The sequence below is a fragment of the Micropterus salmoides genome, unplaced genomic scaffold (assembly GCF_014851395.1).
Source record: "Micropterus salmoides isolate LMB-PRFRI ecotype aquatic unplaced genomic scaffold, ASM1485139v1 Ms_hic_scaffold_2785, whole genome shotgun sequence".
NCBI classification, from domain to species: domain Eukaryota; kingdom Metazoa; phylum Chordata; class Actinopteri; order Centrarchiformes; family Centrarchidae; genus Micropterus; species Micropterus salmoides.
The window spans coordinates 1-51666 of NW_024042023.1; the positions used below are offsets into that span (position 1 = coordinate 1).

The 51666-nt window shown below is 46.6% G+C and overlaps 1 protein-coding gene across 1 annotated transcript; it reads right to left on the reverse strand.

The window, feature by feature from the left end:
• Window positions 1-212: 212 nt before the first annotated feature.
• Window positions 213-48577, reverse strand: LOC119881900 (vacuolar protein sorting-associated protein 13C-like; the record flags this gene model as incomplete). Its single annotated transcript, XM_038691975.1, is given in 63 exon segments — window positions 213-262; window positions 265-601; window positions 725-1022; window positions 1413-1534; window positions 1624-1784; window positions 2141-2405; window positions 3103-3258; window positions 4828-4917; window positions 5010-5141; window positions 5229-5462; window positions 5657-5749; window positions 6348-6574; window positions 6950-7203; window positions 7604-7770; window positions 8683-8809; window positions 8902-9035; window positions 10421-10568; window positions 10814-11118; window positions 11426-11593; window positions 12212-12315; window positions 12388-12507; window positions 12593-12746; window positions 13026-13085; window positions 13213-13292; window positions 13472-13628; window positions 14318-14448; window positions 14609-14717; window positions 14804-14951; window positions 16157-16461; window positions 20254-20421; window positions 21171-21274; window positions 21373-21489; window positions 21575-21725; window positions 22401-22460; window positions 22837-22916; window positions 23836-23989; window positions 24102-24202; window positions 24292-24364; window positions 24610-24742; window positions 24826-24943; window positions 25038-25170; window positions 25510-25646; window positions 26064-26178; window positions 26944-27136; window positions 27246-27388; window positions 27805-27905; window positions 28145-28283; window positions 28374-28436; window positions 29316-29490; window positions 32463-32569; window positions 34040-34167; window positions 34542-34599; window positions 35158-35238; window positions 35955-36014; window positions 36371-36430; window positions 36561-36670; window positions 36923-36997; window positions 37689-37751; window positions 38857-38958; window positions 39220-39315; window positions 43026-43068; window positions 43237-43280; window positions 48481-48577. Coding segments are annotated over 63 exon segments (8418 nt in total), but the record flags the coding sequence as incomplete, so codon positions are not given.
• Window positions 48578-51666: the final 3089 nt, after the last annotated feature.

The window sequence follows — 51666 nt, forward strand, 5'->3', positions numbered from 1 at the left end:
AGTGGCCATTCAAGGAACTGCAGGTAGGATGTGACCTGGGTTTGTCTGGTCATTCAAATCTAACGCGTTTCTTCTCTAGAGAGCAGGAAATGGATGGAGATCTAGCTGATGGTTGCAGGGGTGACTATTATCGGATGGACGTTGCCTCAGCCACAGATATTGCCTCTGTAGACTCGATGGGAACTCTGAATCTGTCCAAGTGTCTTTCTCACCTTGTTCTTGCTGAAGAGGTTCTTTTTCCTGAAAGAGAACAGGAAGATGCTCGGCAGTCGGCCGGGTGTTTGAAGCTGACGTCCTCTGCTCTGTACTGCAGCACTCGAGAAGTTTTGTTGATGATCCAGTACGGGCTGAAGAGTGACAGCAGCAGGCGGCTCGCCGTCCTCGTCACGTGAACGCTCACATCCACCGTCACGTTGGTGTCCGAGTCACACGTGAGACACACGGCAAAGAACTCCGGCATTTCCTGTTCGACACGAAGATGTCCGTGCCAGTCGCGGCCCTGATACCTCATCAGCACCAACGACATGATCTCACCTGAGACACGAGCGTTCAGGAGGTCCGACGTGCTTCCTTCCTGAAGCTCATAAGTGTCTGCTGAGTTCTGAGGAGGGAGAGACCAGATCAGACCAGATCAGATCAAAGCAGATTCAGATCTAACTGAACCTAATCAATCATCGTGCTTTGATTATCTGTTGTTGACTCTCTTCTGCTTCTTTCTGTGTACCTCCATCAAGTAGCGGACGGTGTAGGGCAGCAGGTTGCGTAGCGTGGCCACAGGGTGGAGGTGGATGACGTAGGCGGGGTACCAGTCTTCCTCTCCGTGGCTGGCGATGTGTCGCAGGTCGTCGGGGACAGCCAGCGTGCTGACCATCAGCGGCAGCAGGCTGCTGTCGGCCGCCGGACACTGCAGCACCGAACGCACCTCCGAGCTGCGGTGCACCTGCTCCTTCCACGCCACGCAGGTGGAGGACGGACCGTACTGAGCCTCCAGACGACCCGCCGGACGTACAAACAGCTGACATCTGGAAGGGAGGAGGGTAAAGTTTTGTGACTACACGGTCAACATCTACTGCACCCCTGGCGCCAGAGGAACTACACACCGTCAGCAATTCAGTCAAACAGCCAATCTGCCGGTTCAACTAAAACTAAATCCACCTGAAAGAGACCTCTCGCTCTTGTTCGCTCTCTTTTTAAGAAGCAATCACGAAGCTGACGCCTACCTTTGCCCATGCTGTCTGGATAATATAACAGCTGTTCTTTTTTACTCTGGGTGTAAACAGACGTAATGTTTAGCGCAGTAGAGAGCGTCTATGTGAACATGAAAAAAATGAAACTACAGAGATGGAAAGTGACACCACGCTCACGGTGCGGCGTGTTCCCTTGTTGCCCTGAGCAAGGCAGCGCGATGGTACCTGTATGTTTCTAAGGCGATGTGAAACTCTTTCTCAGGTTCGGCCTGTCCGACGCTCTGCAGGCTCCTGGACTTTGGACAGTACATCAGGATGGTGAACGGCACAGAGAAGTGATTCTTTATCTGAAAACACAAACAGAGACAAAAATGAACCTGTTGCCGGTTCAGCAAAACATATTAGACTTTCAGAGAACTATGTTTGGGATTCGGACCTGCAGCGGCGAACGGACAGTGATGACCTTGTTGCCCTCTGCAGCGTCGATCTGCAGCAGCACAGAGACCGCCTCCGGTATCAACGGACTACGGATGTTGTAGAGACGTCGACCCGGTTTGTCTACAGCGATGTTGGAGATCTCGCTGTATCCGGAGGGAACTGTGGGTTCAGAGACACGTTAGCCAATTTGAATCTTTATTCTCACACAGTTATACAGATTCATAGATAAATAAAACTGCTACTATCCAAATGTCCTGCTAGACTGTGGTTCTGATGTTTAGAGCACCTCCAACAACATCACTGTGGCTAATGGTATCCGTCTATTATTATCTAAGCGTTAGCCTTTTCTCTGGAAGAACCTTCCTGCTGAATCCTGCTGCATGAGACCGTCTGACTCTGCTGAGGCCTTAAATCTCAGCTGAAACCTTTTTGCTTTAGTCAGTACTTCCTTATATACACGCAGCAGGTAAAATATGTTGCAGAAAGAGACTGTAGTGAAGGGGAAGCGTTCTGACCGATGGTGAGGTGGAACAGGCAGCTCTCTTGCCGCTGCAGAGCTGACAGTTTGCCCCGTGATGACGGCTCGAACACAGAGTACTCCAGGTCCATGCTCTGATCCACGGACAGCTCATGTATCCGTCCCTGCGCTGATGACCCCACCGGCCTCAGGTTGCTGCTGTGCTGCACGATGAGAGGAATCCCAAGAGAGTTTCTGATGGTGAAGGGGGCTTTCTCTTTCAAAGAGGAGTCGAAGGTGGAGGCTGTGCCCTCTGAGAACACCTGATCAAAACAAGGGCAAATGATTAATGTTCAACTGCTGCTGTTCATACACTGAATGAACAGTTGGTGTCTCAGAACACAGTAACTTCAGGAGTTTCTATTGTGTCTGGTTCTGCTTTTGTTTCTACTGTTCCTGAACCTAAATGTCAGCTCTGCTCAGGAGGTGCTAGTAAATCCTAGGTCAGGTACTCTCAGGGGACGGATCCAACAGCTCCATGTGTAACATGGCAAACATCACAGTTAATAACACAAGAAACATGTGGACTAGGGCTGGGTGATATATCAGTATAATGAGGACGTTATAATGTGTACCTTGTTGAGGTGGCGGAAGACGTTAAGATGTGTACCTTGGCGAGGTGGCGGAAGACGTTAAGATGTGTACCTTGGCGAGGTGGCGGAAGACGTTAGGATGTGTACCTTGTCGAGGTGGCGGAAGACGTTAGGATGTGTACCTTGTCGAGGTGGCGGAAGACGTTAGGATGTGTACCTTGGCGAGGTGGCAGGAGACGTTAGGATGTGTACCTTGGCGAGGTGGCGAGAGACGTTAGGATGTGTACCTTGGCGAGGTGGCAGGAGACGTTAGGATGTGTACCTTGGCGAGGTGGCGGAAGACGTTATGATGTGTAACTTGTGGAGGTGGTGGAAGACGTTATGATGTGTACCTTGTCGAGGTGGCAGGAGACGTTAGGATGTGTACCTTGGCGAGGTTGTACAAGACGTTGAGGCTGCACTGGGAGACGGTGATGTTCATGGTGTCTTTGGAGCAGATGCTGATGGCTGTGCGAGGTTCAGGAAGAATGACGAAGTCGTCTCCGTGAACGGGACTCTTGTCCTGGACCGGGTTGTTCTTCATCTGCAGGAACAAAGACAAAGACAATGCTTATCAGGTGTTTTTGTAATTTGGATCTAACTAATTTAACAATCATCATCTGCTGGCGCAGACTCCAGATCTAACACCGACCTTATCCTGCGTGCACTTTACTAAAGACACCTGTACTGGACTGGGTTTCCTCCCATAGTCCAAAGACATGCAGGTGACATGAAGACTCTAAGTAAGCAGGCACAGATAATGAATGGATACATAAAGGGAAAAACTAGTCCATGCATATGTTCCTTCTATCCTGGATTACTGCAGTTCCTTATTATCAGGCTGAATAAGTCCCTTTAGACTCTCCAGTTGATCTAGAACGCAGCGGCACATGTTCTGACAAGAACCAGGAAAAGAGATCTTGTTTCATCTGTTCTAGCTTCTCTGCAATGGCTCCCTGTAAATGGAGGCTTTCAGCCGACCTCGAAGAGGTTCTGGCAAACCATCGGATGACTTAGAAGAGGGACGGGACTTAGCCTAGACTGTTTTCGGCAAGGAGGAGAACTGCTGACCCTGATTGAGGATCTTGTTGGATGGTGGATGAACTCCTGATGAATGAGTCCTCCATAGAGGAGACAGAGATTCAGGGGAAGACCCGTCCGTTTTCCTGGAGGTCACTGAGGAAGTTAAGAAACAGACACGCCCTGATACGCTGAACCTTCTGGACACTGTTGGACTGTCCTTGTCTCTCCAGTGTCCACTTTCTGACAACACGATCTCAGTATACCTTCCTACAGAGGGCCCCGTCAACACATACGTATTCATTCATTCAGTGACATCCAGTCTTCTATGCCAACACAGTTCAACCCATCAGCATGGCACAGCTGATGGGGATAAGGGGTGGTCCGTCGGCCCATCAGAACCGACTGCAGAGACGTCAGTCCTTCTCAAATCTATAAGATACTCTCCACCGTTGCCGTTCCAACACTCCGGGCTGAGAAATAGTAAATGTGTACTTCCTGGCTGACTCTGACTGCAGACCAACAGGTGACTCCGGGCCGGATCAGTGCTGACCATAGAAACTGATTCTTTCTGGGGAGTGCTTACACTGGAACTGTTCTGGACACCGAGGCAAATTTTCTGTAAATACTTCATTGATTATTTTGGGGACTCATCAGAAGGGAATGGATATTTGAATGAACTTCAGACCTTCTTTTGGGAGGACAGAACTGTCTGAAACCTCAAAGTGTTCATGGATTTAGACATTGTTTATACTGCAGAACAGGCTGAAACTGTGTCTGTATTATTTCTTATGGCTGCAAACGGTATATTGCATTTTGGTGTTACTGTCTGGTGATGGTGCAGGTGCTGGGATGTGATTGGTTGATTGTAACTGATTTATTTGTCAGATGTGATTCTGAGCGGCCTCAATGACAAAGTGCATCAGGAACAACGTCCAGGTTCAGTAGAGGACAGTGTAAACGCCAGGGACAGCAATTTGAACAGCTCCAAGAGATTTAATGTACCAGAAACAAAACATCTGCAGCTTACAAACACAAAGGTAAAAGAGAAGGGGTGGAGCAGCAGCTAATGGCTAACAGCTAGTAGGTTTACCTCGAGCTGCAGGTTCCATCTGCGTTTGCCACTGTCAACTCGTTCGATCAGAGGCTCCCACACTGCATGAAGCTCATTAAAGTAGTTAACCTGCAGACACATGTCAGCAACACACATGATGAAACATCTGGCTCAGATTCAGGTGTGAAGGACCGGCTCACGTCTAAAGGACCAGGCCTTACCTCCAGCGTCATGTCGGCTGTCAGCTGCAGCAGAGACGACCAGTTTTTGGCCGATCCATTGAAGGAGGACTCGGCCAGCAGCAGAGGGACGGTCCGATGACCCAAACCGGACTCCAGAGTCACCTGGACCACCTGTGGGGCGACAACACATCATCAACAGGAAACAGATCCACCCACCTCATTCTAAAAAACTAAAATGTTTATTCTGAGATGTTGTACCTTGACCTCTGCAGCAAAGCTCTCGCCCTCGTTGTGTCCGTCCTGCTCTCTGAAGTTCTCGGTGACCTCGGCAGCCTGGTCCACCCCCAGGAACCAGAAATTACAGCCGTAGATGTTCATGACCGACCAGAGGTCGTCGACGCCCGGCCTTAACTCCTGACTCTGCTCGTCACACTGCTTTGCCGTCATGGCGGCTGTTATTGTCATCACCGTGTTGAGGATGAACGGTGAGATCTGCAGGACAAAGACCCGCTGATGATGAGTACATTGTTGGCCCACCACCTGGAACTGGTCTTCGCTGTTTCTTTATGACGACACACTGATATCACCGTGAGGCCAGCCAATGGTCAGACGGGTTTTAAACAAGCATTTTAAAATCTGATTACATCCATTTATACATTTTTACAAACTGAGACAAATGAACGGACCTTGATAATGACTTCCTCCACCATCACAGAGCCGCTCAGTCCTTGGTTAGCGTGGGTTTTGGTTTCCAGGGCGAGTGAGCAGGGTCTCAACACCTGTTGGAAAGAGTCAGACTGACCTTCAGCATAAAGCAGACGGACTGAATAATAGAAGATTGTTTCACATGTTTACTGTCCAGCTTCCTGTGGTTTCACTACAGATGACAAACTCAAACTAGAACAGCTAACTGTGAGTAAACAGCTCCCCCTGTTGGAGACTGTAGTCTGAACAACATGGGACACTTTTCAGTTCACATGGAAAATATTGTGTTAAAGCACCACTTGTGGATTCATCCGCCAGAGAAAATAGTCCCCCAACAAATGAACCACTTCTTCCTGTTTGTTTGATAGAAAATTACAGAAATGAAAGTGCATCTGTGAGGTGTTCCTACAGAAGATTTACGTTTTCAGGAGGAACAAGCTGGTTCAGAGCTGACAGGCAGTAAAACTCTTCATGAGGATGTCTTGCCAGGCCGTAGTTCTAAATAGGACTTTTGTTCTTAACTAACCTGCCTGGATAAATAAAAAAATTTGAAAATGACAGACACATTGTTTGTTTGTAATGATAAAAAATATAGAATTAAAAAAGACTGGTCTTTAAATCTTAAGACCTTCTGTGACCCCACATGTGACCCCCACGTTCATGTGACCTTACAGTGGTAACAGCCTTGTCCTTCTTGTTTTGGATGAACGGGCAGGCCAGGACTTTCAGCTCCCTCAGGTTGGCTCTCATGTTCTGGGTAGCGTCCTCCTCGGCCTGCAGGGTCAAGTCACACTGAAATGAGGCCACGAGAGCGGGGGCGTCCGCTTTCATCAGGCTGGCTACAAACACCACCTCTGGGTCCACCACCACCGCCCGAAGACGAGTCCTGACCATCGAGACTGCAGAGAGAAGACCAACAGGTGGTCTGGTTTCAGTCTACATTCTACTGTGGGTTTATGTCTGTCTTTACTTTCACTTTACTGATGAATAAAATCTAATCTGCTACTTCTTCACCTGTGACCAGCTGAACCAAAGAGGGATTTGAGGCAGTAATTCAAAAAGCAAAGATTAAAACAAATTCCCACAAAAAAAACTGTGTTCAGAAGGACTGTTGCTCATCTACAAGCTGTCAGATTCATCTTTAGATCCAGTTAGGGGGTCCCAACCCCTTTCCACAGTATTCATTTGTGATTATCATGTTTAAAATCTGATGCTCATTTTTTTTTTTAAATAAGCAGCCCGGCCTTGTGTTAGTGTGGATCTCTTGGTCTAACCGGTCTTGGCGTCGGCTCGCGGCTCGGCAGTCTGTCTCAGTGGCAGTCTGTCGCTCGGTGCAGAGGCGGTGGTCCGAGTGGAACTCTGTGGCAGAGCCTGCAGAAAGAAATCTGCGACGGCCATCAGAAACTCCACGCTGGCACACAGGTAGAGTTTCTGCAGGACAGCCACCACCTCCCGTTCTGCAGCACTCTGTCGATACGTCACCTCCACCATGGCCTCGGAGCTCTCCTCGTCTCTCCGCCCCACCATGCTGAGGAAACAGGAAACACAGCAGGGAAAGTTAAGGACGTAACGCAGGGACTTCACTGAGAATGAGACCATTATCAGTAGGATAAACACTGATTGATAACAGCCACAGATTTACGGGTGTCACTACAAACCACTGCTAGTTTTTGTTCTAAATGCATCCAAAATCTAATTTATTTATGGATGTAAATTTAGTGTAAAGACAAAATACAATTTTACATGTTTTCTAATAAAGTGAGGTTTAAAACAAGCTGTTCTGTAATAAAAGACTTTTACTGCAGCGGTGCCGTTTCCTATCCAAACAAACACTCAGCTGCAGAAGAGAAAGTCCTTTTCAATCTGCCTGCTCAAAGTCTTCAGATCACTTCTTCTCTGAAAGAAGTCTCAGAGGTCATGTGACTCACCGTGAGGTCACCCTGTCCATGCCTGTCCTCATGTCGTCCAGCGTGCAGGCGCTGAGGACAGTGGACACCTCCATGCTGCCGTTGGCCAGGATCTTCCCTGAAGTCTTCAGCAGGTGGAGCGCGAACTCGCCCAGTCTCAGGTTCTTCTGGTGCTGCAGGTCCAACGGCTGACAGGAACAGGAACAACAATCAGAGTGCTGATCCTGGACCAGCTGGTCCTGATTCAGATCACCTAAGCCCCAAAGACCTCCAAACACGTAGCCGGCCAGACGCTTCGAACGTCCGGCATGGCGGTTCAGTCCAACCCGGGTACGAGAGAGTGATGGCATTTATCTCAGGAAGTAAGGAGGGAAAGATTTCACGCTCGTGACCTGAAGAACGAGGACCAGCAGCGGAAGCAGGACGGACCAGAGTACTGACGGTACCAAGGGGATTTTGGGATTACATCAATTAATAAATACAAGGTTATAAACGTATGTAGCTCTGGCACACTTGAAGAAGAAGCAGAAGAAGAAGAAGAAGCAGAAGAAGCAGAAGAAGCAGAAGAAGGAGCAGAAGCAGAAGAAGCAGAAGCAGAAGAAGCAGAAGAAGCAGAAGCAGAAGCAGAAGAAGAAGAAGAAGAAGCAGAAGAAGAAGAAGCAGAAGAAGGAGCAGAAGCAGAAGCAGAAGAAGCAGAAGAAGCAGAAGCAGAAGAAGAAGAAGCAGAAGCAGAAGCAGAAGCAGAAGAAGAAGCAGCAGAAGAAGAAGAAGCAGAAGAAGCAGCAGAAGAAGCAGAAGAAGCAGAAGCAGAAGCAGAAGAAGAATTTCCAATGCAGGTATAAAAGTCCTTAACCACGTTATTAAAGCCATCTCTTTACATACTGACTGGGTTTGTGAATGGCACTCATCACAGGCTCCTTTAAATTACTGTGGTTCTTCCAGGGGGAGGAACTGATCGCATGACCCCAGCCCGGTTTATTAGTGCTCATTAAAGAATCCTCATCAGCGTACATAATAATACCTGGATTATTGTGCAGAGATGGTTTAGGATGAAGGTCAGACATTAAAGAGCTGGTCTTCCAGCAGCTGTACTGACTGACCTGTTTTGGGTCATTGCTGTACAGAATCAGACCAAGAGACTCGATGGTGAAGTTAAACTTCATGGTCTCCACAGCTTCGTCCTCCTCTTCGTCACTGCTTCCAGCGGGCTTCCCAGCATCCCCTGAACTCAAACACAGACCACATCAGCAGCTGAGACACAGAAGGAGCTTCTACATACTTGAACATCTGTGGACATGGATCGGTCCTGGCAGACCTGCAGGGGGCCTCCGGCCGCCCGGAGCTGCACGCTGGCCTCCTGTCTCGGGGCGGGAGGCTCCAGACCACCAGCCTCTCCCAGATTCTCCATCAGGATCCTGAGCAGCACCGTCAGGTCGTCCTGGCTCAGCTCCACCTACAGGCCCGGCACGGACACAGAACTTAGTACAGACTGAGGGATCATCGTTAACCTGTCAGCACACCTGGTTACTGTTACTGCTGCTCCCTCAACCCAAACAGAACAAAGACACTGGGTGGGTGGGTGTGTGTGTGGTGGTGGGGGGATTACAGGGATCATCAGACACACCAGGAGCCCCTCAACACTGATCCTGAAGGGGACGTCTACAGACTCTCAGGTGTGGGTTCACTACAGACCAGCTGCCTTCAGGTTTCACTACAGAGGAGACTAGTGACGCTACACTGCTCCAGAACCAGGCTCAGAGGGAACCGTACCTTTGGGGATGTACGAGTCGACTGGTTGCAAAAAGAAGAGCAGAGGAGTTAGAGACCGTCTGCAGGGAGACAGTGAGCTCAGACAGCAGGTTAAATATGTGGCGTTGGTCTTTATGATGCTGGTGGAGGTGGTCTATGATTCAGGTCTACCTCAGCAGGAAACCCACGACTACAGGAGACGTTCCAGTCAGCTGTTAGCCTGGGCCTCCTGGTTTCTTAAAACCACCATCAGCCTGGGCCTCCTGGTTTCTTAAAACCACCATCAGCCTGGGCCTCCTGGTTTCTTATAACCACCATCAGCCTGGGCCTCCTGGTTTCTTAAAACCACCATCAGCCTGGGCCTCCTGGTTTCTTATAACCACCATCAGCCTGGGCCTCCTGGTTTCTTATAACCACCATCAGCCTGGGCCTCCTGGTTTCTTATAACCACCATCAGCCTGGGCCTCCAGGTTTCTTAAAACCACCATCAGCCTGGGCCTCCTGGTTTCTTATAACCACCATCAGCCTGGGCCTCCTGGTTTCTTATAACCACCATCAGCCTGGGCCTCCAGGTTTCTTAAAACCACCATCAGCCTGGGCCTCCTGGTTTCTTATAACCACCATCAGCCTGGGCCTCCAGGTTTCTTAAAACCACCATCAGCCTGGGCCCTCCAGGTTTCTTAAAACCACCATCAGCCTGGGCCTCCAGGTTTCTTAAAACCACCATCAGCCTGGGCCTCCAGGTTTCTTAAAACCACCATCAGCCTGGGCCTCCTGGTTTCTTATAACCACCCTCAGCCTGGGCCTCCTGGTTTCTTATAACCACCCTCAGCCTGGGCCTCCTGGTTTCTTATAACCACCCTCAGCCTGGGCCTCCAGGTTTCTTATAACCACCCTCAGCCTGGGCCTCCAGGTTTCTTATAACCACCCTCAGCCTGGGCCTCCTGGTTTCTTATAACCACCATCAGCCTGGGCCTCCAGGTCTCTTAAAACCACCATCAGCTTGGGCCTCCAGGTTTCTTAAAACCACCATCAGTCTGGGCCCCCTGGTTTTCCTGGCCTTCCAGCCCATCAACACTCCCCCCTCACCTTCATGGGCTTCAGATGTCCATCGACCTCCACAGCGACCATCTTCTTGTACCAGGAAGCAGCCAGGTTCCTCTTAATGTTCAGGTTCAGGTTTACCGGTTCCAGAAGCTCACTGCAGGGTCGACACGTCGCCGGGTCCATAAGGGTCCTGATAGACAACAGAGTTTACATGTTCACTGAGCAAGATTACACATGGACCAGGATCAGGGGACAAGGGGGACAGTCATAGTAAAAGTTGGAATGGTTCAGAGTTTCTGAGCTCGTCCCGGGTTGCAGTAAAGAAGGGACTGGAGGAACATGATCTGTAGTCCAGACTAAACCCTAAAGTCTTTGGTTTCATGTGATTTTCTGTGGTTCTGGTGCAGATCTCAAATCTGAACAGGACTAACTGACCTGGAGAGTTTGAGTTGCGTCAACTGGACGTCCATGTTGTCGATGACGGCCGGCAGCGGGCATCCATCGACGGGTAGCAGAGAGAAGCTGTTTCCCACCGTGATCAGACCCAGGTCCATCACAAGTGCATCATGGGAGGTGGAGGACTGGGGGATGACGATGAGCGGAGCCTTCAGCTTGATGTCCATGGCCAGACGGAAACTCTTCTGCGCAAAGTCTCGAACGCTGGACGCCGCCTTCTCCGCCGCCTGAGCTGTGGCGGCGCTCAGAGCTTCTTTAGCCATCTGGAAGTTGTTGGCGAAGTTCTGAACGAAAAGACGTAAACAATGAAAACCGTTATGAACTAAATTTAAACCTAAAAAAACTGCATTAAAATGTCTTTATTCACCAAAAACTGAAATAATACTAATTATAAAAAAACAGATTTCACCTGTTTTACAAACTATGATGCTTCAGAGATGATCAGGGAGCATAAACATATAAACTCAATGTCCTCGGTTCGATTCCCAGCTGCGGCACCATATTTCCTGTCTGTATCTCTGCTATAATCCAAGCCTGTGAAACTCTCCCAGGTTCCAACTACCTGCTTCTTATTAAAAATCTCAAACTCACCAGCAGAGACACGATGAACTTGTGCAGGTAAACCACCTGGATGCAGCCCACGTTCAGCTTCACCCTGCCGTCGGTTTTGGAGGTGTCGGCGTAGCCGGCGCCCTCTGTGGCGTTGGGCGTCAGACTCATGGTGAAGCTGAACACCTCATCACCCACGATGGAGATGGCCTGAAGGACAGAAGAGTTCAACGACAGCAGTATAGACAATCCAGGTCCGTCTGTTGTAGACCGGGACAATTTAGACGAGTCCAGCATACTCTGAGTATGCCAAAGGAAGTATGAGGTATTATAATGTAGTACTGGAGTCCAGTGAAGTCTGTGGTAGTCCTTCAATAACAGGACATTCAGTACCTAGAAAAACGTGTACTGTCATGTCTTCAGAGTTTTGGTATTGACTTGGTACTGAAGTATCAGCCCATGGTAGTAAATAGTCCTTGGCAGTCCATGGTAGTCTGAGTATGTCAACAGTAGTCTAAAGTAGTGTAATGTAGTCTTGGACCCAGGGTGGTGTGTGGTTGTTCATGGTAGTCTGAGGGGAATGATTCTGTTCAGGGGTGGTCTAGGCTGATCTGAGTACTCCCAGGTAGTATCCTCAGGGTACTTTAGTGGGGATTTTAGTGTCATCTGTGGCAGCACAGGGTAGTCTACAAGAGTCTGGGGCACTCCAGGGTGGTCCAAGGAAACAGGTTCAGGTTAGTCTGGGAAAGTCTAGAGTCGTCCGTGGTTGTTTGTTTTATTCATACGTCATCTGGGCTTCAAAAACTCTCTCATATGGTGCTTTAATACCTTCTTGTGGATGCTTCTGGGATCAACGTTGAGGACGATGAAGTCTCTCAAGCGGGCCGATATGTCAGTTTGTGGTCCTTGCACCAGCAGAGAGCCATTAAGACCTGCAGGACACATCAAACGGTTAGGGTTGGTGCTGACCAATGGACAGCAGACAAAAACTCACGATTCAGTACCTTGGATCTTGATGTCAGCCATGTTGCAGCTTTGGTCGCAGACCAGGACGTTGAAGGCTCCCAGCGTCATCGTCACCTTCAGGTCGATGACCTCGCTGTCTGCCGGTGACACCAGGGCAGCTGGCAGGAAACAACACAACACATTAAAGCCGGTCCGCCATGCTGAGTCTGTTTTCACTACATCATGAGGGAATGCTGTACTGACTGGACTTGGTGGAGACCGTCTTGTCCTCTGTCCTCGGTCTGATCTCCTTCTCTGGAGACGTCACGCTGCTGGACGACAGCGCAATCGACAGAAAGTTGATGGCTGACAGCAGAGCCTCAGTGTGGAGCATGAGGTCCAGAGAGGTGAAGGTTACCTAGAGAGAGAGGCGTTATCTCCAGGTCAGCTACCACGCAGGGTGCTGTGTTCAGAGGGGATCGAACCTGTGACCACCCGCTCTACCTGTCGGCAGGACTAACTTACAGAGTGCTTTCAAAGGCACTTCTTGGAAAATGTTGTCCAGACCATTAAAATAAATCACTCGGCTGCACTGCCATCGCTCATCCCACCACCAGGTGGAGCCAAAGAGTTTTATTTCCCACTCTAACATTAACTGAGTGTGAGTGTGTCAGTGTGCGTGTGCGTACAGACTCACGTTGATCATCTGTTCCGTGTTCTTGTGCACTGTGCAGAAGTTCGGCCCCGAGCGGTCGGCCTGAGAAAACGGTCAAACAAACAGGAAGTTGAAGTTGATTGAAAACACTGAATCATCTCCTGCTCTGGGCGATGACAGCACACCTGTGCATCTCAACAGGTAATCAGATCATTGCTGATGTCATCACCTTGAAATACTGCACTTTGAGCAGTTCAGCTCCAGACTCTACCGAGGAGCTGATGAGACACAACGGCTCGCCGCTGGAGTCTGAAACAAGACAAACATCACATCATCATACTGCTATACGTTTATGTTTGATGACATGTACACCTGCAGCTTCCTGTCCAAACAGGAAGTAGCTGGGACACCACAGAAGGGGCAGTTTTATACCCCACAGGAACATTGACAGAGGACGAGTATTACTGAACCCGCTGAGAGGCTCTGACCTTCGAACTCCAGGCACTTCATGGTGATCTTGTTGATGTACGTCGTGGCACACATGTCGTACTTCCTGACTTCGGTGTTGATGCCCAGGTGAGCGACATGAAAGACCAGGAAAGGTGACTCCTTCTGCTCTCTGGGCTTCTTTAGGGTCAGCAGCACCTTCAAGAGGAAACAGGAAACAGAACATGTAAAATAAGGTCGGCAGAGCGCCGCCATGTTGGAGGAACAATCAGAGAGTCGATGGGGATGAATGGTTTCTGATCGGACCGGACCGGCAGCTACAATATCAGGTGAGCTGTTCCTGATCGGACCGGACCGACAGCTACAATATCAGGTGAGCTGTTCCTGATCGGACCGGACCGACAGCTACAATATCAGGTGAGCTGTTCCTGATCGGACCGGACCGGCAGCTACAATATCAGGTGAGCTGTTCCTGATCGGACCGGACCGACAGCTACAATATCAGGTGAGCTGTTCCTGATCGGACCGGACCGGCAGCTACAATATCAGGTGAGCTGTTCCTGATCGAACCGGACCGGCAGCTACAATATCAGGTGAGCTGTTCCTGATCGGACCGGACCGACAGCTACAATATCAGGTGAGCTGTTCCTGATCGGACCGGACCGGCAGCTACAATATCAGGTGAGCTGTTCCTGATCGGACCAGAAGCTACAATATCAGTTTGTTTTATTTTTAGGATTTCTGATGTCAGACTCAAGGTGATGGGAGGGGGACAGCTTTGTCCGGTCCGAACTTCGACTGACAGGAGGAAGACGTCTTTTCTATATTGTCTCGGTTTGCAGAGAAAAACCTGAATCCAGCTCGTCACAGCATTTAAAGATTTTTACCTCTTTGATTTCAAAATTGAGGAGAACGTTGACGGTGTTTTCAGTCAGGCTCATGGTGGTGGTGGCGGCCAAAGCTGATCCCGTCTGTAACGATACCATCTCCACCGGCTGCTGAGCAAGCTCCGCCTTCTCTGAGGAGGAAATGAGGTCATTAACAAACACATTCCACCGTCTCCAGAGCTTCATTCAGTGTCTGACTAATCAGGTTAGGCTGCACACTGAACCAAACAGTGATTATCGTGTTGATGTAGGACAGGTAGATTTCCCATCATGCACTGAGAGTAAAGTTACCTTGAGCCACCTGTCTTTTGACATCCATGCTGTGCTCTTTACTCCCCTCCCCGATGTTCTCCACCAGGACCATCATCAGCACCCCGAGGTCTTCCTCGCCCAGACTCATCTGACAAACACACGACACCGTTTCACGTCTTTTTCTGAAGAACTGATCCATCACAGTTTAAACAACAACAAACACGCAAGACCTACGTTGAGGGACCGCAGGACCCCCTGGACCTGGACTCCAGGAAACTTGGTGAACCAGGAAGCAGCCAGGTTCCTGGTGACGAGCAGCTGTAAGTTGATTGGCTGGAGGATCTCAAAGTCAGGCTGAGAGGAGTCTTGTTTCAGCGTGGTTCTAAAAACACAAGTATCCAGAATTTACTCAGCTTTCTGTTTCTGTGTTTGGTCATCTGCATGTTTCAGTGCAGCTCGGATGTTGTGAAAACGCTTCCTGTTGGTGTGTTCAAGGACGCTCAGACACCGAAACAGAAACAGCCACTTCACTCTCTCCCTCCAATGACTGGGTTTTTCTGGTGCCTTGTGTTTATAGAGTACCGGAGGTGATCCTAACCCTAAGCCTGCCCTGATGAAGACTCTACGGTACATGTAAACTAATCTGCCCGACTAAATACAGGCTTTGTATACAATGTTCCTCTCTCTGTCTTAAGGCAAAATGTGGCTTAATAACGTACTGACCATTCACAGGGCTAGCTGGTGAACTGCTGTAGCTAGAGAGTACGGGTGGGGGAAAAAAAAAAATCGATACAGCATAGTATCGCAATATTTTGCAAGGCAATATCGTATCATAACACGAACGTCAAGTATCGATCTTTTATTATATAAATTGTACATGAGAAGTTTGTTTAAATAAAATTGCTTTTTCAGTCCACTAGAAAAAGAATTTTCCTTTGGGGACACAATTTGAAGTTGGGAAAAAGATAAAATATTGCAATAAATTGCAATATGTTTAAAATTGCAATAATATCGTATCGTGACATAAGTATTGTGATAATATCGTATCGTGACATAAGTATAGTGATAATATCGTATCGTGACATAAGTATTGTGATAATATTGTATCGTGGGGCCTCTGGTGATTCCCACCACTACTAGTTAAGGTCGTCCGGAGAGGTCTTTCTGACGGGCTGGATTTTGGGGTTCGGCCTGGGGAGGGTCTACTGCTCCTGTCCTCGACCTCCAAACCCTTCTGCAGTTGCGTTGTGTGATAGAGCTGTGAGATCCAGTAGGCCTCGTGGCCCAGATGATCAGCTTTATATATGTGAATAATCACCCCGACAGCAGTGAAGCTGTAGGGGTGAGCGGCTCTCAGAGCTCAGCTCTCGGCTTGTTATTGGTTCACCAGAGATTTGTTGTGCTGTGAGTGAATCGGTGAAAGTGCTGGTGTGACTGGGCCTTCAGGACGCCTGAACTACATCTTTTCATGATCCTTTGATTTTCCTCGTTTAGAGCTCACGGATGCTAATTGACCCGATCAAAAAACGGTTTCAGAACATCCCTGCTCACTGAGACCGAGTCTACTGATCCTCAGAGCTTTGATACCTGGAGAGTTTCAGCTGAGTCAGCTTGATGTCCATCTTCTCCACCACCGCCGGCAGACAGAAGCCTTCAGCCGGCAGCAGGGAGAAGCTGTTCCCCACCGTGATCAGACCCAGATCCGCCACCACGGCATTATGGGAGGTGGAGGACTGCGGGATGATGATGAGCGGTGCCTTCAGCTTGATGTCCATGGACAGACGGAAACTCTTCTGGGCGAAGCCCCGAACTCTGGACGCCGCCTTCTCCGCCGCCTGAGCTGTGGCGGCGCTCAGAGCTTCTTTAGCCGTCTGGAAGTTATCGATGAACATCTGGAGAACAAAATAAATCTGGAGTGAGTCGACAAACAACGCAGCGTCACATGATCAAGACGCCATGAAGGAGGGAGACGATGTGAGGCGTTCACTGCCTGGACAGAGTGTACAGTCATTTCTGTTTCAGAAACCTTCAGTTGAATAATATGAACCTCAGAATCACAACACCAAGTCGTTCATCTGCTTTACTTCACAAATACGTTTCGGCATTTACTGTAAATAAATGTAAGGACTGATTAGTAATGATTACAGGTTCAAAGGTTTAGAATAAAGTTTGAAGTTTCTGAAACAAACATGAACCATTTTCAGGAAGGGAAGTGAGGTCGTACAGGCAGAGGTCACATGACTGACAGAGGTCACATGACTGACGGGGGAGTGAGGGGGTAAATGATAATGGCGGCTGAGTGAGTTGCATAGCACTTATGGAGGAAGTGAGCTCTGATAACGTGTTGCTGCGTTACCATCTAACGCTTCAAACAGCAAACCATGAAGCTCAACGTGATGAGTCGGCCGCAGTGCGTTTACCTCCGTACTGTCTACGGAAATTTCTAAAACATCAGTATTCATTACATCGAATCGAGCCCTCCCTCACACCAAAAGTTACTGTGTGTTCAGCAGAACAGCATCAGTTACCTTCCTTCTGACTTTAGTCTTAGTGTTTTCCTATCTGAAACTGTCTGATGTTCCTCAGGTCTGACAGCTCTGAGGGGGTTAGCTTAGCTTTGAGAATTCAACATGTCTGTTGGGCCAACAACAGGACAGCTGGCTTATCAACTACAGTTTTCTGGGCCGTCTGGTTTAATATTTCACGGATGTTGAAAGTCTCCAGCCCCTCCAGGTTCTTTATAGAGGTCGGCGGGTCGGCCCTGCAGGTGCTGTGCTCTGCTGGTTTTGTTAGCACCGCTCTGTACCATCGCTTGCATTTGGACTTGCTTGTATCCTTTGCTAGCATCCAACCACAAGTGACGAGTACTAGCCAATCACAGCACGGTAGGGCGGAACTTGTCGAAAAGGCAGGAAAAACAAACAAGATGGGGAGTCGAGAACGAGGCTTAAACCTTTACAGGGAGCGTGGCCTACTGGAAACCTTAAACCAGATGATATTTAAGGTGGACTGAAGGTGCAGTGCAGTCGCTGAGTGAAGCTAAAGCAGAAGGTTTGATGCAGGGCAGAGCTGCATGCTGGGAGCTGTACCTCATCGGCAGACGCATACTGAAAGCTAAAAGAAGCCTGAAAGAACAAAACACATCAACAAGACCAGAAACATGAGAGACCAGAAACTGTAGAGAAGAACATGCGACAGGAAACAGCAAACACAGCGTTCAGTTGGTACAGTCATTTTAATAACAAGGAGCTTTCCCTCCCTGTCCCTGAACACACTGTTTTTCACAGCTTCTAATATTTTAGAGCCCTAATTTTAAGTTTACTCAGATCTGTGTCTGTGGTCTGATCATCAGTTCGAGTCGAGGCTTACGGCTGAAACACGTCTGCTCTGGAATCAGCTGATCTTACTGGACCTCGTTAATCACTTCTCTGTTCTCAGACCAGCTGGTAAATTAAAGGTCCAGCAGAGTCCAGGAGCCCTGAAGCTGGTCTGGTATAGCGGGTGTGCGCATGATGTCACAGAACGCAGTTACGCTCACTGAGTGGCAGAAAGACAAGCAGCAGCAGCTGTGTTAGCTTGAATCAGCTAAAATACAGACAACACATCTAAAATGGGAAAGAGCTGCACCACTGGTTCTTTGGCAAACAATACGGATCACTGTTGAGTCCGACCGCCTTTAATTTGAGCAAATAATCACTTGTTTTACTCCCGGTTTGCTAAACGCAGCCATGGTAACAGATGTTCTGCCACTCAGTCCAGTGTGTTCCGGAAGGTGAAGTGACATCAACGGGTATGCGTCTATACAAATCAAATGTGAAGCACTGCATTGTGGGATTTCCAACCCTAAGCTGTTATTTGAGCTGAAGGCCATTAAAGCTGGTGTTTTTGCAGTCAGTGTAGTGACTTCATGTTGAAATGATCAGACGAACACGAATATGATACAGTCAGAACAAACAGAAATAAAATACACAGCCGTGTGACATTTACACGTAAAAGGTGTTTATGTGGATTTGAGTATATTAGTTAAAGTGTGCTCGGTGGTGGCTCTGTAGTGTCCGATATTTTAACGTTGGGTCCACTTGATTAGCACACCAGGTCACCGCTGTACTTATTTTACATTCATTTGTAATCTAAATCTAAAACCAGTATCTGCTGTGACCCCCCTTCAAACAGCATCAGTTCTTCTAGGTACACCTGCACAAAGTCATGGATGTTATAGGGACATCGTCGGGGGTGTGATTGTCTGTTTTTGACAGCATTTCACACCTGCCTAAAACGATTGGACAGTCCTGTATATATTTCATGTTCTGAAACATTTATTGAATGTGGTGACTGACGTTGCAAGTGGAACATTATGTGTGAGTGCCATTAAGATGTGCCGTAGATCTCCTGCTTTTCAAACTCAAGACCACAGCATGTGATGTTGGGTTAAACATGCACAGAGTAACAGGTCGTCCACCAAGAATGAGAACTACAATTACTATCACAATATTATTTAAAACTGTCACACCACAACAAATGTGCATATATATGTGTTCGTGTTTATGTTCATGTATGTTTACACGTTTGTGTTCATGTATGTGAACATGTATGTGAACATGTATGTGTTCATGTATGTGTTCATGTTTGTGTACATGTATGTGAACATGTATGTGTTCATGTATGTGTTCATGTATGTGAACATGTTTGTGAACATGTTTGTGTTCATGTATGTGTTCATGTATGTGTTCATGTATGTGTTCATGTATGTGTTCATGTATGTGAACATGTATGTGAACATGTATGTGAACATGTATGTGTTCATGTATGTGTTCATGTATGTGTTCATGTATGTGAACATGTATGTGTTCATGTATGTGAACATGTTTGTGTTCATGTATGTGAACATGTTTGTGTTCATGTTTGTGTTCATGTATGTGTTCATGTATATGTACATGTTTGTGTTCATGTATGTGAACATGTATGTGAACATGTATATGTACATGTATGTGTTCATGTATGTGAACATGTATGTGTTCATGTATGTGAACATGTTTGTGTTCATGTATGTGAACATGTATGTGAACATGTATATGTACATGTATGTGTTCATGTATGTGAACATGTATGTGTTCATGTATGTGAACATGTTTGTGTTCATGTATGTGAACGTGTTTGTGTTCATGTTTGTGTTCATGTATGTGTTCATGTATATGTACATGTTTGTGTTCATGTATGTGAACATGTATGTGTTCATGTATATGTACATGTTTGTGTTCATGTATGTGAACATGTATGTGTTCATGTATATGTACATGTATGTGAACATGTATGTGAACATGTATGTGAACATGTATGTGTTCATGTATGTGTTCATGTATGTGTTCATGTATGTGAACATGTATGTGAACATGTATGTGAACATGTTTGTGTTCATGTATGTGTTCATGTATGTGAACATGTATGTGAACATGTTTGTGTTCATGTTTGTGTTCATGTATGTGTTCATGTTTGTGTTCATGTATGTGTTCATGTATGTGTTCATGTATGTGAACATGTATGTGAACATGTTTGTGTTCATGTATGTGTTCATGTATGTGTTCATGTATGTGAACATGTATGTGAACATGTATGTGAACATGTATGTGACCATGTATTTGTACATGTATGTGTACATATGTATATATGTATATAAAATCTCTGACCAGCAGCGACATGAGGAACTTGTGCAGGTAGATGATCTGGATGCAGCCCAGACGCATCGTGACCTTCCCGTCCACCTTTGTCGTGTCGCTGTAACCCTCCCCCTCCGTTGCCCCCGGAAACAAGGAGAGTTTGAAGCTGAACACCTCCTCACCCATGATGGACACCGCCTGCAGGGGGGAAGGAAGGAAGGAAGGGGGAGGCAGGTCAGCATCATCTCACAGAGCTCATGGAAACTTTCATCCAAACCACAGCTGCTACTTCTTTCACTCGCTCAGTTAAAATGAGTACTGCTACTCCTGATACTAATACTTAACCTGGTACTACTAAAGTGTGGTAATCACAATTAACCTATTTGGAGACTTGCCAGACAAGACTAGAATCAGCGCCTCAGCATTAAACAGTCGTCTCACTGTATTTTTATTATAGCTTACAGCTCTTGTTTTTTGGTGCATCTGGCCAACGTAATTCTGCTGGCTGAAGTTAGAGTAGACAGATATATTTTATTCAACCAGCCCGCCTGGACCCCGGAGGACAGCTCGTTTTCCCAGTGTAACCACAGCTGCACCCGAGCCTGCCCTGAAAGTCACATCCTGGTTTCGGTCATTCAGGGAAGTTTAGTGTCGTAGCATGACGTTAGCATCTCACGGTTTTGTTTTCACCATCAGATCACATTCTGCTGCAGCCAATAAGATCAGGTTTACATCATCATCATATCTGCTTTTCATCTGCCGCGTCTGGTTCTTTTGTTTGTAAAAAGCAGGTCATTTATCAGCTCGTTAGTTTCTTTTCATCTAACAAAAGAAAATACAGTAAAGTGCTCCAGATGGTAAAAGTGACAGCTTGTACCAAACTCACCCGGGAAACTAAACATCAGCGCTTTAGTAATAATCATCAGAATAACGAAACTGGTTCCGACCTTTCTGTGGACAGTTTTGGGGCTGACGTCTGTGACCAAGATGTCTCGGAGTCGAGCGAACACCTCCGTCTCCTTCGCCTGCACCAACACCGACGCATCGATTCCTGCAGGGTGGCGACAGTCAGGAGACAGGGGATGATGTAATGAGCTCTTAAAGGCGTCAGCCTTCACGGTAAAGCTCGGTCAAAGCATGTTTTCCTACCTTGGACTCTGATATCAGCGATGCTGCAGCGATCGTCACACACCTCCACGTGGAAACAACCCAACACTGCAAACAGCTTGAAGCTGAAAACGCCGCCATCTTTGCTTCCTTTAGACACTGCAGAGAGCGCAGAACCCACTTCCTGTCACATACAGAACCTTAGACAGGACATAGTGACACACCGTGAACAGTCTGGACTCACCTGTCCGGCCCGCTCCGGTCTTCTCCACCTTTTTTTGGGCGTCTTGGTCTCGAGCGGCGGTGAATTGCGGCGGCACGGCGCTGTTCAGGAAGTTGATGGTTGACAGCAGAGCTTTGGTGTGAAGCAGGAAGTCCAGAGAGGTGAACTCCACCTGAAACACCAGCAGGTAAACAGCTGTGAGATCAAACATCATTCCAACCTGCTTCAAGAAGTTTCAGCGTGAACAGCTGCAGTGAGACGCGAACCTGAGATTGTATTTCCTTTTATTTATGGCCAAATTTAGAGGCAGCGAAGGAGCTAAATAATCTGCTGGTAGGAAATCTATCCTGACGACACATTTCCGAGAGCCTGTGTCTTAATCTTCTTCTTCAACTTACACCTGCAGTTTGGCGTCCTTGCTTGGTGTACTCTTAAGGAACACTGGACATTTCTTACCCTTAAAGGCTGCCATCTTGGCTACGTGGAGGAAGAGGAGGGACCAAAGTTTTTTAAACTTGTCGAGGAAGCTGCAGCGTTAACGGTTGTAGAAGGAAAAGTTCACTAAATTTTATTCATTTTTATACATTTTGAATTGAAGTGAAGTAAACAAAACGCCAGAAGGGAAGAAAGCAGTCAACCTTTTGTGAACGTCACAACAGCCGTGTTCGACATACTACGCAAATAAGTACAGAGTACGCAGTGTACTGCATGTTATTGTACTAACGGAAGGATGTGAATCAAGATCCAGCTCAGGAGTTCACCTGTGTCAGCTGCATTAACCTGAGAGGAACAGAAACTATGTTTAAATCCCTTCCTCCGCCATCTGTTGCTGAAAACCTCCACCCACCTTCAGTGTTTGCTCCGTGTTGTTGAACAGAGTCTGGAAGCTGGGGCCGCTGGGGTCAGCCTGCCGGACGACACACAAAAACAGGAATCAGTATTTTGTGTGTGTTTTTGATGTCTGGTTCTGTCTTTCAGAGATATCAGCAGCGTTGCATCATTACAGTGTTACAGTATCACTTGTTCAACTTCCCCATTTTGGATGGACATAAAGATATATACACAGACACAAACATTTATCCCCTGAGAATCTATCTTTCAGTCTGTTTTAAAAAGTCTCTGGTCCCTAACACAGTTGGGACACCAGGAGACTTCACATTCAGTTTGTTTCCTCTGTAGCTTCACACTGATCCACCTGGGCTGCAGCCTCTCAACAGAAGAACAGGTGAGTGTGTGTGTGTGTGTGTGTGTGTGTGTGTGTGTGTGTGTGTGTGCGCGCTCACCTTCATGAAATCCACCTTCAGCAAGTTGGAGCCCTGCTGCTCTGAGGAGCTGATCAGGTGGAGAGGATGATTCCTGCCGTCTGGAGAAGAAGCACACATCACAACAGAAACTACACCTGAGCAGGTAGGTCTTTTAGTCAGTTTAGTTCTGTTCATGGTTCTGCAGGATTACAGCTGTTCTCTACCTGAACGTTTCTTTCTTTCTTAAACCTGCGTTCTCTCTAGCAGCCAGCAGGGGCGACTCCAGCGGCTGCAGAAAGAAGTGTGATTGTATAGAAGTCTATGAGATAATGTTGCTGCTTCTCAGCTGATTTATTCCCTCAGTAAACACTTTCCTGATGAGTTTCTGGTCTCAGCCGCTAGTTTCAAGTCTTCTTCAACACAGCATGATGTTCATTTAGTAAATTATGGTCCCATTTAGAGGAACAGAGACCAGGAAGCAGGGGAGGCTTTAGGGCGGGGCTACAAGCTGATTGACAGGTCACTACCATGGCGACCTGTTAGGCATAGCAATGCGTATCCCTCCTTAGCTCCACCCTCCTGTCCAAATATAGTCACATCTGGTTCTAAAAGCCAAGATGGCGACGGCCAAAACGCCAAACTTGAAGCTTCAAACAATAGTCCACAAACCAACGGGTGACATCACAGTGGCTACGCCCACCTCTTTTATACTGTTGACGGATGGGATCACACCAGCCACGGTGCCAAATCTGACTGTATGCAATGAAACTTTTTGTGATCACGTTGACAAAATGTGTCCACAGACAGACATGTAAACACCTGACAAACCGCTTCTGCTGTACTTCCCGCTACAGTACGTGTCCCCAGGACCATGCCATGGTGACACTCACAAGGTGACGGCCACGCTGGTAAAAATACAAGAACTTGAATCACACTAACAAATAACTGATCTGATGGTCTGTTTATTCTTGGTTTGAAGGAGTAGATCATTAGTTGGAAGTTAAAATTATGATTTTGGACATTATGTCCATATCTCACCTGGTACGTCGCAGTAGTCCAGGGTGACTCTGCGCAGGTATGAGGAGACCCTCAGGTCGAAGCTCCGACTCTTCCCTTCAGCTCCCAGCTCACAGACGCTTAAGGACAGGATGGTCTTCTCCTGGTCCACCTGCCGGGTTAGCTCCAACAGCACCTGAACACACCACACACCTCTGGCTCACATGGACTAAAATGATACTTTTTGCTAAAGCTAAGCTCAGCCCCTCTGAGTCACCTATGACCTGAGGCCAGACCAACAAACACACCTCTTTGATTTCAAACTTGAAGTGAAGGTCCGTGAGCTCCTCCAGAGCCGAGCGCTGGTGATCCTCGTCCGTTGACTTCTCACTGGTGTCTTCATCCGAATCTGAAACGCAAAAGCACAAACATAAATTATAACTTGGTGATAAAAATGTGTTAATGTTAAACAGCCGATCGGAGGGCGTGCACACAGACCTGTTTCCATGGTGTTGAGGAGGGAGGGGTGAAGGCTCAGCGCTCGTGGTCGGGCCTCCGCCAACGAGAGCACCTGTGGCAGTAAACACGCCCAAAAGTGGTGACATCAACACTGAGCTGCAGTCCAACCATCACCTCCCTGTCACTCCCCAAACCTCCCCGATCACAACCCTAAACACACCTGACAATACCGCCGACTTCCCCCACCACACACTTTGTCACTCCCTAAAGTGACTCTCACAGGCGGTTTCATTTCCTGAATGGTGAGTTCATTTTAGTGGGCGTGGCTACAGTTCCATTAGACCTTAGCAAGTGTACCTTCTCTGTGGGGGTGGAGGGGGTGGAGCCCCTGCTGGGCAGCGGGATGCTGTCCACCAGTTCAAGAACGTTCTTTATCTTCTGGTCTGAGATCTTAACATGCAGTAGCGGCAGCTCCCCAGACACCTTTAACCTGAAGCACAAACACCCCAAAGTTACTCACATAGCATGTACATGCGAGTCAGCAGACACACTGTCCACAGGTGAGCAGCATACCCGGGCATCCTGGCGTCCTTCTCCACCATACACTTGGCCAGCTGGACAGTGAAGTCCATTGGCTGGAGGATGTGTTGGACTGATGAACCCTGCAGCCGGGCTGACTTCCAGGCCTCACCTGGAATTCATTTAGAATTAAATAAATAAAATATGGACTTCCAGGTGGTTGTGTAGTTGTTGTGTAGTTGTACGTGTGGGTATTTCTTGTGTACCTGACTTGCTGTAGAGCACCTGGACTCGTCGTAGCTCCACGTTGTATCTCTCATAGGCTCGATCCATGATTTCCTCCAAAGAGGAGAAGGAGGACGGAGACGAACTGAGACCGCTCTGCTCAACACTGTTCAACTACAAACACACAGATTTCAACCACACAGCTGTGCCTGAGCTCGGACCAACATCTGGACAGAACACCAACCTGTGTCTCAGAGGTTACCGACAATCCAAAAGTATGGATAAGACTAAAACAATCTGGGAAACACCTGCTACAAAGTTCAGGTACAAACCTGAAGATTTAGCCTAAAGCCCATCCTCTGAGCAGCAGGAAAGTGTACATTCCTTAATAACAATGATGACATTTTGGAAACTGGAATGTTTGATAGCTGGCTCACAAATATTTAAAGAAACAAAAGCCATGAATTTAAAACTGAGGTTTCACAGGAGTGAAAAATAAACTTTAGAACTGACTTGTAAGCTGCCGAAGTCTATGATGATGAGGTCTGACGTTTCGCTGTAGAAACCGGACTTTGGTACCAGCAGGTAGGATGGCTTCAGATCGATCCTCAGGTCCAGGACCTTCCTGGTTTCAATAATGTGAGACAAGCCTGAAGAGACCAGAAACCATCAGAGTCTTTCTGAGAACCCGAATTTCCCACTATTGAATTATTTTTCAAGTAAAACAGTCAAACAGCTTCTCGCTGGTGACGATGTCCTGCTTTCTCTGGTCAGACAATCAATCAGTCAGTTAGAAAAGAATCGACAGACTGATCAACTTCGTGGTGGGAATCAGTGTTCAGATCAAGTATCTGGTGAACAGTGAGGAGTAAAAGTTTGAAGGATTCTGATTGGATAAACAGATTCCAGACTGGATTCAGACTTGGACCTCCATCTCAGACTCGGCTTGTGCGGCTCAGCTCCAAACCTTCACCAGACTCAGATGTAGCTGGGCTCGAGGCGTTGAAGACCTGGAACCTGCAGAAACCTCTATGACCGTATATTTCATACATCCTCATTACACTGACCTGTAGCGGTTTTCTCTTTGATCTCCTCCAGTTTGGAGAGCGTGGCCGAGGTCAGGACCTCCAGATCCAAACCTTTCCCCGTCTTAAAGAAGTCGGCCAGACTGTTCACCGTCAGCTAGAAGACAAACACCAGCGGCTTCATTTAGAGCTGCTGCGTAGGCCCCCAACAGCAGTATTATATAGCTGCAGTACCAGAGGCTGTTTCAGGACCTGCAGTTCTAGGACCGTAGTTCTTCTGTGACAGCGCCATCTAATGGAGTGGTGGTGGTAATGCACAGCCACAAGAAGGAGGTTTACCCTGTCTGCTAGCACGTCGGCCGTGAGGCCACTGTGTGCAGCTGTAGGGTTAACCGGTCGACAAGCATATAATCAATAACTTAGGTTTAGGCACACACCCTGTGAGGGTTAGGGTAAGGGTAATTGACTTCGGGAGGCTGTCAAGAGTATCATAGCTGAACGGTGCCTCACACATTTATTTTCACTTCGATCAAAGCTTCATCACAGACCACGTTCTCATTTAAACCAGCGGTGTTATCGGCTGCCTCCTTGTAGTGAGCCAATATGAAAATATATAAGCCAAACAAATCTTACTATGGACCAGTATTTCATCAGCCTGTCTCACCATCACCATTATAAAGGGAAAGATATGTGCAGGGGTGCGCATGCACGCTTTCAGAAATCCACCACTTTCAGGTTTTTGGGTACACGTACACTTTCAGTTTGGATCCTACGCGCTGTTTCTAACCTGCTGCACTTATGATATAATAATAATAATAATACATGTTCTAAAGGTGAATCTAGAACAGTTTTTGAGGAATAGAACCCATGAAAATCAGACGTGAGAGGTGTGATCTGAGGTCCGATCGTGGCTCGTGTTTACCGCGTCGTAGATGATCTCCACAGGCTGAGAGTGGACTCTGAGCAGCTGGTCGGCGGCGCTCTCCTGTGGGTTTACCTCAAACGCCACGCTGAGCAGAGAGGACGAGGAGTCTCCTACTGAGGCAATGAGCGAAGGTACCGCCCCCTGCTGCTGTAAACCTGTAACATACCAGTGCTCCAGCGCTACCTCCACCCTGCAGGAGGACACACAGCTTTAGGTATTAACACATGTTGTTCACAGCATCATTGTCAGAGCCACTACACGGGGTTCCAACCTGTGAGTTCTGGTTACAGGGTCCTCACCTTAAGGCCTGAGCTCCAGGTCTCTGAGAGATTTTGGTGCTGAGGTCAATCATCTGGACTTTGAGGATCTCTGGGATGTCTGGCAGCTCTCGGACCGTCACTGAGGTCCTGAACAGCTGGAAGGTGACGACCACGGCGACATACTGAACACACACACACACACACACACACACACACACACACACACACACACACACACACACACACACACACACACACACACACACACACACACACACACACACACACACACACACACACACACACACAAAATTTAACTTGGCTCAACTCTTGTCACCAAGTCCTGGTTTTATTTGAACCAGGAAACTGAACCACGTTAAATCATCTCAAGGACAGAACACGTCCTGATGGTTTATCTGTCCTGATGGTGGCGCTAAAGGATTCGTTTAAATCTAACGGGGTTCATCTTCTGAGGGGCAGGATGGAGATTGGGAACATTTCCTGTGCAAAAATAGAAAGTTTGTCCTGGTGGTGGCGCAAGAGGAAAAGTCACGAGGCTACCAAAGACTATGAACATGAAAGCTGCAGGTGAGTTTACCTGTTTGGGTAAAGCCAGGTTGTGAGAGCTGCCGCTGTAGCCGATTGCAGTGTAGAGTTTTTCTTTCTCCTCGGCCGTGATGAGCTCGTCCAAACCTGAACCTGAACACCAGAGGAGACAAACATCTTCTATTCACTGCTACATGGTACATAAACACCCTACAAGTAAGTGCAAATATCTGGAAATCTCCAGAAAACACCTCTGAAAGATCCTCGTAAAGATCTTCATGTTGACAAAAATCTTTTCAAGTCACCTTCTGTCAACTTAATATCACTTAAAGTCCCCTGAACATATCCTAGAGTCATGATTGGCTGTTTTCAGGTGAATCGGAGTCACTTACTTTCTGTGTCCTTGCACTCCTCTGGCTCCGCCTCCTCCTTCTTGGCCTTTCTACCAAATAAGCTGCTGAAGAAACCTCCTCCCTGCTTCTGCCCCCCTGGTGCCTTCTTCCCCACCACCTTCTGTCCGGACCTGATCACCTGGATGAGGAAGACGAGGAGGAGGGGGTCAGGTTTGGTTAAAAAGGTCTCTAATCAAACTGGTCTCTGGTCTGTCTGGTACATGCTTACCTCCATCTGGGCCTGCTGCCGGGCTAAAGTGATGTTGAAGACATCCAGGACTTTCTCCAGGTCCTGGTGGAGATAAACATTAGCAGGGCAGACTCCAGTCAGAAGGCCAAACACAAACCCAGTCAGTCCTAACACTTGTGTTAGCCAAAACACCATTGGCACTAATTTGAATGATCTTGAACGTGTTTTTAAAAAGAGAGCCATCTTGGTGGACCCTCGACACCCTCTTCTCGCAGGGTTTCAAATTCTGGCATCGGGGAGGAGGTACACTTTCCCTAGGAGGGCCAAATCAAATAGATGTTGGAGATAATTTGTTCTGTTAGCTGTTGGGTTTTTAAACAAACTGTAGGCCTGGTTGCTGTTGCTCATATATTGTAATACAGGAGTTATGGATATATAGTGCTCTATATCTCATGGTCACTTTACTGTATGTTGATAACACCTATTGTATGTTTTATGTTTTTAGGTATTCTATTTATTATTTGGTTGATGTGTATTAACTACTGGTGCAAAATAAATTGCCCCTCGGGGACAATAAAGGCTATCAAAATCAATCAAAACCAGGATGCAACTTCCAGTTATTGACATTATTAGTTAGAGAGATTATTCTTATTATTCCTCATCTTCCAGATTAGCAAATATTGACATTTAGGAGATTAGTGCTTGAAAATTTACTTCAGGGACCAATGGATTTCCAATCAACGATCAGTATACATACACACGACTGGTATATATAGTATCAGTCAGCAAATCTTTTCAGTAGAGATCCAAACTCCTGACAGCTACGTTAGTTTGTCATGTACTGCAGATCCTTTCTCTGTATGTCACCTGTGAGGACTCTGATATCTTTGCTGGCTGGAGTCACGTATTATTATCATTATCATTATTATTATTACACCAGTGTTGGTGTTTAACAGGCCACGTTCGGTCAGTTAGCATCACCTGGACCTGTCGTTCTGTGTCTTGGTTCGGCTTGTTCTGGCTCAACAGTTTAGTCTTATAGGCACTCTTGTAGACTTTCAGGTGCTCTCTGTGCTGTTTGATGTTGGACCAGGACCACATGCGACTGTAGCGTCTGATGTGGACCTCCATGATGCTGTTGAAGGCGTACCTCCACCTGGGAGAGGAATCAAAAGGAAACACCCCCAAAACTCTCAGAGGTCAAACACCTGGACACATCTGAAGATATCCGGACACACACACGTGAACACATCTCACAAGGACAGGCCGGTTGGAAGTTAACATTCAGGTTCTAACAGGCCGGTTGGAAGTTAACGTTCAGGTTCTAACAGGCAGGTTGGAAGTTAACGTTCAGGTTCTAACAGGCCGGTTGGAAGTTAACGTTCAGGTTCTAACAGGCCGGTTGGAAGTTAACGTTCAGGTTCTAACAGGCCGGTTGGAAGTTAACGTTCAGGTTCTAACAGGCCGGTTGGAAGTTAACGTTCAGGTTCTAACAGGCAGGTTGGAAGTTAACGTTCAGGTTCTAACAGGCAGGTTGGAAGTTAACGTTCAGGTTCTAACAGGCAGGTTGGAAGTTAACGTCCTGGTTCTAACAGGCAGGTTGGAAGTTAACGTCCTGGTTCTAACAGGCCGGTTGGAAGTTAACGTTCAGGTTCTAACAGGCCGGTTGGAAGTTAACGTTCAGGTTCTAACAGGCAGGTTGGAAGTTAACGTCCTGGTTCTAACAGGCAGGTTGGAAGTTAACGTCCTGGTTCTAACAGGCAGGTTGGAAGTTAATGTTCAGGTTCTAACAGGCAGGTTGGAAGTTAACGTCCTGGTTCTAACAGGCAGGTTGGAAGTTAACGTTCAGGTTCTAACAGGCCGGTTGGAAGTTAACGTTCAGGTTCTAACAGGCAGGTTGGAAGTTAACGTTCAGGTTCTAACAGGCAGGTTGGAAGTAAATGTTCTTGTTTTAACAGGCAGGTTGGACGTAAATGTTCTGGTTCTAACAGGCAGGTTGGAACATTCTGGTTTTAACAGACAGGTTGGATGTTAATGTTCCAGCTCTAACAGGCAGGTTGAAACATTCAGGTTCTAACAAGTAGGTGGGAAGTTAACGGTCTGGATCTAACAGGCAGGTTGGACCATTCTGGTTCTAACAGGCAGGTTGGAAGTTGATGTTCCAGCTCTAACAGGCAGGTTGAAACATTCTGGTTTTAACAGACAGGTTGGATGTTGATGTTCCAGCTCTAACAGGCAGGTTGAAACATTCAGGTTCTAACAAGTAGGTGGGAAGTTAACAGTCTGGATCTAACAGGCAGGTTGGAATTAAACGTAATGGTTCTAACAGGCAGGTTGGAAGTTGATGTTCCAGCTCTAACAGGCAGGTTGAAACATTCAGGTTCTAACAAGTAGGTGGGAAGTTAACAGTCTGGATCTAACAGGCAGGTTGGAATTAAACTTAATGGTTCTAACAGGCAGGTTGGAATTAAACGTAATGGATCTAACAGGCAGGTTGGAATTAAACGTAATGGTTCTAACAGGCAGGTTGGAATTAAACGTAATGGTTCTAACAGGCAGGTTGGAATTAAACGTAATGGTTCTAACAGGCAGGTTGGAATTAAACGTAATGGTTCTAACAGGCAGGTTGGAATTAAACGTAATGGTTCTAACAGGCAGGTTGGAAGTTAATGTTCTTGTTTTAACAGGCAGGTTGGAATTAAACGTAATGGTTCTAACAGGCAGGTTGGAAGTTAACCTTCTGGTTCTAACAGGCAGGTTGGAAGTTAACCTTCTGGTTCTAACAGGCAGGTTGGAAGTTAATGTTCTTGTTTTAACAGGCAGGTTGGACGTAAATGTTCTGGTTCTAACAGGCAGGTTGGAACATTCTGGTTTTAACAGACAGGTTGGATGTTGATGTTCCAGCTCTAACAGGCAGGTTGAAACATTCAGGTTCTAACAAGTAGGTGGGAAGTTAACAGTCTGGATCTAACAGGCAGGTTGGAATTAAACGTAATGGTTCTAACAGGCAGGTTGGAATTAAACGTAATGGTTCTAACAGGCAGGTTGGAAGTTAACGTTCAGGTTCTAACAGGCCGGTTGGAAGTTAACGTTCAGGTTCTAACAGGCAGGTTGGAAGTTAATGTTCAGGTTTTAACAGGCAGGTTGGACGTAAATGTTCTGGTTCTAACAGGCAGGTTGGAACATTCTGGTTTTAACAGACAGGTTGGATGTGATGTTCCAGCTCTAACAGGCAGGTTGAAACATTCAGGTTCTAACAAGTAGGTGGGAAGTTAACAGTCTGGATCTAACAGGCCGGTTGGAATTAAACGTAATGGTTCTAACAGGCAGGTTGGAATTAAACGTAATGGATCTAACAGGCAGGTTGGAATTAAACGTAATGGTTCTAACAGGCAGGTTGGAATTAAACGTAATGGTTCTAACAGGCAGGTTGGAATTAAACATAATGGTTCTAACAGGCAGGTTGGAATTAAACGTAATGGATCTAACAGGCAGGTTGGAATTAAACGTAATGGTTCTAACAGGCAGGTTGGAATTAAACGTAATGGTTCTAACAGGCAGGTTGGAATTAAACGTAATGGTTCTAACAGGCAGGTTGGAATTAAACGTAATGGTTCTAACAGGCAGGTTGGAATTAAACGTAATGGTTCTAACAGGCAGGTTGGAATTAAACGAAATGGTTCTAATAGGCAGATTGGACCATTCTGGTTCTATCAGGCAGGTTGGAAGTTGATGTTCCATCTCTAACAGGCAGGTTGGAACATTGTGGTTCTAACAGGCAGGTTGGAACATTCTGGTTCTAACAAGCAGGTTGGAATTAAACGTCCTGGTTCTAACAGGCAGGTTGGAAGTTGACGTTCTAATTCTAACAGGCAGGTTGGAACATTTTGGTTCTAACAGGCAGGTTGGAAGTCAACCCCCTGGTTCTAACAACCGGTTATTATCCGAATAGTTGATATTTCCCAGTTTTATTCATTTGAGTTTTTTTTCCTTCAAACCGATCAAATGGTTGTCAGAAGCTGGAAACATGATCTGAGTTGTCAATGGATGTCAGACACAGACCGGGTTATGTTTTCTATTCAGAACCAGCTCTTGTTCCTCTGACATTATGATCTGTGTTGAACTCACCAGAGTTTGGCATTCATGTGGACGTTGACATCAGGTTTGAACTTCCTGTAGGGGGCGTTTTTTACCATGCAGTCGATGGACTCCAGCACCTCCACCATGCTCAGGTACTGCAGAAACCACAACAGACCAACAGAGAACCACAACACACCATCAGAGAACCACAACAGACCAACAGAGAACCACAACACACCATCAGAGAACCACAACACACAAACAGTCTCACCTGCCCTTTCTCACCCGTTGTCTCACCTGTCCATCTCACTTGCCCGTCACTCCTGCCCTGTCTCACTTGTCCGTCTCACTTGCCCGTCTCACTTGCCCGTCTCTCCTGCCTCGTCTCTCCTGCCCTGTCTCACTTGCCCGTCTCTCCTGCCTCGTCTCACTTGCCCGTCTCACTTGCCCGTCTCTCCTGCCTCGTCTCACTTGCCCGTCTCACTTGGCCGTCTCTCCTGTCCTGTCTCACTTGCCCGTCTCTCCTGCCCTGTCTCACTTGCCCGTCTCACTTGGCCGTCTCTCCTGTCCTGTCTCACTTGCCCGTCTCTCCTGCCCCGTCTCACTTGCCCATCTCTCCTGCCCCGTCTCACTTGTCCGTCTCACTTGGCCGTCTCTCCTGTCCTGTCTCACTTGTCCATCTTACTTGGCCGTATCACTTGCCCGTCTCTCCTGCCCCGTCTCACTTGCCCATCTCTCCTGCCCCGTCTCACTTGCCCGTCTCTCCTGTCCTGTCTCACTTGCCCGTCTCTCCTGTCCTGTCTCACTTGTCCATCTCACTTGGCCGTATCACTTGCCCGTCTCTCCTGCCCTGTCTCACCAGGCTGCCACCCTTGCCCGTCTCTCCTGCCCCGTCTCACTTGCCCGTCTCTCCTGCCCTGTCTCACTTGTCCGTCTCACTTGTCTGTTTCACTTGCCCGTATCACTTGCCCGTCTCTCCTGCCCTGTCTCACTTGTCCGTCTCACTTGTCCATCTCACTTGACCGTCTCTCCTGCCCTGTCTCACTTGTCCGTCTCACTTGTCTGTCTCACTTGCCCGTCTCACTTGCCCGTCTCTCCTGCCCTGTCTCACTTGTCCGTCTCACTTGTCTGTCTCACTTGCCCGTCTCTCCTGCCCCGTCTCACTTGCCCGTCTCTCCTGCCCCGTCTCACTTGCCCGTCTCACTTGGCCGTCTCTCCTGCCCTGTCTCACTTGCCCATCTCTCCTGCCCCATCTCACTTGCCCATCTCTCCTGCCCCGTCTCACTTGCCCATCTCTCCTGCCCAGTCTCACTTGCCCGTCTCACTTGCCCGTCTCTCCTGTCCTGTCTCACTTGTCCGTCTTACTTGGCCGTATCACTTGCCCGTCTCTCCTGCCCCGTCTCACTTGCCCGTCTCTCCTGCCCCGTCTCACTTGCCCGTCTCACTTGGCCGTCTCACCTGTCCTGTCTCACTTGTCCATCTCACTTGGCCGTATCACTTGCCCGTCTCTCCTGCCCCGTCTCTCTTGCCCGTCTCTCTTGCCCGTCTCTCCTGTCCCGTCTCACCTGCCCGTCTCTCCTGCCCTGTCTCACCTGGCTGCCACCCTTGCCCGTCTCACATGTTACCTGTGGTTTGGTCATCTCTATGGCGATGTTCTGAACCTCCAGGTGAAGATTTGCTTTTGGAGTTTTCAGTTCCAGCTCAGCGTTCGGGTTGATGCACGTTTTAGCCGAAGCAAAGATCGGCTTAAAAACTACAAAACAAACCACGCAATCAGAGAAGAGGACATTTATTGATACAACATCCAGCTGATAGTCAATACATTATTGAATGTATCACTTCCTCTGAGGCTGATGGATGGTCTTTTAAAAAAGGTAGGAACGTGAAAATTCATCTAGATCAAACACTACAGGTTCCTGTGAGGGTCAAACTGTCTGTTTGACCTGCTGCGCTAATCAGCAGCATCTTCGGTTTCAGTGAATCGTTAACGTTCTTAGAAGTGAAACAGAAACTATGGAACATGCAGGTGTTAATCAACACGTAAACTGGGCTCAGTATTCAGGTCTAACCCTTCCTGAAGTTCAGCAGAGTGAAGACAGGTGAATGTTAACAAGGTGGTGAACTCACTGTACTGATAGTGAGGAAGCTCCCGGTCTTTGGTGCTGATCCCAGACTTCAGCTGATCCTGCAGGATACACAGAGGAAGAGAAACAGGAAAGGGAGGCTTCTTCAACTCAGAGGACAACATGGAGGAGGAACACCAACACTTTTTTACAGAATAAGGAAGATCTCGTGAAAGACGGACTAACTCTTTAATAACTCTTTATATGGTTTCATGGATAATAAGGATCAAAATGTTTTTAAATCCTGAAAGTAGCAACGAACTCTGAACGTCACATTTCTTCAGATTCAACCTGAACAGACACTTCCAGCTGCAGCGGCAGTGTGTCAACGTTTCACATTAAAAGGTCATTCAGATTATTTAACACACACAGATATGTTCCAACATTGTTTTAAATCAACTTCATAAAGCAGCAGAAACAAGAATCCATTCATGCCGTAAAAAGAGCTCAGATAGTGGAGAAAGACTGAAGCTCAGTAATGAACTGGATATATATGTATATATGTATTATAATAGTATAATATGTTATAATAGTATTATAGTAAAATTTAGGAGCAGCAGGCAGCCGCTGTTTAGAACTGGGGATCTTAACCCAGGACCAGACAAACCACATCAACTCACCACGATAGTTTCCCATGATCCTTTGTAAAAGATGGGACTGTTAACGTTCCAGTAGGCGCACAGACAGTCCAGACGGCCGAGCTGACACAGACAAACACATGAACAGATCAAAAACAGAACATTGTGACACAACACTCAGCTTCAGTCGGTTCAGAGTGCACATCACACAGAGTCTCACACACAAGTTAGTCGTCTCACACAGGTAGAGTGACACACAGGTAGAGTGACACACAGGTAGAGTGACACACAGGTAGAGTGACACACAGGTAGAGTGACACACAGGTAGAGTGACACACAGGTAGAGTGACACACAGGTAGAGTGACACACAGGTAGAGTGACACACAGGTAGAGTCTCACACAGGTAGAGTGACAGATAGAGTGACAGAAAGATAGAGTCTCACACAGGTAGAGTCTCACACAGGTAGAGTGACACACAGGTAGAGTGACAGACAGGTAGAGTGACAGACAGGCAGAGTCTCACACAGGTAGAGTGACAGACAGGTAGAGTGACAGACAGGTAGAGTCTCACACAGGTAGAGTCTCACACAGGTAGAGTGACAGACAGGCAGAGTGACAGACAGGCAGAGTGACAGACAGGCAGAGTGACAGACAGGCAGAGTGACAGACAGGCAGAGTGACAGACAGGTAGAGTGACAGACAGGCAGAGTCTCACACAGGTAGAGTGACAGACAGGCAGAGTGACAGACAGGCAGAGTGACAAAAAAACAGCTTTGAGATTGACACGAGAAGGAAAAGGGGAAATTAGTGTTTCAGTTTCAGCCGGACGGTCTATCACCTTATAGATGATCTTTGCCGCTTCGTTCAGGATACACGACTTCCAGTTCTCGTCAGTGGTCTGAAAAACAACAACAACGCGTTAACATCACCTGTCACAGGTGTGTATGGGTGTATTCTTGTGTCTTTGTGAGGACTTGTCTGATTCTACACCCTAACAGTGAGGATATGTTCTCTCACTTCCTGTTTGAGGGTTTCAGAGGTCAGAGTGGACACGTGTAAGGCCAAAAGTGGAGTTCAAACTCATCTGAACTCTTCTGCCGTGACTGTAAAGTTTAAACTCAAACATCTCACTGTTGGAACTACAGCTGGAGTACAAAGGGCCCCATGGCGCCCAGGTAGTCAGGTGAGTTTTAGGGAACGCATCGTCGGTGAGGGTCCTCACAAGTACAGAGGTAAAATGTGTATGTGTGTTACCTGCAGGCTGAGCTCTGACAGTGTTACTCCCACAGACAGGGGGCGCTGTGGGTCTGACAGCTGAAACAGACAGAGGCACAGAAGCTGACTCACCTGTCCATCACAACAATGACATCACACTGAACAGGTGTGTTTTTAATGTGGTCACTGTACACACAGAACCTGGACCTGAGCCCGGACCAGTACTCACGTCATCCTCGTAGCGCAGGTGGATGCTGCTGATCTTAACCTGCAGGTTTTTGATCACCTGAGTCGCCATCTTCTCCACAAACGTGTCCTTCTTCTCCTCCTGAGGTTTCTCTGAAACGAACAAGAAGCTATGAAGAGACGAGTCCTGAGACCTGAGACCAGGATCAGCTGATCAGGATGTCTGAAACTCTGTCGCTGACAGACCACTGGAGGATTTCAGGTCATCTGCAGCAGGTGAGATTCAGTCCGAGTGAAAGTTTCAGCAGCTGTTCTGTACAGACTGCAAACCAATCGGACCTTTAAAGCTCACATAGAGAACATCTGTTCTCCTGCAGCAGGTAAACAGTGAAAAATGAAACCTACCTGCTTTGTTGTCGTGTCGTTTCAACTTCTTCAAGCCTTTTTTAGACTTTTTGTGTTTTTTAAATCCTTTTGGGACTTTGGCAGCGTTAAACAGAGAGATGGCAATTAGAGATAGAAAAGCCCGAAACACAGACAGGAAGCAGAAAGACATTCATCATATTCAGAGTCAGGGTCAGCAGGTGGGCAAGAGGAGAAGCCAATCACAACGCAGAGTTTAAAATCATCTGCTAAGAAGCAAAGACGTCTTCTGTTATTTAAAGTTAAAGTATGAGTTTGATACGAACACCTGGATTTTACAAACGGCTGTTAAAGAGCGTTGGGAGGCAGGGTGGTAAAAACAGTCCCGCGTGAAGTCAGCATGTACCGACAGTCCCGCCTGATCCAGGATCAGTTACAGTCTGTGTGTGTGTGTGTGTGTGTGGTTGTGTGTGTGTGTGTGTGTTACGTTGTGTGTGTGTGTGACGTTGTGTGTGTGTGTATGTTACGTTGTGTGTGTGTGTGTGTGTGTGTGTATGTTACGTTGTGTGTGTGTGTGTGTGTGTGTTACGTTGTGTGTTACGTTGTGTGTGTGTGTACGTTGTGTGTGTGTGTGTTACGTTGTGTGTGTGTGTGTGTTACGTTGTGTGTGTGTGTGTGTGTTACGTTGTGTGTGTGTGTGTGTGTGTGACGTTGTGTGTGTGTGACGTTGTGTATGTGTGTGTGACGTTGTGTATGTGTGTGTGTGTGTGACGTTGTGTGTGTGTGTGTGTGTGTGTGTGTGTGTTACCGTTGTGAGGCTCCTTGTACACAACACTCTCCAGACCGTACAGCAGATCTCCAGTTTGAGACGCTGACAGCAAACGCAGCATGAACAGTATAAACAACATGTTAATACATTCATCAGCCTATCTGTCTGCTCAGCACCACCGGACAGGTGACAGGTGTCACTAAACCCAGAGAGGAGACCGACTCCTGGATGTGACGACATGTAAACTGAACTGCTTAAACCTCTGCTGTTCTTCTTCTAAAACATTAAATCATACATTGACTTCTTAAAACATCGTTTCCATGTTCGGGCTGAAAGCAGTTACTGTTTGTGACTTCAGGACAAGAGAAAAAGGTTTCATCTGTTCAGAGGACTGATGAGTCACAGAGCTTCTGTAAGTCATGTGACTCATCACGCCAATGTTTTGGAATAAAACAACAATAATGAACTTTTAAAAGCATATTTAGACGGCGGCCAGTTAATAAAGCTCCAGCAACAAGTCCAAACACTACAGCAGCAGCACCATGACCCAGCGCTGATGATCTCAGCCGTCACAATCTATCAGGCTATAATGAGCTCTGTTTGACAGCGTAGATCCAGCCTCTGGCAGCCGCCAACGTAACGTTGATTTCTATGCTGATGATACCATCTTGTGTGTCATCAGGAAACCAGCCAACATTCTCCAGGTCACATCTGCCTCCTCTATTCATTTCAAACTTTAAACTCTAAAAGGACTAAATATTTGCAGTAGAACAGCAAGCTCTGAAGTTCTATTGGCTACTGACTGATCAATACTTGTAATGGAGATCTAAGTGATGAGGTCTGATGGGTTAGTTTGGGCACCAGACTGTCACAGAAACTCGCTGAGCTTGTTCCTCTTTTACCAACAGAAGAACCATCAGATCTCCACTGTACCATCTCCTCTGTGTGATCCAGATTTCTACGCTTTTATATTGAACTTCCTGAAATACCTGACGCCACGCTGCTCAGCAGTGCTGAGCTTAGTGAGAACATGAAGCTGCAGACACTGATTATTAATAAGGGTCAGGGACTGCTTGGCGCTTTCAATCTGCTCTCTTTGTTTCGGTGCAGGAAGAGAAAGTTCAGATCAGCAGAGAGGAGGCAGAAAACAAACAGCAGAAGGTGAGTGCTCAGGTGGAGTCAGAGGTCAGAGGTCAGCCTGTCTCACCTCGGCGTGCAGCCGTTTGCAGTGCCTCCTCGATGTGCTGCAGCTCTCTCTGCTTCATCTCCTGCTGGTAACGCTCCTCCTTCCCTGCATCAAACTTTAACGCTGCAAAAACACAAACCACACAGAAGAGTCACGTCTCTGTATGATCCCCCAGCATGCTTTGCTTCCTGACGCTGCACCGACGCACAGTAGGCGGAACGTGAAGATGCATGGACAGATGATTGATGATTGATGATACATGGACAGATTGATTGTAACCTCGGTCTGTGGGACAATATTACAAATGTTTCCTGTCTCTTTGTTGTCCCCGGTTAAACGTTCTCTGCATGACGTGAAATGTACCGACAGAACTGATCCACTTACTGGCTCCAGGGACGACCAGCAGGTACAGACCGTCCAACGTGGCCACCACGGCTTCATTGTAAAGATTCTTCCAGGGAATCTTCAGCGTCAGCTTCCCTGAAAACACAAACAGCTGGGAGCTTAGTTTATCAGCTAACTTCAGCTACGTTGTGCTTGTTTTTCTGGGTTTATTTGATCTTTTGTGTCTGTGGTTGTAGTTCAGTGCAACATCCTTACTGACCATCAAAATCCTACTCGTTACCTTTAAACGCTTCTCGATGATATTTGTGATGAAGTGGTCCCAGTGTTCTGTGTGCTGTCCTTTGTTTTAGGTCCTGGGTTCTTACCTCTGATGGCTGTGTGCACTAGTGTGTTTTCTTGCTATATTCCTCATTTGTTCTTGCTACCTAATATAATTTCTTATCTTTCTATGTTTTACTTTTTGTAAATTGTGTGGTAATTGCTGATTTTCTATAAAAGTTCTATAAAAATAAACTTTATTAGTAATTCGTGCACACCAACTGAAGCATGTAAATACTGGACAAACCCTGGTCGAACGCTGGACTGAAATGCAACTGAATCCAGACCTGACCCATAACAACATGATCCAGACGGCAAGCGAAGGACATGGTGCTGTCACCTGACCTCAGCCGCCATCTTTCAGGCTCGTAGCCAGAACGTAGCAGCTTGTTGTCAGAGAGAGGAGCAGCTGGTCAAATCCCACTACAACAGCAAACTGTCCTCAGAGAATACAAACGTGAAAAGCACCAACCTGCAGCAGCTGAAAACATCTGCCATGTAATCCGTGCCGTCCACTAAAGAGCTCAGACTGTTATACAGGTGTCTGACAGCATTATGAAAGGATCCCTGCAGAGAGACCTTTTTTAAAGAATAAGATCTTTCTTGTTTAACCAGAAACAGTCGCTATATCGCTCTGTTCAAAGTCACCAGACTCCATTAACAAAAACCCTAATGTTACCACTTTGGCCTACAGCTGCCTCCATCGGTCAGCTTGTGTTTATGGGAGACTTTGTGTCAAAACAACAAAGGCACCCAACAACACAAACAAACAACAAAGTCACAGTGGAGGTCAGTAAGACTTTCAGACGGGTTATGTTGCCATATATCTGCTAAAACATGAGAGGAGAGCAGACTCTGCATCGCTCACAGATCCATCAGTCAACAATAACAGCCACAGATTTCCATAAACAACCAGAGATTTGCAAAGAATCCCTGAAAATCTTCCTGCTACTGAAAATAATAACTGGGGTCTACAGCTTCATCTGTGTTTGACACAGTTATTATCACAGACAGCAGCTCTACAGAAACTGGAAACTGATGTTACAAAACATTTCAAAAAACATCTCTGGAGCCGCCAACCCGCCCGCCTCACATCCCAGATATTCCCCGGGTGTGTTGAAGTGGAGAAGGAAAAGTGACAGAACTCAGAGCCGAGTCATAAGGTGCTGTGGGTTAGAAGAAATGATCTCCACATCTGGGCCCCGTTGACTGTATGAACTTTATGGATCGTTCTTGGTGGTGAACAGAGACAATGGCCAAAACAACGACTGAAGGGTCGGTAATTCTTCAGTCTGTTCTAGGATTTGTCTGCTCTGGATTCAGTCTGTTCTAGGATCTGACTGCTTTGGGTTCTAACAGCTCTGAGTTCACTCTGTTCTGGGTTCTGTCTGCTCTGGGTTTAGTCTGCTCTGGGTTCTGTCTGTTCTAGGATCTGTCTGCTCTGGGTTCTGGCTGCTCTAGAATCTGTCTGCTTTGGGTTCTGGCTGCTCTGGGTTCTGGCTGCTCTAGGATCAGACTGCTTTAGGTTCTGACGGCTCTGACACTCTGTTCTGGGTTCTGGCTGCTCTGGGTTCTGGCTGCTCTGGGTTCTGGCTGCTCTGGGTTCTGGCTGCTTTGGGTTCTGACGGCTCTGGGATCTGACGGCTCTGGGATCTGACGGCTCTGACACTCTGTTCTGGGTTCTGTCTGCTCTGGGATCTGTCTGCTCTGGGTTCTGTCTATTCTAGGATCTGTCTGCTCTGGGTTCTGGCTGTTCTAGAATCTGTCTGTTCTGGGTTCTGTCTGCTCTGGGTTTAGTCAGCTCTGGGTTCTGTCTGTTCTAAGATCTGTCTGCTCTGGGTTCTGGCTGCTCTAGAATCTGTCTGCTTTGGGTTCTGGCTGCTCTGGGTTCTGGCTGCTCTAGGATCAGACTGCTTTAGGTTCTGACGGCTCTGACACTCTGTTCTGGGTTCTGTCTGCTCTGGGTTCTGGCTGCTCTGGGTTCTGGCTGCTCTGGGATCTGACGGCTCTGGGATCTGACGGCTCTGACACTCTGTTCTGGGTTCTGTCTGCTCTGGGATCTGTCTGCTCTGGGTTCTGTCTATTCTAGGATCTGACTGCTTTGGGTTCTGACTGCTCTGACACTCTGTTCTGGGTTCAGTCTGTTCTAGGATTTGTCTGCTTTGGGTTCTGTCTGCTCTTGGATCTGTCTATTCTAGGATCTGTCTGCTCTGGGTTCTGTCTATTCTAGGATCTGTCTGCTCTGGGTTCTGGCTGCTCTAGAATCTGTCTGTTCTGGGTTCTGTCTGCTCTGGGTTTAGTCTGCTCTGGGTTCTGTCTGTTCTAGGATCTGTCTGCTCTGGGTTCTGGCTGCTCTAGAATCTGTCTGCTTTGGGTTCTGGCTGCTCTGGGTTCTGGCTGCTCTAGGATCAGACTGCTTTAGGTTCTGACGGCTCTGACACTCTGTTCTGGGTTCTGTCTGCTCTGGGTTCTGGCTGCTCTGGGTTCTGGCTGCTCTGGGTTCTGGCTGCTCTGGGATCTGGCTGCTCTGGGATCTGGCTGCTCTGGGATCTGACGGCTCTGGGATCTGACGGCTCTGACACTCTGTTCTGGGTTCTGTCTGCTCTGGGATCTGTCTGCTCTGGGTTCTGTCTATTCTAGGATCTGACTGCTTTGGGTTCTGACTGCTCTGACACTCTGTTCTGGGTTCAGTCTGTTCTAGGATTTGTCTGCTTTGGGTTCTGTCTGCTCTTGGATCTGTCTATTCTAGGATCTGACTGCTTTGGGTTCTGACTGCTCTGACACACTGTTCTGGGTTCTGACTGCTCTGAGTTCACTCTGTTCTGGGTTCTGTCTGATCTGGGTTCTGTCTGATCTGGGTTCTGTCTGTTCTAGGATCTGGCAGCTATGGGTTCTGGCTGTTCTAGGATCTGACTGCTTTGGCTTCTGACTGCTCTGGGTTTAGTCTGCTCTGGGTTTAGTCTGCTTTGAGTTCTGACTGCTCTGGGATCTGACTGCTTTAGGTTCTGACGGCTCTGACAATCTGTTCTGGGTTCTGTCTGCTCTGGGTTCTGTCTGCTCTGGGTTCTGACTGCTTTGGGTTCTGACTGCTTTGGGTTCTGACGGCTCTGACACTCTATTCTGGGTACAGTCTGCTCTGGGTTCTGTCTATTCTAGGATCTGACTGCTTTGGGTTCTGACTGCTCTGACACACTGTTCTGGGTTCTGTCTGCTCTGGGTTCTGACTGCTCTGAGTTCACTCTGTTCTGGGTTCTGTCTGATCTGGGTTCTGTCTGCTCTGGGTTCTGTCTGCTCTGGGTTCTGTCTGTTCTAGGATCTGGCAGCTCTGGGTTCTGGCTGTTCTAGGATCTGACTGCTTTGGGTTTAGTCTGCTCTGGGTTCAGTCTGCTCTGAGTTCACTCCGTTCTGGGTTTTGTCTGTTCTAGGATCTGACTGCTTTGGGTTTAGTCTCCTCTGGGTTCACTCTGTTCTGGGTTCTGTCTGACTGTGTGTGGTGGGGTTCTGAGAGTCAGAACTTTAGTACTCACCGATCTGTCCGGCCTTCACTTTGAACGGAACGTCAAACTCACTCTGAAACACAAACACACAAAATGTCGATATACAGCTGAGACCGTCAGGTCCATCATCAATCAGCTGATCAGCGGACTCTCAGGTACACTGAGGTGGGACTCTGAAGGAAAAGGGACCTATCAGAAACACTCTGGATAATGACATCAGAGGGAGGAGGCGGAGCCTTACCAAAGCATTCTCCTTCACTTTTAGGTTCTCGAGTACAACATTTCCTGCAGAGACACAAAAAGTAAACAATCAAGTCAACAGTGTTTCTGTTTTTCCTTTGTTTATATTTCAAATATAATTTTTATAGTATCACAAATTCACATATTATTTCTTATTTTTAGACCCATTACTGACACTGAACCAGGAACCTCTTCCTATTTAAAAAAGTTACTTTTGTAAGGAAAAAAGGAAGTCACTCCTGACTAACAGAACAGAACCGACCACATGAAGTCACTTCTGCCTCTAACAGAACCGACTACAGGAAGTCACTCCTGACTAACAGAACCGACCACTATTAATATTTCTATTCCTTTATACTTTAATGTGCAATATGAGCAACTGTGACTCCAGAATTTCCCCTCAGGGATCAATAAAGTATTTCTGATTGATCTGCAGCCCGTAACAGACACTTAACCCCTAGTTGCTCCAGAGGCCTCTGACATAATTAGCAACTGTAAGTCGCTTTGGATAAAAGCGTCAGCTAAATGAATAAATGTAAATGTAACAGCCTGTGACCGGCTGAAAGGAAAAAGGATGTGACGTTTACGAGCTGCCAGGTGCCTTCCTTCTCTCAGTTTCATTAAAGGTTCAGTTTAGGTCGCATGATGAATTCATCTGCAGAGATCCAGAATCCAGACTCCCGGGCCAGATCTGGCAGACTGGTTCTGCTGCCTTTTGTTGACAAACAGCCCTCTGAACATTAAAGGATGGTGAGTAAAGTAGCAGCAAAGTGTAACACATGTAGGATCTGCGTGGAACCATCTGATAAAAGAACAGTGTCTGGATCATGATGAATACATCATAAGATATTTATATCTGCAGCACATCAGCTTCTCGTGTTTCATATTAAAATCAGCTGACTGCAGACTGCTGATGGAACGCCAAGTGACCACATTCAATCACACCCTCAAATCTACGCTTAGTGATTGGCTGAAGCCGAACCAGCCTTCTGATTGGCAGATACAGATAATTCCTGTTTACTGCTGAGTTACATTATAATTTGCTAAATAAATAAATATGTAAGATTCTTTATCTGCAGTGAATCCTCTGTCACACTGATGGCTGTAAAGAATAACTCTAACAGAATAACCTGCTGATGAAACTGAAATAAGATGATTAATAAATAATCAAACACACACACACACACGCAGGTAAATGTGTGTGTGTGTGTGTGGTGTGTGTGTGTGTGTGTGTGTGTGTGTGTGTGTGTGTGTGTGTGTGTGTGTGTGTGTGTGTGTGTGTGTGTGCGTGCGTGTGTGTGTTTCAGTGTTTGTCTCTGTGAAGTTTGCTTAGGAGGAACCTCAAGGAAGGAACCTCAAACATGTCCAAAATTACAGTACAAATACTTTGGAATACACGTGGGAATCCTTCTGTGTGCAGTCATTAATACTGAGTTCTATAAGAGGGCATTTAGGGTGAAAACATTGAAAAACAGACGCACTGAAAACTGTCACATTCACATTGACAATGTGCACATACACACTGAAAATGATCATACATGCACCAACAACACACCAAGCACACGCACTGAAGTGTGTGCTTGTGAAGTCATTTCACTGCCCGTTTCATTGTAACAGGAAGTCACTGATGCAGCTAGCTAATATCCATGGTCAAAATACATGTAGAATGTGTATAATAAGCTCAGCAAATGAAGTGAAGTGTTGTAGGTTTCATGTGAATAAGAAGACAGAGATAAAGTTTATAAAATATCTGAAGGTGAGGAGCAAAAATTAAATGTGACATACAATAAATATCCCTCCCTGTAGGTTAAGGGATGCTGAACTAAATATATAAATATAATAAATGATTAACTGTTCATATAATTGCTTAGATAAACAATCTCTCTGAACAAGGAATACCACTCGCACTGAAATACACGTTTCATCATGTTAGCTATGCTTTTATTTTGAAAGTTAGGACAGGAATCTAAGGCTTCCTGTTACACTACAACAGCTTCCGGACGCAATAAAATAATTTTACACGCACACACTCAGATACCCCTGTATTTCAGTGTATATGCGCGCAGTGTCAGTGCGTGTGTGACAGTTTTCAGTGTGCGTGTCTGTTTTTTAATGTTTTCACCCTAATCGGCCTCTCATAGAGTTCTGTTTCTTTTTGTGTGGATCAACACACCTGTGTGTACACACACACGTATATAAACAGACCTGCACACACACACACATATAAACAGACCTGCACACACACACATACCTGTACACACCTGCACACACACACACACCTGTAAACACCTGTACACACACACATACCTGTACACACCTGCACACACACACACACACACACGTATATAAACAGACCTGCACACACACACATACCTGTACACACCTGCACACACACACACACCTGTAAACACCTGTACACACACACACTGTACCACACCTGCACACACACACACACACACGATATAAACAGACCTGCACACACACACATACCTACACACCTGCACACACACACACACCTGTACACACCTGTACACACACACACAACACACACACGTATAAAACAGACCTGCACACACACCCCGTACACACACACACATGTACACACACACACACACACAATATCTGTACACACACACACCTGTACACACACACACCTGTACAACACACACACCTGTACACACCACACACACACACACACACACACACACACATATCTGTACAACACACACACGCGTATATACACACATATCTGTACACACACACCACGTATATACACACATATCTGTACACACACACACACAGTATATACACACACATCTGTACACACACACACACACACGTATATACACACATGTACACACACACACACCTGTACAAACACGCACACTCAAACACTGTATATACACACACACCTATATATACACACACACTCACAAACACCTGTATATACACACACACCTATATATACACACACACACACACACCACACACACACCTGTATACACACACACACACACACACACACCTGTATACACACACACACACCTGTATACACACACACACACACACACACCTGTATATACACACACACACACACCTGTATATACACAAACACACCACACCTGTATATACACACACACACACACACACACACACACCTGTATATACACACACACACACACACACACACACACCTGTATATACACACACACACACACACACACACACACCTGTATACACACACACACACACACACACACACACCTGTATACACACACACACACACACACACACCTGTATACACACACACACACACACACCAAACCTGTATACACACACACAACACACACACCTGTATACACACACACACACCTGTATACACACACACACACACACACACACCTGTATATACACACACACACCACTGTATATACACAAACACACACACACCTGTATATACACACACACACACACACACACACACACACCTGTATATACACACACACACACACACAACACACCACACACACACACACACACACACACACACACCTGTATACACACACACACACACACACACACACAACACCTGTATACACACACACACACACACACACACACCTGTATACACACACACACACACACACACACACACACCTGTATACACACACACACACACACACACCTGTATACACACACACACCTGTATACACACACCACACCTGTATACACACACACACACAACACACCTATTACACACACACACACACACACCTGTATACACAAACACACACACCTGTATATACACACACACACACACACACACACACACCTGTATATACACACACACACACACACACACACACACACACCTGTATATACACACACACACACACCACACACACACCTGTAATACACACACACACACACACACACACACACACTGTATACACACACACACACACACACACACACCTGTATACACAACACACACACAACACACCTGTATACACACACACACACACACACACACACTTGTATATACACACACACACACACACACACCTGTTATACACACACACACACACACCTGTATACACACACACACACACACACACACCTGTATATACACACACACACACACACACACACACCTGTATATACACACACACACACACACACACCTGTATATACACACACACACACACACACACACCTGTATATACACACACACACACACACACACACACACACCTGTATATACACAACACACACACACACACACACCTGTATATACACACACACACACACAAACACACACACACCTGTATAACACACACACACACACACCTGTATATACACACACACACACACACACCTGTATATACACACACACCATGTATATACACACCCACACACCCACACACACCTGTACACACACACACACACACACACTTGTACACACACACACACACACACACACACACACACACACACACACACACACACTTGTACACACACACACACACACACACACACACACACACACACACACACACATACATTTGTACACACACACACACACACACATTTCTGTACACACACACACACGCAGGTAGAGTCGGATGTGTGTTAAGCTGATCAGCAGGTTTTGGATTCTCAGCTGAATTAACTCTGGCAGTGTGTCAGATGAGCAGCTGAGTTTCTGTTCGGATCTGCAGGAACACACGGATCTGAGATCAGAGAGTTTGTTTACCGCCTGCCGACGCTCAGTGACGGAGGGTTATCACGCCCACCAAACCTCCTTCGAACACCTGCTAAGTTAATGTGACCGAGGTTTCTGCACTTTCTTTTTCTGAATGTAGCGATCAAACAATAATGACCCTTCCCTGATGATCAAGGCCACACATGCAACAAACATCGTCTCTGTGACGAACTCAACCTGACGTTCATGACCGCGACACACAGCTCGCTTCCGCTAACGTCTCTGTCAGATAACGCAGCGCAGCAGGCGACGCTTCCAACAAACTTTCCCATTTCACCCGAACAACAGCTGACTGCTGGTTACACTAATGCCGACTTTAAGAGGAGAACCTGGAGATTAGCGTCAGATGTTCCGACATGTTCTGCGGTGCGTTCGTGCTCGTTTAGAAAGCAGGGAGTTTTAAAGCGTGATGTTTCTGAACAGAGTCTGGCGTCTCCGTGTGTAACCGCGGTTGCTGTGCTAGCTAGATGCTGAGCTCACCTCCCCAGATCCCGATCTTGAGCTGGGACTTGTCAAGGTTCTCCACGTAGTCCCGATGAACTTGTTGAGCAGGTCGGACCACAGACTCGAAGACCATGACTGAAAGCTCCGGGTCGGACCTGCACCAGAGCCTCTGTCAGCCTTCTGTTGATTTCCGGTTCAGATGACGAGAGAAATAAAGGATCGACTCTCTCTGGGATCGACTGCTCTGTGTGTAGTGTGAGCATGGATCAGCTGACTGTGAGTCAGAAGCAACCCATTATCATGGATCTTTATCCATTAACTGATCCATTTTCCAGTTAAATCACTACATTTATTAACACAATCATGCACACTGAAAAAGATATTGATATTCACCTCAAACATGGAACATTAAAAACACCTATATCAAATATTCACAATTTTTCAATTACAATTACAATATTCTAACAGACAACTCCAGGTAAAGACTACAACTGTATAAACAAGTATCAAAGTCAAAATCAATTAAACTTATTATTTATTTTTTAACAATTTTGAAACAGAAGAATAAAATATAAAAAAGCATTAACACAATACAAAACATCAAAAGCAAATAAAGAAATACTAAATGGGAATTTGGCCTTTACTTTCTTGCCACTCTCATATTTCAGCCTCAGGGTTGATTGCCTCTGTCACCTTTGCATTAATCTGCTTCATCTGGTAATGTTAAGGAATGTTTGAAGGGGGGCGGCATCTCTTTACAGTTGTGAACAAGGTGGGAGTTTGAGGTCTTTGTTTAAAGCGGGGCTAATTGGCGTCTTGGCCTGCGGTTTACATTCAGCTTCTGTTCCAGAGGAGCAAACAGACTGAAGGGAGGATCAGTACACAGGTGCAAATGGAGCGCAGCAGGTAAGAGTCCAAATAAAGTAGATTCAACAGGGCGGAAATAATCCAAATCACAGAAACAGGACACGGAGTACAGGGAGCAGAGCAGTTAATTAATAAAGCTGTAAATCAGTGATGAGCTGCTGGAGATGTGATGTGTGTTTAGAGACTGTGATACCTGAGCAGGACCGGAGGACTGAATCCATTGACCTGAGCTCTGAGACGGTGCACGGTAGAAAACGCGGTGGCGCTGAGGCTACAGGAACTGAGTTCAGTCTTTTATTCAGGACAGTGTTTCTGATGGTAGCTGTTTATCTGCCAATCACGTGGTTGGATTCTCTGCAGTAAAGCGTCAGGGTTAGACCTCTGCACCTGCACAGGATTAATTCTGAATTTGACTCCACTGATCCTGCGCCCTTTTCTTTATCCGTAAATGTCGCACTCGTCTGTCTGTGAACATGTGAAGTATTCTGTGGACAGTCCGACACTTTGTTGAGTAACATAGACTGACTGGATGTACAAAGCAAAGCCGGGCTGGACTGAACCTGTTGAAGAGCTTTCAAAGTCTGTGCAGAGTCATAAGAGACGACATAAACATTCCTCATGTTCCTCATTTTAATATAAAACGGACAAATGCACATTTTAAATTTGTGAAGATACTATGAGGTCTGACTCACCTGCAAAGGAACAACAGTGATTGCTGAGTGAAAGAGTGAAAAACTGGTTCAGAGGTTTAGACTGATTATTATGAGCTGTGTTAAAACCCTTAACGTCTCTGAGGCTAAAAGATAACAAGGCAACATTTAGAAAACTCTTTGGTTTGGGTTTTCAGTTCCTGGTGTTGTACCTGATTTTATTTTATCTGTAATGTCATCTTGAAAAACTCAAATCAGACTGGTCTTCGTGGATTTCTCAGGTGCTTTTAACACGGTGCATCATCACCTGATGGGACAAAAAACTGCTCCAAACGGACGTGAACTCGCGCCTTATTGTCTGGATCCTGTCTTTTCTGACAGATAGAAACAAGAGGGTCCGAGTCAACGGTCTCCACCGGAGCCCCACTAAGCTCTGAAATCTCACCGGTTCTGTACACACTATACACTAATGACTGCAGGAGCACTAACCCCGGTGAGTACATCCCTTAAATATCCCGACGACACTGTGATCATGGACACCACTAACTCACTATATCAGCCTGGTTTGGATCATCATCTAACATCCATCCATCGCAACTCACTAAACAAAGTCATGACAAAATAATCGTACAAGTGCAGGAACCACTTATCAGTATTTACAACAGGGACTAAACTAAAAGGAACACACTCACAGTCTCCTACCCTCAGGCCAGAGATCCAGATCACTCACATTCAGGACTAAGAGAGCCATGACAAGTTTTGTGCCCACGTCCATCAGAAACATGAACGGCTGATTGATTACTCATTCATCTATGTGTGTGTGTCCGTGTGTGTGCGGATTGGTGATTGATTGTCTTTTTATTATCATGTATTTATTGTACTTTTCAAGCTTATTATAGAACTGTTTATTACTTACATGTAATGTGTGTGTGTGTGTGTGTGTGTGGTATATTTGTGCTGAATACAAGCGTCTCTTTGTAAAACCAGGAGACGGTTTACAGCCCTGCAGAGCACAAAATACTGGAGGAAATGTAAACAGCCCTGAGGCTGAAGCCACAGATTCTTTTCCACGTCACTACGGAATCTTCATCAGTTAGGACACGTTTACAGACATGTAGAAAATGTGCTTGACAGATTATGACAACGTGTTCAACCGTTGTGCAAATAGTGATTTATGAAACGAACGAGATGTTTGAGGCGTCAGACTGTTCAACAGAGAACCGGTAGGATCCATCGTGATCAACATGACTAAGATAATGCAGGAAACAGCAGACGGTTGTCATGAATAATCATGTGCAATTGTTCAAAAGAATGAGAAATTGCTTTTAACGATATGCACGAGTGACGAGATGATGTGGAGGTTGAACAAGTAGTTTTAAGATTTAAGAAAGGTTCAAAGGTTCTGTGCCGAACAATAAAACAGTGATTTATTACGATAAAGTTTCTGATGTACGTCCCTGTGGGGAGTGTTTTCGTGAGCGCTCTCTGAGACTTTTGGTTAAACAGGTATTTCGTGTTCCGGTGCCTTCAGGGACGTTTGGAAGTGGATTATCGGTTTGGTGACGCAGACTGTGTGAAGAGCTTTAAAAATAAGTGCTTATAGTTTTGACTGTTGCATCTAGCAACTGAAAACAAACTGTCTTCAGGAGTTTTTTAAATAAATTTCCAGAAAGAGAAAGTTTTTGATCTTGATCTCGCTTCCTGT